Below are 70,176 nucleotides of genomic sequence, written 5' to 3'. Positions count from 1 at the left end.
TCCTAAGGCCTCCTGTATGTCAGAAGAGCTGGGCTTTTCTTTTCCTCAAACATTTTCCAGAAAGGCATCTAGTCTTTATTTAAACAGATCAAGAGATGGAGAAGCCATCATTTCTCTTGGTAATTTGTGCCAATGACGAATCACCCTCTTACAAATCCGGGTCTTATTGTCATTATACTTTTTCTGATTTCTGCTTCCATCCATGGGGTCTTGTCATGCCTTTCTCTGCGACATAAAAGAGCCCTTTTATACTCAATATTTTCTCTCCATGAAGTCAAGCAACTCACTTCTCATTCTTCTCTTGTATATACTAAGCAGATTGAGCTTTTTCAATGTCTCATTATCGGGCATCATCCCCATCACTCAGTTATGAATCTTTTCTGCACCCTCTCCAACTGTTTTAACATAATATTCAAAATGTGGACACAGGAACTGGATTCAATATTCCAACATCAGTCTCACCAATGCTCTTTCACTTCCCTTTCCATCCTCACTACTCTATCCAGCCAAGAATGGCTTTAACCTTTTTTAACACAGTTGCACATTGACAGTTCATGTTGAACAGCTTGTCCACTATGGCCCCAAAATCCTTTTCAGGGTCACTGCTTTCCAGCGGATTGTCCCCAATTCTGTAGGGTGCCGCCTGACTCCTTTGTTACTGGAGCTATGGGGTTGCATTTGGCTTTATTAAAACCTAATTCTTTAGTAAGTATTTTAGAAGAACTAGCCCATTAGAGAGAGAATCGTGAATTACTCAAAGACAATGAATGGAGAAAAGCGTCAAGAGCAATCAAATACATGTTTGGTTACGGCCTATTTCCTTGGTCTTAAAAGAGGGTCACAAGGACCTGAGCCTCCTCCCTCACAATAGCCCCAAGCTCCCCCAGTCAGCATTGAGACTCTGAGAAGCAGAAAGCTGAGAGTTCTCACCAGATGTCCCGGGTCACCACCGGAGGGAGTCACTCTTAGAGCACCATTCCAGCCACATGTCTTTGGGAGGGCCTCCCGCAATGAGAGTTGGAGTGCAACCCCTCGCCCCCTCCGTCCCCAACTCCACATGCACAGACAGGTCCTGGTGGTGAAAGGAAAGCAGGGGAAAAGGACAAAGATGCAAGAGAAGACGAGAAAGGAGGGAGAGACAGGAAAAGGGAAAACAAAAAGGAGAAACCCCAGTGTCCCCCGTAATTCTAAGGGACAAAGTCCTAGGTCGGAAATAAAATGCTGCCCCCACAATCTAGTGTTTTCCATTGCTAAAAATCAGCCGGCACCTGATGGATCAGACTGAACAGGTTCCAAACCTCTTCGAGGCTCTTACCTTCTATACAGGGACGTCTGTTTTCAAGCAAAACCACTACAAGAAAAGGAGAAAACTCCAAAGAGGGTCCTCCTTGCGCTCACGAATGTGAAAGTGAATGCTCTCTCAGTCCTCCAGGAGAGACCTCGAGAAGGAGACGTGCTGAAGCAAAGCCACAGGGATCTCCGAGGTGGCCCCTGTCCTGCACCCCTGTCCTGCCTGGCTGATGTCAAGATCTCTCTGTGAGGTCATCGCCTCCCCACCACCTTTGTCCAATAGGCTGAGGTCCTGCCAAAGGCCCTTTTGATGTCAATGCCACACCCACCCCTCCCTTGCAGTGCTGATGTCCTGCCCCTGTCCAGCCACACTGGATGTTTGAGCTGCTTCCCCTGGATCACCCCTCTCAATGAGCGTTCATTGTGGGCTCAAGCCGTACACAGTAAAACATCAGAGGCTTCTCTCCATGCTACGCTCAGTTTTTCATAAATTAGCAGACTTTATGGACAGAAGAGACAATTAGAGCGTGTCATCTGACCCCCTGCATATCACAAGCTTTCTGTAGAGCATAGGAGCTAGTTTTTGACTACACACATTCCAGAAAGGCATCTAGTCTTCATTAGAAGACATCAAGAGGTGGGGAATTCCCACCACTTCCCTTTCTAGTTTCTTCCTTTGGTGATTCATCCTCACTGTTGAATATGTGTGCCCTCTTTCGAATACGAATTGGTCTCTTTTGAGTTTCCAGCCACTGGGTCTTGTTATGCTTTTCTCTGATAGATTAATGAGCCCTTTAATACCCAATGTTTTCTCTCCGTGAAGTCACTTCAACACTTCAATGATGTCACCTCCCGATCTTTTTTATAATCTAAACAGGCTGAGCTCTTTCAATAGCTCACTAGCATCTGCCAGGAAGGGAGTCCCCATAGAGGGACACCATAATCTCCCAGGGAGGGAAAAGGCTCTCACTGCCATTTCTTAACCTCATGGGGTGTTCTCCTGCTCTGCCAACCCTACCCCTATTTCAGCATCTCCAGGTGCCTGAGGGAGCAGGAACCAGAGGCCATCCTGCAGCTGGGACAGAGATGGAGGTTGATGACCTACCTGCCCGTGGTGACCATGGTGCAGGACAGCCCTCAGGACATGCGAATGCAGCTCCAGATCTGGATGCAGCTTCCCTTTGCTGGCACGAGACCTTGCAGGTTGCGGTGGGTGAGACAGGCACTAACTTTTGGAAACCCTCAGTGGGATCAGAGGGTAATGGTTTGTAGAAAGTGGTGTTGGAGAGCTTTACAAAAACTAGACAAGAACGGTGCATGTTCCAGGGGAGCTCCAGCCCCGGTGCTGTCAGTGAGACGTGTCCTCGCAGCCCTGCCTAACGGGTCTTTCTGTTTCAGACCCTCCTTGGAACTGCAAGAAAAGTCCAACCTGTGGAGTTGTGGTTGCAGTGATAGTTGTATGGTCTGCGTTGATCGCTGCCATCATTGCTCTGGCAGGTGAGTTCCCAGCTTCCGCCCGGCTCCCTTCCCCTCCAGCTACGATCTCCGCGCATCCCATTCCCCCATGACCTACCACACTCACTCTCTCCTCCCGGCCTGTCCGGCTTCTGCCCCTGGGACAGAGGATTCCTGGGGGATCTTCCTCCATGACCCTCCTCCTGCTCCCTCCCAGACCCCTGCACCTGGGCACTCTCTGTGTCGGGACGATCTGACTGACATTAGCCCCCCCCAGCCCATCTCTGAGCACTTTGGACCCAAGTCACCTTTGCCACGCGCCGTGAAGCAGTCCCTGACCAGAGTGTCCAGTGGGACAGGGTGCAGTGCAACCCTGAGCCCTTTGCCTTCCCTGTGTTGCTCTGAGGTTACCAGCCTGGCCTTCCTGGATCTTCAGGTCACGCCTGTGGCCGGGCGGCAGGTGCTGCCGTGTTACTGAAATGAGATGTAGAACTCAGTCTAGACCCCTACACCAGCGCAGTGTGGAAACCCGCCAATCACTGAGCTTGGCCAGGAAGGGTCCCTTAGCACCATTCACTCCCCCGGGCTGCCCAGACAGCGTGTGCTCGTGCAGAGGGCATCTGTTTGCGGTGAACATGAACCCTGCTGTATCCCCCCGTCGTCTGGGGCAGGGCATGCTGGGGACTGTCGGGGGTGGGATTTCTCTATTGCCCTGGGATCCGATCACTGGGCCCCAGGAGGGTTTAGCAGCTGGCAGAGGGGATTGAATCCAGCTCTGTCTGCATTAGGAATCCTCTGTGCCGATGTCATGACGTCCTTGCAGTTGAATTGGTGCAAACCGCTAAAGGAGACGCACCGCACTGGTGCACAAAGGAGCTTGCCTTGGTGCAGTTCGCTGCAGGAAGTTACCAGAGCGAGCCGCACTGCTCCAGCGCATCTCCAGGAGGTGTTTGCCCGGATGTCACTGTGATTATACTGGTGCAGATTGCTCTGATACAGATGGGCCCTGAATCCCAGCTCCCTGCTGTAATGGCAGGCTGTTGCAATGGGCAGCATTGGCTCTCGCTGTGTAAGGTGGGAATCTGTGAGCTTAGGGTTGGTTACACACCTGCAGGTGCAGGGAGCTCTGCAGAACATGTTTGAATCTGACCTGGAGATGGATGGTGGAGACAGCCTGTGCCATCAACTGTTAGTCACTGACTTCTCCGCTCAGTTCAGTAGGGCAGGGGTGTGGGCGACCATTCACTGCACAGTGAAATCTACAGGGTCAGACATGCCTTGTGCGTGAGGTGAACACATGCTCGTTTTCTGATCACCGCTGCCACGTTTCCTAACTCTTCCCGACTTAGAGTGTCTGTTCCTCGCTGAGCGCCAGCCACATGGGAAGGCTTAAAAACCAGCTACCGAGTTACTGTGGTGCAAACAAAAGTGATGTGCTCAAAAATGTCTGGAGGGGTTTGAGTCCGACTCCTCTCAACTAGACAGGCCTTTCAAATCCTCTTTGGTGTCACTTATGGGTGACCCCACTGCTGCCCTTTCATGGCTCTGAAAGGGTTACACTGCCGTGAGGGCTTCCAGAAAGTGCCTTTCTTGCTGCTGTGTTTGGGGAGAGAAAAGTCTGCAGGTAGGAGGTGAATTAAGTTCCATCATTCCTGGCCCACAGTGCAACAGGTCACTTCCCGTGGCTGTGGTTTCTGGCGCCCCCTTGTGGCTTTCATGTCCCTGAGTGAAAGTTCCCACGTTCTTCTCAGTTGTTCACCTGCTGTTTGTTGTTAGGTTGAACGTCCAGCTGTTGATCTTGTGCCTGGGGTGAAATGCTCTGAGCTGTGTCAGTCCCTCCCAGGCTGGGAGTGCCCCTGGAATCCTTCTTGCCATGCAAATTTACTGTGACTAAAGTCTCCGTCCCCCTGCATCTGATTGCCATGGACCAGCCCCAGCTGGGGGTCCCAATGGGCTTGGCAAGCCGGTCAATTGACTGCCTGTTTGGCCGCAGTCAAATGCTTCAGAGAGAGCCCTGGGGGTAGGAGGCAGCCTGCCTTTCGGATTGCGTCTCGGAGCCTCACTGGTGTTTTCCAGAACTTGGTTTCATTGTTTTGCCTTTTTTTTCTGAGCTAAAATAACTCAGTGAAGTACATTTTTTAAAAAATTAGGTAGATCCGTATTTATTGAAAGCTAAACCTACTGGAGACAATGACGTCTTGCTCTTTTTTCTTCCTGGCGGGATGTAACCAATTCTGATAAATTGGTATTTTAAAATATCTGACCACTCTTTGACAGATTTGACTGGTCAGTTGACCAATTTTTGTACCAGTCAAATGCCCAACTCTCGATGCAACTCTTACCCTCTATGTGACTGTCTCATTCTCAGTGCTGACCTCTCAGCTTTTATCAGCTGATCTGTGCCCCCCTGCTAGCCCCTCGTGCCCGGACGGCTGGATGGGATACCGAGGGAAATGCTACTATTTCTCAGAGAGGGAAGGGAGCTGGACCGACAGCCGGAGCCGCTGCTCTGCCCTGGGTGCCTCCCTGGCTGGGATCGACAGTGAGCAGGAAATAGCGAGAGACTCTGCCAGACACTGATCTTGGCACAGGGGTGGCTGCTGCAGCAGGACCTGGGCTCTGCCCCATGGGGTGAGGAGCAGCTCTGCCCCCTCCCGTGCTGGGAGGCCGGAGTGAATGAACTTCCAGCTGCTGAACGCCAGCCCTGGCTGGGCCAAGGGCCCTACTGTCTGTGTGTGATCACAGGGATTGCCCATTCTCCGCTGCCCCCCTCCCCAAATAGGGAGACAGCTTCTGCCTAGGGCAGGGCTGGCTCAGGCATCTCCTGGCCTGCTGGCTGCTGGAGTGGGACTGAGAACCCCGCCAGTGCTCCTGTTGTGGGGATGGGAAAGGAGCAGCCAGCTGAGGAGGCGGGGGAGGAGGGGATCCTCTCACATTGACCGCTCCCACTTCCGCTTGCCTCGCTCCCTCCTCCTGCCTTGCTGTGGTGAGCGGGGGCTGCTCTGTGAGAAGAGACTCTCTGCAGAGAGCTCAGACCCAGCAGCTGCCCCCAGCCCAGGGGGACTTGGGGTGTGGGTGACTGGGAGCACCGGGGCGGGGCTGCTGTGCGGTGGGAGGGTTAAGACTGCCCGGGTGATCTTGTGCTTTGCAAGAGGGAGGGGAAAATCCCCCCCCCCCCGGAAAATAAACTGAGCGCCCTTCAATATGCGACTGGGATTCTCTGCAGCACAGAGCCCTGGAGGGGCGGTGGGGGGAGCACGGGAGGGGGGGCTGATACCTGCTGTCCCTCGGCTTTCTTTAAGGCGTTCCTGCTGCGCCATAAGGGTGTCTATGACCATTGGATCGGCCTCCGGAGGGAGCAGGGTCAGCCCTGGACATGGGCCAACGGCAGCGAATTCAACCACCTGTGAGTCTCTCTCGCCCCTCTGGACTAATCCCCTGGGCTTGGGATTCTGGTGTCTGAGCTGTTTGAGCTCAGGTAGATCCACCACTCAGTGCTGGTGAAACAACCAGACACGACCCTGGTCCGTTCGCGTCCTGCGTGTATCGGAGACCGATGGGAGCCGGCGTGTCCCTGAACTCTCGGCTCCTCCCCGCAGCACGCCATAGCCAGAGGTGCCCTCGCAGCGCACTGGGATTTCAGCTGGGACACTCGCTGTTCTCCCCCAGCCCTCTTCAGCAAGGTCCCTGGGGTGTCTGACCCCCCTGGGGAAAGGAGGCAGCAGGGAGCTCAGGTTAACAGTGGCTGCTATAGAGGGCAGCATGCCGAGCACTGCATGGCAGGTGCAGGTCCCGCTGGGGATTGCAGCCGGCAGGTTTGAGTGACTTGGCTGGTGAGGCCTCTGAATCCGCAGCAAGGCACCGATGTTAAAGGAGCCTGCGGTTCACAGGTGCTGGACGCCTGGGGCTCCCACTGGAACGGGGTACAGTAGTGATGGCTGCCCAGCCAACACCCCGCGATGGGTTCCAGTGGGCTCCAAGTGTGATCACAAAACCAGCGCTGCTTGAGCCCGGAGCAGGGTTTGAACCCCGGAATTCAGCACTAGAAGCATGAGCCTCTGCCATAGGAGTGAAAGAATCCACTTCTTTAACTGAACCCCCCCCCCCCCCGATTGATAAAGCTCTTATGCAGGCCAGCCATTAGAGGGGGATGGAGACCCCCCACTTCCCTGGTCTGGGTTACTTCAGTACTTTGAAAAGTCAGGCTCTTATGGCGCTGGGTCAGGGCTCCCCAGTGGACAGTCCCCATTCTGCTGTATTGGACCCAACCTTTGGATCCCACCTGCTTCCAGCCTCACTGGGTCTGAATAGCCACCAGACACTGTCCCAAGTTTGGGCCTCTGTGGCCCTCTCCTGGGGTACAGACTCCCTGTCCTGAGCTCTGCTCCTGAGGGGCTGGGAGAGTAGCTGCTCCGCACTCAGGCGTGCACTGTGGAGAAGGGCTCCCCTGGCTGGGACTGGTGTGAAATGCCTGGCCTCTGCCTGACTGCAGCTCCCTGGCTTCTGTGTTGCAGGTTTCAGATAAGAGGAGGAGGTGACTGCGCGTATCTGAACGACGAGAAAGGGGTCAGCAGCTCACGGTGCTACATGGGAAGACGGTGGATCTGTAGCAAACCTGAGGTGTATGTGATGGGAAAAGAGACTGCATTGGAAGGGGGCTCGAAATGGGACTCCTAGACGTGACACTGATCCAACTCACACCTACTTGAACGAGCCAAGTCCCCGTTCGTCAGCCTGGCCAGGATCTCAAAATCAGGCAGTGGGGCCCTCAAGCAATAAGTGTGTCTCATTTAAACTGTGGATTCTTCGTACGTGCCTTCTGCTTTTGAACCTTTAAACTCAGGGTCACATTGTCAAGCTTTTCTCTGCAGCTGAGAGGGAGTGATCTCATGAGAAGGAGTCTCAGCCACACGCTGGGGAAATGAGGTAAGGGAAAGCCTTGTTCGTTTAGGCTCCAGAACAGCGTATCTCAAATGCAGCCACCAGCTGATTGTTTTGCAGCCACAAGGGCCTCCAAAGTGCCCCAACAATCGCTGAGGTGTTAAGTATTAAAGGTGCCTTCTAAATGCCATAAATCCTAATGCGCACTCCCTTTTAAATAGTACCGTGCCGGCAGAGCTGAGCTACATAGGTGTGGTTTTCTTTCAAGTCACAAAGTGTATTCTTTGGCTAAGAACATAAGAACGGCCAGACTGGGTCAGAGCAAAGGTCCATCCAGCCCAGTATCCTGTCTGCCGACAACGGCCAACACCAGGTGCCCCAGAGGGAGTGAACCTAACAGGCAATTATCAAGCGATCTCTCTCCCGCCATCCATCTCCACCCTCTGACAAACAGAGGCTAGGGACACCATTCCTTACCCATCCTGGCTAATAGGCATTAATGGACTTAACTTCTATGAATTTATCCAGTTCTCTTTTAAACCCTGTTATAGTCCTAGCCTTCACAACCTCCTCAGGGAAGGGGTTCCACAGGTTGGCTGTGCGCTGTGTGAAGAAGAACTTCCTTTTATTTGTTTTAAACCTGGTGCCCATTAATTTCCTTTGGTGGCCCCTAGTTCTTGTGTTATGGGAAAAGTAAATAGCTTTTCCTTAGTCACTTTCTCCACACTACTCATGATTTTATAGACCTCTAACCACTGTGTTTACATCTCAAGTTACCGTGGCTCTATAAGTGGCTATGGGCCATCTCACTGTGTGGTGTTTGGGTAGGTTGCGATTGTTCATGCGGGGGGGGGGGGGAGGTGAAAGAGTTAAAAATGTGACTGGGTATCAGAAAGTATTTCAGATAATCTAGTGCCAGAAAATGACCTTGAATGTGACAGCAGGTGGCTCCTCTGGGACCTTCTGCTAAGAAAAGCAAAACATAGAAAGAAAAATGAACACTTCAGCACCAAGGGGAAAGGCAGTTTTCTGTGTTTCGGAAGCCATCCGATTCCGTTTCTGAGCAAGTTGCAGTGTGAGAGAGAAATTCATCAAATTGAAATTTATGTCATGCAACGTCCCTGCAGCACTCGTGCAAGGGAAGTTGAACAAAATTACCACGGTGAGCTTCAGAGGCGCGAGCTGTTAAATGATGCAAAAACCAAGCTGAAAAGACAACAGCAACTGCTCAGATTTTGTTGTTACTGTTATCATTATTATTACTGGGCGAGGTGGATTGGTTTTTTTTGTCTGTGAAAGAAATATTGGACATATTGGCAGATACATTCTTTCATTATTAGTCATTATTCTTTCTATTATGTAAAGCATTTTTAAATGTAGTTCAGAATTGTTGTACAGCCGTCCACCTTTGACCAAAAAAGCAAAAGAACAACAAAAAAGACAAGACTGCGCAAAGCACTGGTTTGTTCTGTGTTTAGGTCCAGTAAAGATAAGACACAACTGTACCTTATATTTGTTAGTGAGTCTGCAAAAAATCCCTATGTAAATATGCACATGTAATTTATTTATTTGTTTTTCCTACAGTTAGTTAAGTATTGTCAGAGCCGCATTCTGAGGCTGCCAAATATTTGTGAGAACCCCGGCTCTAGAAAGTGTTAGGATTTTGTTTTCTATGTAACCATTACTTTCCAGTATTTGCAAAAAGAAAAGGAGGACTTGTGGCTCCTTAGAGACTAACCAATTTATTTGAGCATAAGCTTTCGTGAGCTACAGCTCACTTCATCGGATGCATTCAGTGGAAAATACAGTGGGGAGATTTATATACATAGAGAACGTGAAACAATGGGTGTTACCAGTATTTATTCACTTTTGCTTGCATCTCTGTTCTTTGATAATAAACTCATTCTTGTTTTCTGTATATCTAAGTGCCGTGTTCTCAATAGAGTGGTTGGCCTGAATTGAAACTTACAAGCTGCTGTGGACCGCGCCTGTGGGATTAGAGTCACCGTTCTGCATGTGCTCAGTGGAACGGGCTGAGCACTCCAGAGGGACGCTCAGAGGCTTTGGGAGTGTCTATTGCTAAGCTGTACACAGAAAGCGAGGCTGGAAGATCGGGCTTCCGCTGCCAGGGGTGGTGGTTTGAGAGAGCTGACCCATGGCAGGCCTGGACAAGGCTCCCCAAAGGTGCCTCGTATGCCTGCTATGAATCACTCAAACAGGCACACGTCCCCGGCTCATTCCACCCCTGCACCCCCCAGGTACAACCCGCACAAGGCATTCGACCAGGGTGAGGAGAACACCTGCAATGCCCTGTCACCTGACGTCCTGAATTTGCCTCTGAGCCCATTTTCCCTGCCAGCTTGGGACTCCAGAACCCTGCCTTGTTGAGCCAGACATGCTTGCCAGCTGCAAACACAGACCCAGGTCTGGGCCACACCCCCAACGCTGCAGACTTTAACCCAAAACTGCTCAGCAGGTCACCTGTCTCCAGCACCCAGCTCCCAATGGGATCCAAACCCCAAATAAATCCGTTTTACTCTGTATAAAGTTTATATAGGGTAAACTCAAATTGTCCACCCTCTATAACACTGATAGGGAGAGATGTCCAGCTGTTTGCTCCCCCAGGTATTAATCACTTACTCTGGGTTAATTAATAAACAAAAGTGATTTCATTAAATATAAAAAGTAGGATTTAAATGGTTTCAAGTAATAACAGACAGAACAAATAAGTTACCAAGCAAAATAAAACAAAACACGCAAGTCTAAGCCTAATACATTAAGAAAGGGAATACAGGTAAATCTCACCCGGAGAGATGTTCCAATAAGCTTCTTTCCCAGACTGGACTCCCTCCAGGCTGGGCCCAATCCTTTCCCCTGGTACAGCCTTGTTCCAGCTCAGGTGGTAACTCGCGGATTTCTTATGACTGGCAGCCTCCTTTGTTCTGTTCCACCCCCTTTTATATCTTTGGCACAAGGCGGGAATCCTCTCGCTCTCTCTCTGGGTTCCCACCCCTCCTTCTAAATGGAAAAGCACCAGGTTAAAGATGGATTCAAGTATCATGTGACATGTTCACATGTCCTGTGAGCCCCCCTCCATTCTTTCAGGACTGGCCCGCACGTATGCAGTGAAGGCTTGCAGGTGAACGGAGCCACCTACAGTCAGTTGTCCTAGCTAATGGGAGCCATCAAGATTCTAAACCACCATTAATGGCCCACACTTTGCATAACTACAGTAGGACCTCAGAGTGATATCTCATATTCCTAATCTCAGATACAAGAATGACACAGTCATACAAATAGGATGAACACACTCAGTAGATTTGTAAGGTCTCATTACAAAGCTTATAGAGACCTTTTGCATAAAGCATATTCCAGTTACATCATATTCACACTTAAACATTTTTATAAGGCTTATGAAGTGCAATGTCACAAGGTCAATACCCTCAGAGGATGCCTGCAGATAGAGGCTTCCCTGGCTGGTGGAAAGGCCTCAACTGCCCTGCTTCCCATGGCCAGAATGCATTGTAGTACAGCTATTCTCAGCTTACCCGGGCCTATGTGGAGCGGAATGTACATTAGAGCAGCCCCAAGGCTGCTCTGACTTAGACCTGGTCAGCACAAAGCCTGACGATCATTTGTCTACTCTCTGATCAGCACGGGCTGCCAGTGAGTTGGCCACCCAGGAAGCCTAGCCCCTGGCCCTTCCCCTTGTGCCTGAGGTCCCGCCACTCCCCTTCTGTCCCCCTCCTTCCCCTTCTACCTGCCTCTCCCCGGCAGGAGCCCAAAGCACCCTCACCACAGCCCACAGCCCCAGCACTGGACGGCAGAGGTCGGGGGGCGAGACTCCAGCCCCGGGGCACTGCAACCTCAGTGCCCACAGCCCCATGATACCTGCTGCCCATGCTGATCACGCTGTCTGGATTGAAGAGATTTGATGCACGTTACCCTACTGTACCGTATCATGTCCGAATCCCAGAGCTGTTGGCATGATGACACCACTGGAAACGGAACATTCATTCATCCCTAAATCTGCTCAAAGTTTGTAAGTGCAAAGAAGAAAGGATAAATAAAATATATTACTGACCCCTGCAGGTGACCAGCTGAAGCAAGAGACTTGGGACCATAAGACCTATACCAGACAAGACCCTCAGGGTTGCTCAGTCCACCCCCATCCCACAAGCAACCCTCTCATTCAGTCACACTCAAATGTGTCTCTTAGTCACACTCAAATGCTCTCTTAAAACTAATAAAGTTTGCCCCTATCGGGAGGCTGTTCCAGAACCTCCCTCCTCAGATGGTTAGAAACTTTCTAATCTCCAGCCTGAACTTGTTCTTGGCCAGTTGATCCGCCTTTGTTCTTGGGCCTACATTGTCCTTTGGCTAGAACAGCTCTCCACCCTCCCTGGTGTTTACCCCGATGTATTTATGGAGAGGCATCAGATCCCCTCTCAGCCTTTGTTTTGCTAGACTGAACCAGCCCAGCTCTCCCAGCCTTCTCTCATAAGACAGGCCCTCCATTCCCTGATCATCCTGAGAACTCTTCTCTGCACCTGTTTCACTCTGAATTCATCTTTCTTGAATGACCAGAATCGTACACAGGATTCTAGAGGAGGGCTCTCCAGTGCCATGTACTTTCGTACTTCTCTGTCTCGACTGGAAGTGCCTCAGCTGATGCATCCTAGCACCACATTTGCCTTTTTCATGGCCACATCACATGGGTGGCTCAGTCACCCTATAATCGACCAACACATCAAGGTCTCGCCCCTCCTCTGTCGCCTCCAACTGATGAGCCCCCAGCATCAAGAAGAAATTCTTCTTATTAGACCCTAAGTGCAGGATCTTGCACCTGGTACCATTAAATGTCATCCTTCTACTGGTACTCCAGTCTTCAAGGTCATCCAGATCTTCCTGTATAATATTCTACCCCCTCTGTACAGACCATGTTTCCCAGCTTTTTAATCATCAGTAAGTTTTGTTATCCCTCTCCTACTTTTTGGGTTAACACCATTAATAAAGAGATTAATGAAGATGGGTCCCAAGACAGATCCTTGAGGAGCTCCATTAGGAACCTCCCTCCGATCCCATAGTTCAGCTTCCAGCCTTCTCCCCTTTAGTTGGTTCCTCACCCACCTTACAATTCATGTACTGATCCCCATCTTCTCTAATTTAGCTAAGAATTTCCCACGTGATACCGTATCAAATGCTTTACTGAAGTCCAAGTATATTAGATCTGCTGCATTTCCCTTATCTAAACAACCAGTTCTCAGCTCAAAGAAAGAGCTCAGGTTAGTCTGGCCCCATCTACCTTTGGTTACAACCCCTTTTCCATTTACCTGCATGAATTTAATTCTCCTCCCCTCACAGTGTTCTACAGCGCCTTGCCTACTCCTGAGCTCACTTACAGAAAAGCAAGAGGGAGCGAAAAAGTGTGATGTGGCCACTAGATGGGGACAAAGAGCTGCATCTGCTGGCCAAGAGCAGCTGGGGGAAGCCTGGGAGCAGCTGGGGGAAGGAAGCCCGGGAGCAAGAGGTATCAGAATAAGCAAGTCAATCTCAGACCATGGCCTAGATTCCAGACATCTCTGGGCCAATTCTTGGAGGACGCAGCTCCTGGCAAAGCCACCCCCCAGAGTCAGGCCCTCAATGGTTCTCCCAGCGCAGTGGGCCCTGAGTTCAGCGATGGTGCAGAGATTGGTGTGAAATAGGAAACCCTGCAAGATGCTCGCTCTACCTGCGGTCCCTGACCCCCCCAGGTGTTATACCAATAAAATAAAAACCAGCAGGATCTTATTAAAAGGGACAAGGCAAAATGCCACATTTATTGTAAATATAATAAAAAGAAATATAAAACTCACACTGTCGCATTGTTACTTATTCCTTACTTAACTATATATATATATATTCATTCATTCATACCAGTTCTGCATAGGGGTTCTAGTTACCAGCCTAGAAGTTGCTGGTGACAGAGCACTGGCCAGGTGACCTGTACACGAGAGTGGAGCCGAGTCCGTGTCAGAGGCGCATCCGATGCTCCTGAAGGGTAGTGGCAGAACTGGAGACTCAAAGTTCTCAGTCCTTAGTGTCCATTTTTATAGGAATTTCTTCCTGTGCCAGTCCGTGGAATTTGCTTTGTCATATTGTTAGTCATGACGGCTCCAGGACGGCTGTCAGGTGCTCATCAGCTTTCTTCATCCTTTGAATTGGTCGGGTGGATCCCAGTTTGCCCTCCGGTGGGGTTCTCTGGTTGTCTCCACCTGACGTCTTCTTCGGCCAATTGATGTTAAATTCCTAGGCTGGCACTTCCCTGATTATTCAAAACCCACCATTCATTCACATACATTCCTTACTTTAATAAAAACACATTTCTCATTTCACCGAGTATTGTTATTTTATTTGAGACTCCCTGTCTCTTAACAGTCCTTCAGTATTGACTTTCTTTTATCATACAAAGGTGTTATTTATTTGAGACTCCCCGTTTTTTAACATTCCTGATCCAAACTATAGAGGGTAGGAGTCTCTATGTGACATTTCTATGAGCACCGCTCCAATTTGCTGCTCTTTGCGGGCGTTACAAAAAAGCATGTCAATCTCCATCACAAAGTATCCGTTTGCAAAGTAGAGCCAATTGAACATAACCATTTGAGAAAGTCACATTAATTGATTGGTTCACATTTATAAGCATCAATCTCAATTACAATCAAGGGAAAGCGTCAATACAGAGAAAGCAGAATCAATTGAGCGGTTTAGTTTTACAAGCGTCAATCTTAATGACAAGTGAGAGAAAGTATCACTTCAGAGAAAGCAGAGCCAACTGAGCGGGTTGCAAGGTACGGTTTGCAAGCTTTAATACAGAATTGTAAATCAATATTGCAAATTTACAATTATGTCAAATGGAAGAATTATAAATGTTATAAATGCAGATTTACAAATATTATAAATCAATATTGCAGGTTTACAATTTATTATGAACAGAATCACAAATATTAAGAATATGCCTACACAAGGAGACAGGGAAAGGGGAGGGGCAGCAAATTGTGATGGGTCAGAGAAGACACTAGCTGTGTCAGGATTGCCCTGTGCTGAGAGCTATCTGTCACAGTGGACTGGGCTGGGTAAAACATATGGGGGGAGAGGAGCGCTGTCTGGGAGCGGGTCCCATTAACCCAGCCTGGGCCCATCACTCACACAGCCCTGGGGGCTGGGCTCTCACTCCCCTTCCCCTGGCCCAGCTACTGAATCCCCTTCCCCAGCTCACCCCTCCCTCCATCGCTGGGACCAGCTCCCCCACATGGCTGAATCTGCAGCACAGAGCGACCCGTACTGCAGGACCCTGGTGCTCTCACTCCTGCCCCCGTGGTGCACCCTTGTGGCCATTTTAGTCCCCTCCCTGGGCAGAGACTCCCGCAAGGCAGGAAATGCCCCACTCACTTACTGGCCCCCTCGCACTCACTGGGCTCCTCTCCTCCTCTCTGTTATTTGTTAATGCGCCTGAGGAAAGGCTCTGAACTGTGTGAATATCAGTGAAGCTGCTGCCCTCATCCAGCTCTCAGCTCTGGTCAGGATCTGCCCTGGGGGAGCTACAGGGAGACCCAGGGAAGGGGAAGACTGGAGGAAGCTGCCCACAGAAAGCAGTTCTCTGTCAGAAGGGATCGGAGAAGGTAGCAGGCAGGAAATACCTGGCAAGGCCCTGAGGCAGGAAGCAGGAGGGGATTTAAATAAACGGTCCCGGATTGCGTCACTCAGGCTCCCTGGGCTGGGACCCAGAGGAGAGGGTGGGCCTGGGTCCCCCTACCACCCACGGATGAAGAGTGCTGAGAACCCTGATAAGGGGTGGCAACAGGAACAGGAATACGGGACCTCCTTTACATCTCATTAATAATTGAACATTGATGTTAAATCTCCTCCGGTTTTGCTCTTTCCCATGTAATTATCAGTTACTGATGGAAAATCCGCTCAGATTTGGATTTTTTCCCCCTCACATACTTTATTTGCAGCAACTTCTCCTTTTTTGGAGGGAAACTGTTGCCCTGAGTCATTCTTCATGTTAGGGGCTTGCAGGGGGAGGGGGTTAAACCCCCCAGTGACCAACTTTCCCCCTCACGTCTCACAATCAAATTCTGTTCCCCTTTAGACCTGTTAAAATTGACATGTTGCTGAAGAAGGTGACTCGCCCCGTGGTTAATGAACATCAGAGCCAGGAGCCCGTTTAGGGAACAGCGTCGCCCAGCTCCTAATAGCAGAGCTGGCCAGACCCTGACAGACTGTTTTACTGCCCCAGATTGGGCCGAGAAGGGGTTGTTAGGGGGTCACCCCCACCACAAAGCTGCTCTCTGCTTCACTACCCCTGTTTCCCTGGGCAGGACCCTTAGTGGTCACAGACTCCTGTCCCATCCCCTCGCGTACCCCTCCCCACTGTCACCACAAACTCAGGACCCCCGAATAACACTTGTGTTATGTATCATCTAGAGCCATGGCTCTCAACCTTTCCAGTCTACTGTGCCCCCTTCAGGAGTCTGATTTGTCTGCTGTACCCTCAAGTTATACCTCACTGAAAAACGACTTGCTTCCACAATCAGACATGAAAATACAAGTGTCTCAGCCACTATTACTGAAAAAGTGCTGACTTTCTCACTGTTACCATATAATTGTGAAATAAATAGATTGTAATATAAATATTGTACTTATATTTCAGTGTATAGTATATAGAGCAGTATAAACAAGTCGTATGAAATTTTAGTTTGTACTGACTTCGCTAGTGCTTCTCATGTAGCCTGCTGTAAAACTAGGTAACTATCTAGGTGAGTTGATGTATCCCCTGGAAGACCTCTGCTTACCCCCAGGGGTACACGTAGCCCTGGTTGAGAACTACTGATCTAAAGGCCCCACTTCAGACTCTGAGCGCCACTGCGCTGGGTCCTGCGCATCCACCTAACTATACAAGAGTTCCTGCCCTAGATACTCCACGGCCCCATACAAGGATTGGCATTATTAGACGTGATGGAGGTAGAGCCTCCTACAATTATGGTACTTATCAATTGTTCCTCCATTGTTTATAACCTTTCTGTTCTCTGACTGGATGACTAAATCCACCCCAGGTGACTTAGATGACCAATCACATTACGCAATGTGAATAATGACTATTCAAAGCCATTTGCTCCATGCCTGTCACTTGGGGGTTAGAGACTTTTGCAGTTCTTTCTAACCCTATGATTAACATTGTTTGTTACAGTCCTTGATGCCCCTTTGTCTGAGTGGTATCTGGAAGCTGGGGGCTGGTCAGGGGGCTCTGTTCAGATAAGAAATGGTGGACACGGAGTCAGGATTATTCCCGGTGTCACCCATTGATTTACAGAAATACACACAAAGTCCTGTTTCCTTGAACAGCAGTGGGGATTTGCAGTACACTGGCTTCTGCAGAAATCCCAAGCTCCACACTCCAGTCCTGTGCCCAAAAAGCAGCTCCCTCTGCCTCTGCTTCCTTACAGTATCACCCTACCCCTATGTCTTTTGCTGTAAGGCATTTTCTTCAGAACCTCAGATCATTTGTGGGGATCTTTTCTGCAGCCTCTCCAATGATCAACATCCTTTTTAGACTGTTGGCACCAGAACTGTATCTAATATCAGTTCCACCAAGCCCATATACAGAAGTAAAATCACCTCCCTGCTCCTACTCGCTGCTCCCGTTTATACATCCAAGGATCACATTAGGAATGGGAGTTCACGTTCAGTTGTTTGTCCTCTGTGATGCACAAATCCTTTTTCACAGTCACTGCTTTCCAGGATACAGTTCCCTATGCTCTAGCTATGGACACCAGTCTTTGTTCCTAGATATAGGGCCTTGCTTTTGATAGTACTAATGCATTTGTTTTACTAATCCCAGTATACCAAATGATCCAGGCTGCTCTGTATGACTGCCCCATCATTAGCATTATTTACCACTCCTCCCAGCTGTGTTAGCCACAGACTTTATCAGCAGTGATTTTATAAAAAGAACAGGAGGACTTGTGGCACCTTAGAGACTAACAAATTTATTTGAGCATAAGCTTTCATGGGCTACAGCCCACTTCATCGGATGCATAGAATGGAACATATAGTAACAAGATTATATATATACACACATACAGAGAACATGAAAAGGTGGAGTAAGAGGCTAATTAATTAAGATGAGCTATTATCAGCAGGAGAAAAAAACTTCCTAGTGATAATCAAGATGGCCCATTTCCCCATGTTAAGTATCCTCACACCTTCTTGTCAACTGTCTAAATGGGCCATCTTGATTATCACTACAATAGCATTTCAATACCTCTTCATATAATTTTCCAATAAAATGTTGACACATTACATTTAAAAAAATATATTATTTGCATCATTCTGTCAATACATCAGATTTTTTTCTATTGCGCTAATTCTTTAGTGCTAGTCCACCAGCATTACAGTGTGCTTAAATAAGTTAAACTGTTTTTAATAAAGTGCATGTGGCAAGTTTTCCAATTCTGTAAGCTTATGTTTGTGTTGCTACGAGCAAGTCAGGCATAGGGGCACCAGTTTAATAATCCCGCCTAGGGTACCATAAATCCTCAGGACGGCCCTGGCTAAACAGACCCTTTGCACACCTGTGGAGTTATTGTGATGACTCAATAATATCCCTCTAGCCCCTCAGCACCGGGCACGTCTAGGAAAGACCCCACAGACATGGCTCCTGCACTGGGGGGCTCCCACTCTGCACAGACCAGGGAGAGTGACCCATGTTTAAATATTCCCTGGCACAGAGGGGTTTTGAAAAGGCCATGGGAGCAGGTCCCAGGCAGACAAGCAGGGTGTGGCAGGGGAACCATGCTCTGAAGTGTCCCTAGCCTGTTTGCCAGAAGCTGGCAATGGGCGACCGGGGATGGGTCACTGGACGACCGTCTGCTCTGTTCCTTCCCTCTGGGGCTCCTGGCGCTGGCCACCGGCAGACGACAGGACGCTGGGCTGGACGGACCTTTGGTCGGACCCAGTCTGGCCGCTCTTATGAGCGCGTGGGGAGAGGAGGAGGAGGAGGAGGGGGGGGGAGAAGAGCTGCCCCGGCTCCTTCCCAGGAGCAGGCCCCATTCACCCAGCCTGGGCCCGTCCTCACACAGCCCTGGGGCTGGGCTCTCCGCCCTCTCCCCTGCCCCGAGCCCCCGCCCCAGCTCTCCCCACCCCTCCCTCGCGCCGGGGCCAGGCTCCAGGCTGGGACACGCCGGATGGGGCCGGGGTGGGGGGGAAAGGGGGCTTGTGGCCACGGTGGGGCAAACACGGGGCCAGACTCCCCAGGACAGGCAACGCCAGGACGTGGCCCTCGCCCTCACCGGGGGCCGGGGCTCGGCTGTTCCCTGGGCGACCGACAACGCCCCGAGCCCCGCCCCCGCGACACGCGCTCGCTGACGCTCCGCCTGACCGCCGAGGGGCCGGCGTCACTTCCGCCGCACAAAAACTACATCACCCAAAATCCCCTAGGCCAGGCACGGGGGGGCATCCGCCCGTGACTGACAGAGCGGTCGGGAGGCGGGGTCGGCCTGGCTGAGCAGCCAATGGCAGGGCGGGGCGGGGTAGAGTCGAAGGGGCGCGCGGGTCTCTCAGGCAGGCGCGACGAATGTGGAGGATAATTTAAACTCTTCATTTCCTTCAGTATACTTCCAGGCTGGTACAGTCTCTCACCATTACAGTACATCAACTCAGCAGGAGGCAATGCGCTTGTCCAGTTGCCTTGACTGAGAAAGGCTCTGATCAAAGAGAGCCTATGCTCAAATAAATTGGTTCGTCTCTAAGGTGCCACGAGTCCTCCTTTTCTTTTTGCGAATACAGACGAACACGGCTGCTCCTCTGAAACCCTAATAAATGAGCATATCCCAGAGTAACAGGCAAATCTGGTAACTCCAGAAACAAACCCGGCTTTAGGGAGTATAGAGAAATGTGTCCCAGAGGAGAGCCCAGAGAAGGGGCAGGGAATCTCAGAAACCGTTGAAGTGGGTGAGGATTCCTGTGACTCTGTAACATGGGGAAGCAGTGTGCTTCCAAGTATGGGAGGGGCTTAGACTAGCTCCTTTCCAGCAGAAGGCATCATGCCCTTAGGCGCAGGGGCAGGAGAGGTGTTGTCAGTGATTAAGGAAACCGTCCCAGTTGTTAGCTGGCGGAGCTTTGCAGATGAACAAGAGACAGAACCCTTCCTTGGGAGCACAGAGAAATGTGTCTTAGAAGGATGCCCAGAGGAATAAACTGGGAAAGCAATAGCGGGAGTACAGGAATGTCTCCTCACTAGTCACTTGGGGCAGGATGCCCAGGACACTAGGAGGATGGCTTCCACATCAAATCACACACAAATCACAAGGGTGTTATTAGCAAAAAGAAAAGGAGTACTTGTGGCACCTTAGAGACTAACCAATTTATTTGAGCATGAGCTTTCGTGAGCTACAGCTCACTTCATCGGATGCATACCGTGGAAACTGCAGCAGACTTTATATATACACAGAGAATATGAAACAATACCTCCTCCCACCCCACTGTCCTGCTGGTAATAGCTTATCTAAAGTGATCATCAGGTTGGGCCATTTCCAGCACAAATCCAGGTTTTCTCACCCTCCACCCCCCCCCCCCCACAAATTCACTCTCCTGCTGGTGATAGCCCATCCAAAGTGACAACTCTTTACACAATGTGCATGATAATCAAGTTGGGCTATTTCCTGCACAAATCCAGGTTTTTTCACATCCCCCCCACCCCCATACACACACAAACTCACTCTCCTGCTGGTAATAGCTCATCCAAACTGACCACTCTCCAAGTTTAAATCCAAGTTAAACCAGAACATCTGGGGGGGGGGGGGTAGGAAAAAACAAGAGGAAATAGGCTACCTTGCATAATGACACACACACAAACTCACTCTCCTGCTGGTTATGTTATTGTCACTATGATTATGTGACAATCTCAGCTCTCACTTTAACAAAGATCAGTTTCTTGCTCTCAGGGCGGAGCAGAAAAGGTTGAGAACGTGACCAAAGTGAATCATGAACGCTCAGAAACAAACGAAAACACCAGAATGTAATTTTTTAGAAGAAAAACCTTCAAGTTTCCTTCAGCCAACCTCAAGATTTTTGATGACGTGGTGCTGGCTGTACTGCATTGGCAGTGATCAGTTTGTGTTTTCAGGCCTGGCGTTTCAGGCCAGGCAGTGATTAGTTCATGTTCTCCAGCAAAGGCTCTAAGGACCTAAACATAAAAATGAACATTGTAATTTATCTCTTTACTTCACCCTTACTCCAGGGGGCCTGGGCTCATTTGCTGCTTGGGCCTACAGCCCGGCTCCATGCACATTCACACACCTTGCCCTCTCCGTTTCCCTTTCTGTTGACTGTGCTGTTTTACATAAATGATCACATTAAATTAGGGGACTTTCCATGGGTAGTGAATACAGAGTTAAGGCCTGAATTCTCACAGTATTGCCAACTCCAAACTTTTAAAACTCATTAGTCAGAACCTCTGAAATGATGAGATCACCTTAAAAACCATGAGACTTAAAAATAATAGTTAATAATAAATGTTGGGTTCTTTCTATTTGCCATCTGGCTTCTCAGACCTTTAGGCTGCACTTGGATCACATTGTTACATTTTTCTCTGCTATCAACGAAGCAAAACCTTCCTTTGTTTAGGAAACAAAAGCCAAGAGTCTCACCTCATCACATGCTTCCAGGAGCTGGGGCTTTAACAAACCCACCAAATAACAGGCAAAACCATTCTCTGAAGTGTCCATAGCCTCTGTTTGCTAGAAGCTGGGAATGGGTGACAGGGGCTGGATCACTGGATGATTACCAGTTCTGTTCATTCCCTCTGAAGCACCTGGCATTGGCCACTGTCAGAAGACAGGATACTGGGCTGGATGGACTACCGGTCTGACCCAGTCTGGCCGTTCTTATGTTCACGAGATTCATTATAAAATCATGAATGTTGGCAACACTTTTGACACTGCGTCTCCTTTACACTGATGCCAAGCTGCCTTAGCGTACATCAGAATCAGGCCTTTGAAACATTGATTCCAGCTTAACCAAGTTTTTGGCCTGTGAATTGAATATCCCTCGACTTGGAAGGATTAGATTTTATCGGTAGATGTCAGTAAATGTTGATTTCACTGTACACACAAACCATGGAGAAAAATTTCCATTGATGATAACTGAAATTTACAAATAGGCACAGTAAAGAAAATGCTGCTTGAGAACTTACACTTTTTAACTTTTTGAATCTCCGTGTCCACTGTCATAAAATAATTATTGTCTGACTAAAATATTGTCTGACCCCCCCATTCCCCACAACTGTGAACAATAATATTGATAAAAAATTAAACTAAAAGTTTAAATACAAACAAATTCTTACAAATAAATATTAATCTTATCTGTCAAAATTACATATAAAACCAAAAAGAAAAGGAGTACTTGTGGCACCTTAGAGACTAACCAATTTATTTGAGCATAAGCTTTCGACAAGTACTCCTTTTCTTTTTGCGAATACAGACTAACACGGCTGTTACTCTGAAACATATTAAACCAAATGAATTCTGCCAAGCCTAATGACAGGTTTCAGAGGAACAGCCCTGTTAGTCTGTATTCGCAAAAAGAAAAGGAGTACTTGTGGCACCTTAGAGACTAACCCACAAGTACTCCTTTTCTTTTTGCCAAGCCTAAATATCACTCCTTAGACACGCAGTTCTGTGAGCTTACCAGGACAGGGGGATGCTGATGTCCATGTGAAGCCCCAGTGACCACCCTCCCCCCACACACACACACCAGCAGAGGGGGCTTGTTGCAGGATCGGAGCCTTTTGGGGACATTTCTCACCAAAGCTTCCAAGGCTGGAATGTTCCCAGTGATCTGGCTCCAGCTCAGCAAACAGCCTGAGTCAGTTCCAGGAAGGGAAACACCCAGCTGCTGCTGCTGGAGGCGGGGCATATTTCTGAGCTCAGGAAAGTGAAACTACCCCTGTTCCACTGCCTGGAGGGAGCCATGGCTGCAGACAACCCCGCAGAAAGTCTCCAGGAGGAAGCGACATGTCCCATCTGTCTGGAGTATTTCACAGAACCGGTCACTCTGGAGTGTGGGCACAATTTCTGCCACGTCTGCGTCAGCCAGTACTGGGAGGGATCCAGTACAGACACCTCCTGCCCTCAGTGCAGAGAAACTGCGCAACAGAGAAACCTCAGGCCCAACCGGCAGCTGGGAAACATGGTAGAAATCGCCAAGCGGCTGAGTTTCCGGGCAGCGAAGGGAGCAGGAGGGGGTGGGGTGTGTGGGGAACACCAGGAGGCTCTGAAACTGTTCTGTGAAGAGGATCAAACCCCCATCTGTGTGGTTTGCCATCTGTCCCGGGCTCACAGAGCTCACACGGTGGTTCCCATAGAGGAGGCTGCCCAGGAGTACAAGGTAGGGAATTGCTGTCAAGTTTAATGGGTAATAACTTTGGATTTTCATTACAGGCTGATTTCACTGGAAGTTGCCTGTCACAGGTGTGACGCATCACTCAGCTCTGTAAAGCCTTCATTGTATGGGAGATGCTGAAACAAAATGAATGATCTGGCAGTGTGGCAGCAGAATCAGAATATCAAGTCTTAAAAGATATCTGCTGTGGGAAACTTTTCTCTGAGATTCTGAATGCTTTTCAAACCCAGCTTCCACTGCTGAAAGAAGGGGACGTTTTACACAACGGACAGTGTTAACAATCAGTGAGATTTAAATCACAAGAGCTGCAGGCCAGTCTATGTGAGTGTGTTACCTTCAGACTGGAGAACTGATCACTTAAATATCAACACTGTTAATTATTTTGTTCCCCTGTGAGAGCGGAGAGGGAGAATTGCAGCTCGGCACCATTTATTGCCAGTGACGCCTCCTTCTGGTGCCACAAGCGGGTGATGTTTGGGAGATGCCACCTCTTCTGTTCCCCCCAGTAAAGGAGGACCCGGCCCAGAGAGTCCAGCAGACCCTAGGGGTATATTCGAGCCCCATGAGGGGAGCGAGGCCCCAGAAGCCCCTTGGAGCCCATCAGCCACTCCATCCTGTTCTGAACATTGCACCATCTACTGTGAACAGATCGTGGTGTCTCCTTTTGGTGACTCACATGGGTGGAGCTTCTTTTGTGGGTGGAGATTCAAAGAATCCAGCTACACTCCCCCCCCCCCCCCCCCCCAGCCCCAGTTCTGATCCCTGCTCATTTATGAAGCTGCTTTGCTGGATGCAAAGGCTGCTTTTCTGCCTCCTGTCTCTCACTAGCCCCTGTTGGCTCCCTCCCTCGCTGCTTCCCTGCAGCAGCACCCCAGGGGTGTCAGCTGAACAGCACCCCAGGAGCTCTCAGCAGCAGCTGCAGCCTGGGCCCTTGTCAGGGAGGAGGAGAGAACTCGAAGGCTCAGAGAAAAGAGAGAGAGTGAAATGGGGAGATCTCTGGCGGGGGCTCAGGAGGGGACTCTGGGGGGCTACCATGGGTGTTGCACAGAGCGGGGCTGACGGGGCAGGAGCATGTTGCTGTGCTGTGTGAATGAATCACACGCTGTCAAAGGGGAAGAGAGCCCTGGGTTATTACAGCTCTGGAGCCGTTATAATTATGGGTGGCCCATTCCCCCAGATCGAGTGTGTTCCCTGTTCCTCACTGACCTCCAGCCACATCACAGCTTCACCCTGCACTGTTAACGGGACTGCACTGGCTCAGGTGCTCAGCTGCTGCCCGAGGGAGGCCACATGGGCGCCTGGACAGACGAGAGCCCAGTGGGGTCTTGTTCCTGGCCTGGGTCTGGGGTACAGTGGAGCGAGGTGCTGTCCCAACCTCTTCACTCGCACTGGCAGGAGGGATCGTTCAGAACCTTCCCAGCTATTTCCCCTCTGGCCTGTGCTCAGGGATGGGAAACTTCAGCTAAAACACAGGACTTGAGAAGTCCTGAGTGTCTGCACGAAGCAGAGCCCCCGCTCTGAGACTGGCGTCTTGGCTCCCATGAGGCCTTTGGGGCCAGCAGAGCCAAGTCAGCTGCTCGCTTCCAGGGTATTTTACTGCTCCTGTATGAAATGCCAATATGGATAGTGCTGTCCACCCATCGGACAGGCAGACTAATGGCTGTTTATTGCACACGATGCCCCTGCAGGTGAAACTCCAGGGAGCCCTGGGCCCTCTGAGGAAGAAGCTGGAAGAGGCTCTGGCTCTGACCTCTGAAGAGGAGGAGAAAACCACAGAGTGGCAGGTGGGTGTCCGGGTTTATTCCACCCTGAGCCCTTCTGCCTGCAGCGTTCCCAGGAATGACAGGGCCATAAAGCTCCAGGATGAGGTTATGAACCTGCTCTGGTTGTTTGCTCCGTGGCACAGGCTTGGTGCCGGCCATGGAAGGTGCATGCCTCCAGCGTCTGGGGAGCCCTGGCATGAGTGCTGGAAATTCCCCAGTGCCTGGATCATCACCCTGCCCACTGCTCCAGACCCATTTGGCCTCCTTTCCCCATGGCCCCACCCAGGTTCCACTCCTGCTCTGCCCCATGCCCTGCTCCCGCTCAGCCCCCTTCCCAGAGGCTCCCAGCTCATGATTCACTGCTGCAGCTTGCTCCTCTCCCCCACCCCCTCCTGCAAGGCCCCCTCACCTGCTACTTGCTCCTTTCCTCCCCCTCTTGCCTTAAGGGCGAGTGACAGGGGAGGGGCGGAGAGGAGCAAGTGGCGGGGCCCCCCACACAGCTGATGGGCGGCAAGCAGCGGGTGCTGCGGGGTTCGGGGGAAGAGCGGGAGCGAGGGCACAGGGCGGAGCGCAGGCAGGACTCCAAAGGCAGCAGGTCTGCAGCCTGCCTCCAAAGGGAGGGGCGCGGCATCCTGTTTGGGGAGGCTCAGCCTCCCCTGGCCTGTGGTACCTGCCATCCAGGGTGCTGGCAGCATCAGGCTGTATCTCCGGTGGGGATCTCAGCGCAGCAGCTCCTGTAGGCGGAGGAGGAGGGGCAGTTCCTGGCCCTTGTACAGTGATGCAGACCCACCCCTGAGATCTCGGATGGGGCAAATTCTCCATACTGGGTGCAGTGTTTTCACTATTCCATGGATCCTGTTTCCCTCCTGCAGGTGGGGAGGGTGTGTCGGCTGCTCCAGCCATCGGTTTTCAGTGGCCTCCATGACAGCTCTGCAGCTTCTCTGCAGCCTGGAGGAAACAGATTGTTCCTTCTCTCCCTGCACCCACAGTCCCTGCAATGAATCTGCCCAGTGCCTGGGCCAGACACTGGAGCTGGGAGCTGGGAGGAGGATTTGCCCCCATGGGTGAGGTTCAGATTCGCTCAGCTGGCTGGGCTGGGGGCACGCTGGGAGCTGAGCTCCTCTGAGCATCAAACCCAGTGGTGGGTGTCAGAGGAACAGCCGTGTTAGTCTGTATTCGCAAAAAGAAAAGGAGTACTTGTGGCACCTTAGAGACTAACCAATTTATTTGAGCATGAGCTTTCGTGATCTGCCCCCAGGGGCGTCTACATGGCCCCAGCAGCTAGCTGCAGGCTAGTCCCTGAGTGACACCCAGGGGTCTGGGTGGGTGTGAACAGCCCGTGCTGCTGCGGCTTCATAGCTACCAGTGCCCGAGCTCGCTAGATCAAAGCTAGCCGGGGTTGTGTCTACACACGGTGCTGTCAGACCTTCATTGCAGTGTGGACACCCCCTGAGTGAGCAGAGCCAGGGGCAGGTCAGTGTAAAGCCAGGCAGCGCTCGGCCACCTCACAGCCTCTCCTGCCATCACGTGGCCACTTCATCCCAGGCACCTGCTACTGTTACTGTGACTTTACCTGTGCTTGTCTGTAGCCAGCTGATGAACCCAGGGGACAAAATGTCTGTTCTGGTTCGCCTGCCTTTTCCAGTGAAATCCCTGCAGAGAGCGGGGGCGGGGGGGGGGTGAGGAAGATGCCAGCAGCAGGGAGGAGAGGAGAAGCAGGTGTCCCACTATTCAGATAAAAATGGCCATTTACAAGAGCTGAAATGCTCAGAGCTTGGTGCCCCTGGTTCTGCATCTGACGCCGTGTTTAGAGCCCGGCGGAAGTGGGCTGGTTTCCAGAGGACAGAACCGCAGCAGCTCCCACTCCCCGCACCGGAAGCAGCTGGTGCTCAGTTCCTCAGACAAGAGGGATTTAGGTGCATAACAATTAACAGCCAGGTTTGAATGTGTCCGGCAAAGTTCCCAGCCGGCGCCATGGAGGCGGCTGCACCTTGGGACAGTCACTGGGGTGGTTCTGAAACCCTTGATTATTGCCCAGCGAGAGCGAGTTACGTCCCACAGCACCAGAGGTCACAGCCCAGTGATCAGTGTCACTCGGTGCAGAGTAACTGCAGCCCCAGCGACTGTGAGATGAGGCCCAGCAGGGGCGGCCAGTCACCCACTGAGAGGGGCCGTCATGGGCTTGAGCCAGGTGGGGAGTATCCCCACGGGCGGGAGCAGGGCCCGGGAGGCGACAGGCCCCCCCATGAAGGATGCGTTGTCCGTGTCTGATGGGGGGAGATGTTAGGGGATATGGTAACGCTGCACCACTCGAATTAGCTGTAACTCAACAGCTTCCAGGGGGCAGGAGGGGAAGGAGGCTGCAGGCCCACGGCCCTTTGCAGGGTCCAGGCCACATGCACAAAGCCTCGGGCAGGTGCCCACAGGGTCTCCTGAGGGGGCTGGGCCTTGTCAGGGCTGTACCCGAGTTGTCTGAGTGCCCTGTGGCTGCCGCGCTCCCAAGGGCGGGGTGGGGGTTAGTCTGGGGGATCGGTCGGTGTCCAAAGCCCATTGGCAGATGGGTCCAGGGGTGCTGGAGGGCTGCGCTGGGAGCTCGGGTTAGCCAGGGCAGAGGTAGGAGGTGGACGTTACAGCGCTCAAGCAGCTGCCTCGACACTGGGCACGGCCCCTCCCCCACCACACAGGTGAGCCGGACAGACAGACGGGTTAGAGCCCTGCACAGGGAACGGGAGGGGGGTCAGCTCAGGGCACAGACTGGTGGGGGGAAGGGCTGGGGGCTCACACACTGGGGTTTCAGGGAGGAGGGCTCTGGGGACAGGGGACGGGCTGGGGAAGCTGCTGAAGCCCCTGGCCCTTTTGGCATCTCAGGGAGAGTAAGAGGGACTTTTCCCAACATCACTGTAGCCCAAGTCACACTGGAGGGCAGGCTCACCCCAGGGTCACCCAGCACCTCTAGGCTGAGTTGCAGGGGAGCTAGAGAGGCCAGTGCAGAGCAGCCAGCCCGTCCCCCTACCAGGATCATCACCGGCTCAGCATCGTTCCCACGGCTCCTTTCAGAGAGCATGTGGGGACACAGCTGGCATCAGCAACCTGCTGCTCTGTGATCCTGGAGGGCTTCCTAAAGGCTGCGATCCCAGGGGCACTGGGCACATGGGCATGGGGCACTCGGCAAGGCTGTGTGAGGCCAAAGCCAGCCCTGACAATATCCTGGGCGCCCAACAGCCATGTGAGCCCCAGGATGGCACCCAAAGAACTATAAGCACCAGCCCTAAGTCCTGAATGTTGCAGCCCTGGGAGCTGATTGTCAAAGAAGGAGCATCACCCACATCCTGCTGTGACGGCTCCCCCGGGTGTCTGAGTGCCCAGCACTTGGCACCCAAATCCCTCCACAGATGCCCTGTGCAGCCCCCTGTAAATCTTTACTGTCCCCTCGATTTCTCCCCACTCCACTGTGTCCATCCCTTGCCACCTGCAATAACATACTGTGTCTTTACAAAGCACCGTAGACAACCCTGCTATGGAACTGGTCATATTAAGTAAATACCCTTAAAAACTGATACTGATCTAATATCCCCTGTTTCATGGACAGAGGCCCAGTCCATGTAATACAACGTTTGGATCACGTTTTCTCTGTGCCTTTCCTATTTTTCTATCTCAAGGGGAAAGTGAAGAATAAGAGAGAGATGATTGCAGGTGAATTTAACAAACTGCACACACTGCTGAGAGAGGAGGAGCAGCTGCTTCTGCGGAGCCTGAAGGAGGAGGAGAGGGAGACTCTGCAGAGACTGCAGGAAAATGTCACCAAACTCTCCGGGCAAAGCTCCTCTCTGCAGCAGCTGATCACAGAGATAGAGGAGAAATGTCAACAACCGGTTGCGGAGCTGCTGAAGGTGAGATGGCATCAAAATTCTCCACCCATCCAGAATTATAACTCAGCTCCATGGGTCTGGATTCCAACAATTAGAGTCAATGTGTTCTGTGGTTTACTGACAAACAGAACATCAGGCTGAGGGCTCCATCAGATCCCAAATATCGCAGTTCATGATACAGGGGAATTCTCCTCATGGAGGTCCAGTGAGGCCGTGGGAGATTAAATGGATAATACAAAAATGATACTGAGCTAAACCCATCCCTGCTCTGACCCCAGAACATTGGACCCAACAGTCAATAAACACAGATACTGGTGTGTTGTGTCCCTAGAAGGGAGAACCCTTGAGCTAAATTCCTGTCTCCCCTATATGTATGAAACAAGTGTTCAAAACAGTGAAGCCTGGGAAGGTTGATCTATTTTCTACAAGAAAGTTTGATGCCCAGAGTGAAACTCACTCAGTTCTATGCACATTGTGTTAATACAGGACATTGATTCTCTTTTTCCTTTCAGGATGTGACAAGCACATTGAGCAGGTGTGTTTCCTATGTTCATTGCTCTTATATTCTTGGTGGTGGTTCTGGGATGTTGTGCATACAGAGCAGCTGAGTGATGATGGGACGTTATCTTCATAGGAGCGAGAATGTGAAACTCCAGGAACCAGAAGCTGTTTCTACTGACCTGAAGAACGTATATAAAATTTCCCTTGACATGAGGGAAGCGCTGAAGAGATTTGGAGGTGAGTGGCGTGTACTGGGACATTCAGCTGTATTGTGCCTGGGGATCTGGACAGAGCCTGGGACCCCAGGACACGCTTGCACCCAGCTGACAGGCTTGGAGCTGTGTGAGAGCTGGAGGCTGATGCGCTGAGTGCTGGGCAGTTTGCCCGCTACTTACAGCCACCTGCTGATACTTGCCCAGGTGTGTGACCAGGCCCCATCACTGTGACATCCTGACTCCTCCATGGCTGAGTTAATGGGTGTCCCTGAGCCAGGTGCTGTGAGGCCTGGACTGGGCCCACTGTGCTGGGAGCTGCACAGACTGGTAACGGATGATGTGTCTGTGCCTCTGTCCTGGGACATGTGAGGGCTGCGTTGTGTGGCCACCGCTCAGCACTGCCCCAGCCCCCTTTAGCCAAGGCTGGCCGAGCTTTCTGAGCTGGAGGAGGGGCCGGTCTGGCTGCTGCAGTCTGACCTGGGCCGTGTGTTACTGGGTAACAAGCTGAATCCTACGGGCCCCTAGTCTGCTCTGAGCACAGCCCAGTGTGAGATTGGGTCAGTGGTTTGCTGCTCAGTGAGGTGAGACTCACTCACAAGAGTGTGACCCTGTCACAGTGTCTGAGCGTGAGCTGCCCCCATCCAAACCCCTCCCCACAGCCCCAGCGCGGAGACCGGGTAGAAAGGCACAAACCTGACGGCGAGGAGGGACAGAGAAGAAACTAAGGCCGAGGAGAGGGAGAGTGGGAAGGTTCAGTGAGCTCGGTCTCTGAAAGTTGAACTGGCCCTTTCATCCTACCCCCGCCCTCCTCTCTTCCCACCCCCAGCAGGGGGCAGTCGAAGGGGCCAAGCTGGGTGTGTCTGTCCCGGCCGATGGAGGCTGCGCAGTGGGTGCCGGCTGCAGGGCCAGGATCTCAGGGCTGCGGGGAGCAGGAACCCCAGGCTGTGGGGGAAGCAGCTTCCCCTCTGTGGCTGGCTGGAGCCAGCACATCCCTGCTCCCCTCCCCCCTCGCTGCCCCCAGCCCAGCCCAGTCTGTGCCCACCGGACCCTGAACACGGCTGGGCTCTGGGCCATTCCACAGCCCTGGCCCCTGAGCCTGTCGGGATCCTGAGCCAGTCACCTCCGTGCCTCCTTCTAGGGGATCAGCAGCCCCTGGGGAGCCTCCTGTCACCCCCCGGAAACCCCGTCCTGGGCAGGGCCCCAGGCCCTGAGTCACTCGCTGGCTGCTCCCGGCTGGCCAGGCCCAGGGTCTCCAGCAGGGCCCTTGGTGCCGGCCCCGCGCTGGCTGCCAGAGCTCCCAGCCCCTGGCCCAGCCCGGCCTGTTGTCCCAGCACCGACCCCTCCCCTGCGGGTGGGGGGGGACCCTGCTGCTCTCAATGGCTGAGCCCCCCCCCGCCGCGGCCTCTGGTGCTGCGCTCGCAGGCTCAGCCCGTGCCAGGGCCAATGCGGCGCTGCTGGGGCTGCTCCTCCCCCGGCCCCTGGGTTCTCTGGGTCTGGGCGAGTGGCCGGGCGAGTGGGCAGGGACCTGCTCAGAGACACGCGCCCTGTGCTGCCCCCAGAGGGCAGAGACCAGCCAGGGCCGGGCAGCAAAGGGCCACCGTGCTGGGATTAACCCTTTCCTGCCAGCCCCCCCAGCAGCCCCGGCCGGTCACTGCCACTCGACTGCCCACGCTCTGACCCCAGGGACCCGGGTCCGGCAGCTCGGGGGAGTCGCTGGGTGAATGTGTGGGGCAGAGTAACCAGGGCTCCCTGCGCCCCAGGGTCTCCGTGTGCGATGGGGAAGGCCCCGCGCTGTCCTGCAGACCTTAGGGGCTGGGCAGTGAGTGTTATTATTGGTATAGCGCCCACGAGTGAGCCAGGCACTGCAGAGACAGAACACGGGGCTGCCAGCCCCACAGGGCTCCTGGTCTGAGTGCAGACAAGGCCCAGCAAGGGCAGCAGCAAACACTGGGGGAGGGGGTACAAGGGTCCCATTGTGAGGCCAGCCGCTCCCTGAGCCCATCCCGTGCCTGTCTTCTGGGTGTGGCAGACAGTATTGTAGGACCCTGATGGCTCCATACTGGGCTCTGGGTCACCGCCAGGGAACAGGACAGGGCAGAGGCAGCCTGAGGTCGGGGGGAGCTGGAGGCTGTGGGGGAGCGGGAGCAACCTGGGAGCGGGGACAGGGACACTGGATGCCAGGTGGGTGGCCCTGTCATAAATATAAAGGGAAGGGTAAACCCCTTTGTCCCTCTCCCTCCTCCCAGCTTTTGAAAGTATCTTGTCTCCTCATTGGTCATTTTGGTCAGGTGCCAGCGAGGTTACCTTTAGCTTCTTAACCCTTTACAGGTGAGAGGAGCTTTCCCCTGGCCAGGAGGGATTTCAAAGGGGTTTACCCTTCCCTTTATATTTATGACAGGCCCAAAAACCTGTGCTGTGTTCGCTCCAAATTTCCACTCTGTGCTGCAGGCTCTGTTGGGGTCAGATGCTGTGGTGAGGGGCCCGCCCAGACAGACTGAAGAGAGCGAGGCTCTGTCTGCATGGGGAAGGGGCAGCAGTTCTGTTAAATTGGTTCTAGTTTTGTAGACTCATCATGCGGTGGCGCCCTCACGTACCACCCTCAGTCATTTCAGGGTGTCTTGGCAAGCATCTTGCCTCAGTTTACCCTCTTCAGCACTTCTTAAATTACGCCTCACAGTCCAAAAGACCTGAGAGAAATGTCCCCTCCTGGGGTCCGCTCTGAGTCCAAGTAAACCCCAAAATAAAATCTTTTCCTTCACTCTGCTCCAGCCTCCAGCTCCTCACTGTTTTCAAGTCAGGAGTCCTCAGTCCTCCTTCCCAGAGCTGGGCTTGGATTAGTTTCCCTTGTGGAATCACATGACTCCAGCCCTCCTTCCCGGAGCTGGGGTCATTTCAGACTGTGCCTTTATTCTCTGCATCCACTTTCTCCAGCCGGGGGCAGCTCTCCAGGGCTCTGACCTTCTACAGCTGCTGCTGTCATCTCTGGCAGCACCTCCCCGTTAGGGGAGCTCCTCTGTCTAGGACAGTGGTTCCCAAACATTTTTGGTTATGCCCTCTGTCTAGGTTCCTTCCCCACTCTGAACGCTAGGGTACAGATGTAGGGACCTGCATGAAAAACCTCCTAAGCGTCTCTTTACCAGCTTAGGTCAAAACTTCCCCAAGGTACAAAATATTCCACCCTTTGTCCTTGGATTGGCCGCTACCACCACCAAACAAATACTGGTTACTGGGGAAGAGCTGTTTGGACACGTCTTTCCCCCCAAAATACTTCCCAAAACCTTGCACCCCACTTTCTGGACAAGGTTTGGTAAAAAGCCTCACCAATTTGCCTAGGTGACTACAGACCCAAACCCTTGGATCTGAGAACAATGAAAAAGCATTCAGTTTTCGTACAAGAAGACTTTTAATAGAAATAGAAGTAAATAGAAATCACCTCTGTAAAATCAGGATGGTAGATACCTTACAGGGTAATTAGATTCAAAACATAGAGAACCCCTCTAGGCAAAACCTTAAGTTACAAAAAAGATACACAGACAGAAATAGATATTCTATTCAGCACAATTCTTTTCTCAGCCATTTAAAGAAATCATAATCTAACACATACCTAGCTAGATTACTTACTAAAAGTTCTAAGACTCCATTCCTGGTCTATCCCCGGCAGAAACAGCATATAGACAGACACACAGACCCTTTGTTTCTCTCCCTCCTCCCAGCTTTTGAAAGTATCTTGTCTCCTCATTGGTCATTTTGGTCAGGTGCCAGTGAGGTTACCTTTAGCTTCTTAACCCTTTACAGGTGAAAGGATTTTTTTTTTTCTGGCCAGGAGGGATTTTAAAGGGGTTTACCCTTCCCTTTATATTTATGACACCCTCCCTTACCTGGTTTGTGCCCCAACCCCAGGAGCTGCGGTCAGGAGCTGGGCCAGGAACAGGGCTGCAACTGGGACTAGGACCTGGGGGCTGTGTCTGGAAGTGGACCCACTGTTAGGGCCGGGAGCCGCAGGCTTCAGCTAGGAGCGAAGCCGCTGGTGCAGCCTGAGCTGAAACTAGGGCTGCAGTTGGGGCCAGGAGCTGGGGGCTTTGGCCGGGAGTGGAACCACGGTTGGAGTTGGAGCTGCAGCTGGGGTCGCAGCCTGGAGCAGGGCCAGGAGTCGGTGGCTGAGGCTGGGGCTGGAGCTGCAGCTGGGGCTTAGGGTGGGGCCAGAGTGGAGGTGGGGACAGAGTAAGGCTGGTTGGTGTTCCCTTCCTGCCACCCATGGGGGCTGGTCCATGCCCTGCCATGCCCCCAAATGTTCCTCCACACCCTCTAGGGGGGCACAACCCACAGTTTGGGGACCACTGCTCTGGAAGCACCCCTTCCAGGCTCCTTGCTCTGGTGAGCTCTCCTGGGAGCTCCTCTTCTCGGCAGCTTCCTGTCCCTAGGATTCCTTTGGCTGAGCCCCGGTAACCCTTTTTCAGGCTCATTAATTATTTAGCTGCCAACTAGTCACATAGGGATTTAATTACTTCCATGTCGGTCTGGGTTGTCTCATTCTCCCTTACAGGAGCCTGTCACAGGTAGTCTGGTCCCTAACTCCCATAAAAGGGCCAGCCCTCTTCATACATTTCCCCCCACCCCCAGAGCCAACCTATATTCAGAGGTAGGCTTGACCATGGCTGATACTTGGTTATGTTCTGCAGCTGGGGTGGGGTGGGAGGTACTTCCTGCCCTGCTGCCACAAGGAAATCTGCAAGGCCCTTGGCAATAATTTTATTCTCGTCACCGAAGCGTGAAGTTTGATTCCCCAACTTTCTATGTAGCTCATGTCATGGGTAAAATCCCCCATAGTCTTCAGCATGTCATAGTTCAGAACAACTCTTTGGCCATAGCAGAGATAGTCAATAACACTGGGCTTTCGTCATTGGTGTGATGGTCCTGTCGCAGATATGGGCTGGCTACGGAGCTTCCCTCTCAGCCAGATACACACCAGATGTGTTCATCACAAAATCCTTGAATTTTCCGCCAAGTATGACTGAGGTCAGCTTAAATATGGTATTTTACACCCAGCGCTATCTAGTGGTTGAACAGCAGAATACAGTTTAGCGCTCCATTACATCTCCCCCTTTAAGTTTTACATTCCGACCATTTATAATATTTACATTATCTCACTGTCTTTGAACTTCAGTGCAGATCAGTCTGTTAGGTGTCTCTGGATGGTGCTGGTCTTTTAATTACACAACCCGAACAGGTAACAGCTTTGTCATCTGGCTGTCCATTAGTTCCAATGACTGACTATGGTCAGTCTGAAATCCTTGAGTCATCTTCTTTTTCTGCATCCATCATCTGCAGAGTTTGCTCAGTTGATTGTTCTTTCTGAGGAACAAATTGTAGATGTTGACAGTTTCTGTTGAACTCTCCTCTCTTGGTCTTGATCACATACAACCTGGGTGTTGAATTCTTTTTCTTTACAACACCTGGAATATTCCATTCTTTTTCTCCATCCAGTTTGACACAAACATGGTCATGGTTCTAGGCCTGGTAGTTTTCTGAGTGATGTCTGTTGTAAAAGTGTTTGCAAGCTCTTTTTGCCTTTTTATTCAATTTGACTACTTTTTCCATGTCTGACAACTTTGGAGGTAGATTCTTTTCCAAAGTTGGGAGGGTAGTTCTGAGTCGTCTTCCCATCAGGAGTTGTGCTGCACTATATCCAGTAGCTGCTATTGGGGTGATCTATAACTCAGTAGAGCAAAGAATGGATCTTCCTGCTGAAGGATATTCTTCACTGTCTGTGCAGCTCTCGCAGCCTCTCCATTCGCTTGTCAATAATATGGGCTTCTCGTAATATGAGGAAGATCATATTTTGTTTGGATAAATTAAATTCTACGTCAGTGAATTATGTTCCATGCTCTGTCACAAGTTCTTCTGGAACCCTAAAATGACCAAAAGTGCACTTCAGTTGCTCTATAACACTCTGGTCTGTTATGTCTTTCAAGTACACTCTTTCTACATACCTGGAAAAATACTCCATGACTACCAGGTAAAGATGTCCCCTGAATTCACATAACTCTGCAGCTAGTCTCTTCCAAGGCCTCTTTCATTCAGACTAGCTCCTTGTTAGTGTCACTAATTACTACTGGCCGTATCGTTTTCCCCGCAGCCTTCAGTAAAAGAGCTATGGGAGCCCATGGGGAAATGTTTCTACCAAGGGCAAATTTAACAGCAGCTCTGGAGTGTTTCATAGCTGATGTCCTGAGCCTGCCCTGCCCGTAACTGTGCGTTTCCGGCGATGTTGACAGTCACTCACTGCAAGTCACTGGGATTTGGGCTCCTAAGTTGCTGGGACACGTTTGAAATAGAGCTGGGTGTAATTTGGGGGGCAAATAGTTTATTTGCTGAAAAATTATATTTTGGGTTGACAAACTATTCCTGAATCCATGTCGAGTTTGCTGAATAGTTTCAATGAACAGAGAGAGGTGCCAACACTTCCCTTCCAGCCTTTAGCCCTGTGTCTGGGCCCTCAGCGGGGAGCCCCCGGTTCCATCCGACTGTGGGATGTGGGGCAGGAATTGGAATGTGGGAATCCAGGTTAGGGCTGGAACTGCTGGGCTCCAGGTGTCTGATGTGGGGCTCCCACAATCTCTCCTGCTGAAGACGCCCCCCTGTGTCTAAACACTGCCATGGGCATGGGCCAAAGCGTGGGAGTGAGACTGACTCTGCAGGCCAGTGGGTCGGGCTACACCTGGCAGCCCAGACTCCAGCTCCCCTGGTCTAGTGACCCTGTAAATACTGATCCATAACCCCAGTGAGGGGAGGGGTTCTGGCCCCTGGCACAGCAGTGTCTCAGCCATGTCGGTGCCCCACTGCAAACCCCGAGTGCAGATGCACTGCACGGGTGTGAACTGGGCCTGGCCCCTGGTGCAGCTTCTCCCAGATGGAGTGGGCAGCAAGTGGGGAAATGCCCCCTCCCCCACCCACTGCCCCAGCCTCATTAGCAATGGCCCCTAATCCCCCCAGCACCCCCTCAACTCCTATCTCCCTCTACCCTGACCCCTTCCGGCAAGCCCAGACACCCTGCCCGTGCCCTAGCATGGAGAGTCCCAGCTACGCCCCGTGGGTCAGGGCTGCACCCCCAGTGTGTGTAGGGATGGCACCAACCTGCTCTTAGCAACAAACCAGCCACACACGGCCCCAAAGCAATAGAGATTCCCTGGGGCCTGCCCCCTTCACCTCCCTCTGTCCCCCTGGCACCTGCCCCTCCCTTACTCTTCCCTCGATTCCTGTGCCCACCTGACCCCTGCCTCTATCCTGTCCCCTCACCCTCACCCCAAACTCCTGCTTTGCCCATGGGACCTTGCCCCTCTCCCCACCTTTGTCTCCCTGGCATGTGCCCCTGCCCTCCACCCACTTCTGTCCCTTGGCACCTGCCAATCTCCTCATGCCCCTGTGCCCACCTGGCCCCTGCCTCTATCCTCACCCCTCTCCTTCTTCTCACCCCCTTTCTTCTCCCCTGGGCCCCTGCCCCTCTGCCCGCACTTTGCCTCCCTGGCATATGCCCCTGCCCTCCACCTCTGCCCCCCTGGAACTCACCCCTCCCTTCTCCCCCTGCCGTCCTGTCACCTGCCCCTCTCCCCCAAACATCCTTTGCACCCTGGAGCCCACCCACTTCACCCCCTACTACCTTCTGGAATGAACCTCTCCCCTTTCCCCCTCTGCAGCTATTTCTCCCCCCATCCTCTCGCCCCCCCACACACCCCTGGTGCCTGTCCCTGCTCTCACCCCCTCTGCCCTTCCATGCCCCCCCACCCATCACCCTCCTCTGCTGTCTTGGCTCCTGCCCTTCTCACCCCCCTCAGCCCCGCCTGTTACCCGTCCCTCTCCCCACCCTCTCTGACCCCCGGCACCCTTCCCTTCCCTCGTCCCCCTGTGCCCACCCCTCCTCTAGCCCCACTCTGACTTTCCGGATCCTGCCCCTCCCCATTCCCCTCTCCTAACACCTCCCTCTACCCACCTGCCCTGGCTCTCTCCTCGCCCCTCTCTGGCCCCTCGTGCACACCCCTCCCATCGCCCCCCTCTCTACCTCCTGGTGCCTATCCCTCCTTCCCCTCCCTCCCTGTGTCTGCCCTTCTGCTCAACCCGCTCAATCCCCTGGCACCTGTCCTTTCCCTGCCCCCCCCCCCGCACTCTCCTGGTGCCGACCCCTTCCCTCACTCACCCTGCCCCCCGGTACCTGCCCCTCCTCTTGCCCCCTTCCTCCCTGATGACCACCCCCCTCACTCCCTCTGCCCCCTGACTCCACTCTCCTCATGCCCCTCTTCCCCCATGACCCATGGCTTGCCCCACCCTCTGCCTTTCTCGTGACCACCCCTCCTTTCACTCCCCATCTCCTGGCACCCACTCCTCCCCACCCCCTTCCCTCCTTTTTGTCTGCCCCCTTCCTTTACCCACTTCTGTCCCCTGGCACCTGCCCCTTCCCCTCTGGCGCCCACCTCTTCCCTTTCCCCCCTCTGCCCCCAATACTGCCTCTTGCCCCTTGTTGTCCCTGGTGCCTGCCCCATTCCATGCCTCACCACTGTCCCATTGCTGCTTGCCCATCTGCTCTCCCTCCTGTGCCCCCTGGCTTTCACCCCTCCCCTTGTACCCCTCTAGTCTCCCTGCACCCACCCCTTCCCTTGCCGTCCTACCCACGGATGACCACACCTTCCCTCACCGCCCTGCCCATTAGCCCCTGGTGCCTTCCCCATCCCATGCCCCACCACTGTCCCCCAACCCCCCCAGCATTTGTCTCTGCCCCCGGTTCCTGCCCCTTCCTTCTCCCTCCCTGGCCCCCACTTCTCCCTTCAGTACAAGCCACTTCCCTCGCCCCCACCCCCTGTTGCCTGCCCCTTCCCTTGCACCCCCTCCCCTGCCAGCTTCCCCTTAGTTCTTCCCCCTTCCTTTCCCTCACTCTCTGCCTCCCTAAAACCGGCACCCCTCACCCCCCTCTAGTCCCCTGGTGTCAGCCCCTCTGTTCACTCCTCCTCTGCCCCCCTGAGGCCCATATCTACCATTGAAAATGTAACCCTTCTGCCTGTCAGAGTTGGCAGCAACAAGGGCCGGGTTCAGTATCTAGGGGTTCCACTCCAATAACACAATCCAAAACCGGCTCGAGCCCCCACCCCGTGACCTGGGACAAATACATACTACCCCCGCTGGGCGCCTCCAAGAGGCAATACTTCCCCTCTCGCAAGCACAGAGTCTGAGTGTAACAAAAAGCCTTTTAATAACAGAGAGAAACAATGTGGCGTTATGTTGGGGAAACACCAGGAACAGGATTCCTAACACAACCCATGAGCAAAAACCCACCCCAAGCAAATTGGGGCATGTCCTTTCCCTTTAGTTCTTGAGTCCAGCAACCCCAAATCACCAAAAGTCCCAAAAGTCCAATGACCCAGAAGTCTCTGTCCCTGGTCAGGGCAGCCCCAGAGTCCAAAAGTTTATCTGCAGAATTTTACTCCCCAGTCTGGGTAAAAATGTGCCTATGGGGGCAGGGGGGAGAGAGAGAGAGAAGAGGTAAGGGGCACCTTACATGACCTGAAGCTGACTACCCCACAGTCCGCTGGCCGTCCTGCAAATTGCTCTGCTCGACCAGCCGCTCTGCTCACTGTCCCGCACGCTGCTCCACCATATATTTTCAGGCTCCCCCACTACTTAACACAACACTCAGTGATGTCAGCTCTTAGTAAGTTTAGCTCTTTTGTGATTTCAGCTTGTAGTAGGGGGCCTCAGTGTTAGTGCACCATTAGCCCAAAGTGAATTCAGCTCAGCAGCCTGTAACTAGACTCCCAATGAAATCAAAAGTAGCTCTGATATTCCACAGTGGAGAGAGAAGGAAGTGCAATTAGCATATATGGCCCTCACCAGGGAAACCCAAAACACCAAGTATTAATACCTGTTCCCAGCCTCTCTCAATTCACAGAATTTTGGAACCCATGTCCCTTGCCTAGTGAGTACTACTTAGTTGATGGCGAGTCCCTCCATCACAACAAAAGGCCAAGTACAGTTCCACTGTCCTTGATTCCCATAATCAGAGTAATAATAATTTTTTCTTCCTGCCCCAATAACAGAGACACTGGGGATCCCACAGCATCCAAAGTGACCATTTGGGCAGCTATGGCCTCATTCTAGGCCGGGTGGATGTGCCTATGCAAATGAGATCAGCCCCTGAAGTTCTTTTCCACAACTTGCCACACCTCACCACCAGATGTCAGGGTGGAGCTCATCCTGACTCTGCTTACACTACCATCTGCCTCCAGGGTGCCTGCCCCTTCCTTTGCCCCCTCTGCCTGCCTGGTGCAAACCCCTTCCCCTGCCTCCCTTTAGACCCCCGGTCTCTGCCCTTCCCCTCACCTCAGCACTGGCCTGCCCCTCACCTCCCCCTCTCCTAATCTCTGGGTCCCACCCCTCCCTTCATCCTCCCTCTGCCCCCCTGGTGCCCACATCTCCCTTCATACTCCTCTGCCCCCCTAGATCCTGCCCTTCTCCACACCCCTCTCTCTGCCCCCTTTGGCTCACCTGCTCCCTCACCCCCCATTCTGCCCCCTGGCACCAGTGCCTGCCCATTCGCTACCCCCCATGGTTCCACCTCCCCACTCCTCATCATCTCACCCCCTGGCAGCTCACCCTCCCCTTGACTTCCCCTTCCCCATTGGAGCTCCCCCATTCCCTCACACCCCTCTGCCCCTTGGTGCCTGCCCCTTCCCTTGCCCCCCGCAGCCCCCTGGGGTCCATCCCCTTCTTCTCCCATGGAGCCCACCCCTCCCCCCATCCCCTGCAGCCCCCAGGATCCTGCCCTTCGCCCCCCCTCTGTTCTTATGGTGCCTGCCCCTTCCCTTGTCCCCACATTGCCCTTGTGCCTGCCCCACCCCTCTACCCCTCCCCCCTCTGCTCCTGTCACCTGCCCCTCCCCTGTACCGCTCCCCCCTCTGCTCCTGTCACCTGTACCTCTCCTTTCCTCTCCCAGCATCAGCCTCTCCCCTCCCCCCTCCCCCACTGACACTTCCCACCCCTCCCCCGCTTCTCCTGCCCTTTCCCCCCATTGTCTCCTCACAGACAAAGGGGCCCTGACTCCCCTTAAGCAACACCCCCCCACACCCAATGATTAACAGGGACGCAGGTTAATTTCGCTTCGATCCCGGTGACCAGCCGCTGCCCCCGGCCCTGACTCTGTGACTCTCTCCCCAGTGGACATGACTCTGGATCCAGACACGGCTCATCCCGAACTCGTCCTGTCTGAGGATCGGAAATGTGTGAGAGATGGAGACAGACACCAGGATCTGCCCGACAACCCTGAGAGATTTGATCCTTGTGCCTGTGTCCTGGGCGCTGAGTGGTTGGCGGGCGGGAGGTGTTACTGGGAGGTGGGGGTGGGAGACAAGACTGAGTGGGACCTGGGGGTTTGCATGGAATCTGTGCGCAGGAAGGGGGAGGTCACACTCACACCTGAGGATGGATACTGGGTCGTGCGGCTGGAGGACGGGAAATACGAGGCCTTCACCTCCCCCTCGACCCCCCTCCCCGTGAACGTCCGGCCCGGCCGGGTGGGGATTTTCCTGGACTATGGGGCGGGCAAGGTCTCGTTTTACAATGTGACTGACAGGTCCCATCTCTTCACGTTCACTGGCACCTTCTTCGGGATGCTCCGCCCTTATTTCCATCCTGGTCTCCATGCTGAGGGTGAAAACGCGGCTCCCCTGATCCTCTGCCCGGTCGAGGGGAATCTCGGTCCCTGACAGTCACAAAATAAAATATTAAATTGTCAGACGGGGTTGTTCCGTTACAATGTACGTGTCATAAACATCACAACTACACACATGTGCAGCTGCTCTCTCCCTCTCTCTCCCCCCCCCCCGCCTCCTTTATTGTCTTGGCTGGTTCTCTCTGGGAGGCAGGGCACATACACCCACCTCCTGCACTACACCTTTGAAAATTAATAGCTTAAAAATGATAGAATTAATGAAGCAATATATTTAAATTCACTCATACAAGATTATATAATATTCTTTGAAGTTCTGTCAGCATTAATTCACTTTCTAGCTGCATATAATCGGTAATCAAGATTTGACCCTTCCTTGCTTTTCCTCACAAAACATGGTCCCCAACCTCAAGTGCTGTATTCTTATATACCAGGGGTCAGCAACCGTTCAGAGGTGGTGTGCCGAGTCTTCATTTAGTCACTGTAATGTAAGGTTTTGTGTGCCAGTCATACATTTTAACGTTTTTAGGAGGTCTCTTTCTATAAGTCAATAATATATAACTAAACTATTGTTGTATGTAAAGTAAATAAGGTTTTTAAAATGTTTAAGAAGCTTCAGTTACAATTAAATTAAAATGCAGAGCCCCCCCGGCCCTTGGCCAGGACCCGGGCAGTGTGAGTACCACTGAAAATCAGCTTGCATGCCGCCTTTGGCACACGTGCCATAGGTTGCCTACCCCTGTGAAATACAAAAACGTCTTCTATAATCTCATCTTTGTGGTTTATTTTTCTTTAGAAATATTATTTGCAGGGAATGTCCTGTCAGTGTCCACTGTTGATTTCAGAGTACTGCCAGGCTTTCCATGTTCTTGGTTCTAAGGACACAACAAATGTAGTTTGATACAGAAATAGAGAAGGGGTTGTATTCCTTTACTCAATCATCACAAATTAACTTAATTGTAGTAAAGATGCTGGCACTTAATGACACATAACATGAAATTTGGTGACGTTTTATTGGAAGACCTTTCTTCTCGGCCATAAATCAGTCAAAAGGGTGCTATTTTTGTTGTCATGTGAGGTTTAGAGTACAAAGAAAAGAAAGTTGCTCCAGGAAATTCATCACAATTCCTCTGGGTTCTGTCCACCACCTTCTGGAATGCTCTGTAAAAATAGTGACCGATTGGTCCAATTCCTTGATGTTAGCGATTGAACCTAATTTCTGGAAGAGCTGGCTGAGCAGCGTGTGAGGGGAGGCACATCACATGGCATTGCTAGGACCACTTTTTGTTTTAAACGTGATGTGTTATGAACATTTTCAATGTAATAATTCAGTTTTGAAGATTTATTCACAGTATGCCATCCATGGCAGAGTGCCCTAAATGTACGTTGATTATTTGAAAATAAATACCCTAACATTATCTTGTGATGGATTCATTTGTGGTTTTATTCAGTCTGCTGCTGTCTTGATGGCATGGTCTGCTGAAGCTCTGTGTCACCCGGCCATGATTCTGTAATTGACCATCTAGTGAAAATAACACCAAATGTAAACTGTTACCTCGTTATTCAATTCCGAACCTAGATCTGCCAGTATCTGCTCTGGACAGCCATGTTAATATATCATTTCACATGTCTTCTTCTCCACCTCATGTGCTTTCATAGTTCTAAGTGGAAATTCTTCTACCCATTTCGAAAAATCGTCTGTAGCTCTCAGTACATACTGGTATCGCTTCTGGGGTACTAGATATCGCCCGATTAAATCTGCTCTCAGTAATTCCCAAGTTTTAACAACCTATGTGCAAGAACACAGGCTAGAGTTCTCATTTGGATCTTTCCTATGACATTTTTATTATAATCCCATCTATAGTAAGCAAAGTAAACATTATAATGTGGTTTCTATAACAGTTGATGTCTCCACACAGTCAGAATCTAACTTTTGGTGTTTTTCAGAAGTAAATAAATACAGGACAAATTTCTGCAACTGAGAACGTGCATAAATACACCTTGCAGGGTCGGCGAGTTATATGGGCCCGTGGTGCTCATGCTCCAGCAATATTCAGGGCCTGGGAGCCTGGGTCCACCAATGTTTGGGGCCGGGTCTCTGCCCCGGCCCCACCTGCTGCCCCCATGGGCCTTCCCTGGAGCGCCCCCGGCCCCGCCAGCTGCTCCGCGCAGTGCTCCCTCACCGGCCGCTGCTGGCTACAACACAGGGACCGGCGCGGGCGGCAGGCTGAGGTGGCCACTGCGGCTGCGGAGGGAGGAGAGGAGGAGGTGCACATGTGATGGCAGCCCCCCCCCAGCACCTACTGGGAGACGACTCCAACTCCGAGGAGGCTTCCTGGAGTCTGGATCTGAGCAGCTGGGGCATGGGTCTGTGTTGGACTCGTGCCCCCGCCCGCAGTCACCTCTCCTGCCCCAGGCTTGGCAAGGAGATGCCCCATCCCCCACCCCCAGTGATGCTACGGTGAGGGGCAGCAGCAGGGGAGGAGGTGCACACGTGACCACAGCCCCCCACCCCCCCCCGTCTTCTGTCACCCACCACAAGGGAGGCGAGGGGGTTCCTGGACCTGAGCAGCTGGGGCTTGGGTGAGTGTCGTCACACCCTGGCCTCCCCCCTCCGCAGTTACCACTCCTGGCCCAGGCTGGGCAAGGGGCAGCCCCATCCCCCACTGGACAACAACGAAAAGTGTTTGCTGCCTCCTGAAGAACATCGCAAAAGAAGGGGCGACAATTTGTTTTAATTTTAGAAAGTCTTTGCTTTTGAGGGCTATTGATCCAAGAGTGCTGGGTTGTTTCTCTATTCAAAAGAGTATGAATAAAGTTGATATTCTTAGTTAAATACATATTTCTTATGACAGTGATATTGTGGAATAGAGGGAAACTGTTAAAGGCTTCCTGTTTCCAGTCCACTTTTACATTATTTTAAAAAAATATATATCGGCTTACAAGGCAGGTGTGAACGTCCCATCGGCTCCACTCTGCATCTTTAGGAGCCTAAATAACTTTGCAAATGTGGCACAGAGACTAAGGAGCAGATTTTAGAAGGTCTGTAGACACCTAAAGATGTAGCTTGGCATCTAGTGGGATTTTCAAAAGCACTTAGGTTCCTAATTCCCATTGGAAGCGAGGTGCCCAGGCACCTTTGAAATTTCCCCAGAATCACTCGGCCAGCTCACCACAGGCTGCTTCCCCCACACAGGGTCCCACCTGGGCACTTACAATTTTTGGCATCAACTTTTTTTTATTATTGTGTCAAATTCAGAAAATTGCAGAATGTTCTAGGGGAGGAGACCTAAGTCCCCTCATTTTAAAGCCTCCCCCACAGCCTCTCAGAGAAGCCCAGTGGGGTCGGCTCCAGGCCTGGCTTGGGGGGATTCCCAGGTCCCCTCAGGACCAATAACTGCATGGTCTGACTCCCAAAGACAAGCCGAGCCCAGGATCCCAGTGAGTGTGATGGGGCCAGTGAGCAACAGGGAATGTCCCGGCATTTACTGCCCGAGGGACTCATTGTCCATGGCGAGGAGTGAAACAGCCACGGGGGCCAAGAGTGAGAGCGCCAGGCCCTGCTGTACGGACTGCTTTGTGCTGCCAACTTAGCTGTGTCAGGGAAACTGGTCCCAGCGCGATGGAGGGAGGGGTGGGGACGGGGAGTAGGGACAGCTGGGGAAGGGAAGTCGGTAGCTGGGCCAGGGGAATGGGAGGGAGAGCCCAGACCCAGGGTTGTGTGAGCGAGGGGCCCAGGATGGGCAAATGGGACCTGGGAGCCCAGGAAGCTCTTCAACCCTCTCCCCACCTCAGCCTCTCACCTAGCCTATACCCCACCCTATATGCTTTTAACTTTGCACCTGCCTCCATGCCTGGACGCCCACCCTGACCTATTGCCCTGGGCCTGCAGACTTCTCCTTCCATACACCCATTAGTGAGCCCCTGAGCCCAGCCCTGCTTGGAAGCACCCAGGGCAGGGACCATACAACATGCCCAGGGCACTGAGGGGGCTACAGAAATAATACAGAATAATAGTAACACCAGTAATTCTTCACGCAGAGCAAAGGCATAAATAAAAGGCAAGAGACCAAGACCGGGTGAGGCAGCGGCCAGGGGAGGACAGAAAGGCTGAAAGCAGAGCTGGGGAAATCATGTGCAGAATGTGACGTGTCCAGTGAGCTCAGCTTCTGTTCCCCTTTGTCAGCTGCCCACAAACTGATCACAATTTTCTCACATTTATTTGTTCAAATACATTTGTCAAATACATTGATTTCTGTGGAGTCAGTTATGATTGGACACACAGGTCACATGGGATTGTTTCTGTTTCTTGATTGGCTGAATTTAACTCTTAGAAACAAGGTTTTGGTGCAAATATTTGGGATTCATGCTTTGGTGGGGTTCCTTGCCTGCTGAAAGTTATACACATACTTAAGGACCTTGTTGGGTCAGGGCCTAAATGTTCAGACATTGCTTCCCAGGAATATTTTATAACATTTAGTAGAAATCCTTTGTTTGCATGGACATTCCTGCCAGCAAGCGCCGTCGATGGAATATGCATGCGATGAATGCAGAAGGGGCAGGAGCTAAAGGGAATTCATGGGGAGTCAGGCACCTAACTCATGCAGGCACTTTTGAAAGTCCCACTAGGCTTCAGTCTGCATCTTTAGGAGCCTAAATAGCTTTGCAAATCTGGCACAGAGACTAAGGGGCAAAGTTTGGAATGTCCGTAGTCACCTAAGGATGTAGTTGGCATCTAGTGGGATTTTCAAAAGCACCTAGGTGCCTAACTCCCATTGGAAGCTAAGTGCCCAGGCATCTTTGAAAATTCTACTAGGCGCCTATCTGCATCTTGAGACACTAAAACACCTTGGAAACTCTGGGCCTAAGTGACTTGCCTAAGGCCACACAGGGAGTCTGTAGCAGAGCAGGGAATTATGCACCTTACCCTGGAACTCCCTACAGAGCCGCATCTGAAGCGTCTCAGATCCCCTGAGCTCGGTCAGCACAGGCAGCGGGGTGTTTAATGACTGTTCCCTGTCAGTGTGTTCTGGAGCACACAGGCTCCACGTCGCTGGTGCCCTGGCTCAGGGCCCGTCTGTCAGATAATAGTTCAATGATGTGGAAAATAGAGGAGCAGGTATAAATACAGGAAAAGTTGGGAGTTGCCTTCCCAGTGTGAGGTCAGTCTAACGAGACAATTCAACTAACAGTAGGATACAAAGGGAGGAAACATCACTTTTGTTGTGTTAATGAGAGTGGCCCATTTCAAACAGTTGACAAGAAAGTGTGAGTAACAGTAGGGGGAAATTAGTATGAGGAAAATGATGTTTAGGTTTTATAAGGACCCAACCAGCCCTAATTCAGTCTTTATTCTGGGGTAATGTGATGGTGTCCAGTTTGCAAATTAATTCCAGTTATACAGTTTCATGTTGGAGTCTGTTTTGGAAGTTTTTTTGTTGAAAAATTGCCACTTTTAGGTCTGTTATTGAGTGACCAGAGAGATTGAAGTGTTCTCTGACTGGTTTTTGAATGTTATAATTCCTGATGTCAGATTTGTGTCCATTTATTCTTTTGCGTAGAGGCTGTCCAGTTTGGCCAATGTACATAGAATCATAGAATATCAGGGTTGGAAGGGACCTCAGGAGGTCATCTAGTCCAACCCCCTGCTCAATGCAGGACCAATCCCCAAATTTTGCCCCAGATCCCTAAATGGCCCCCTCCAGGATTGAACTCACAAGCCTGGGTTTAGCAGGCCAATGCTCAAACCACTGAGCTATCCCTCCCGCCCATGGCTGAGGGGCATTGCTGACACATGATGGCATATATCACATTGGTAGATGTGCAGGTGAACAAGCCCTTGATGGTGTGGCAGCTGTGGTTAGGTCCTATAATGGTGTCCCTTGAATAGATATGTGGACAGAGTTGGCACCGGGGTGCGTTGCAGGGTTTGGTTCCTGGATTAGTGTTTTTGTTGTGTGGTGTGTAGTTGCTGGTGAGTATTTGCTTTAGGCTGAGGGGGCTGTCTGTAAGTGAGGACTGGCCTGTCTCCCAAAGTCTGTGAGAGTGAGGGATTGTCCTTCAGGATATGTTGCAGATCATTGATGATGTGCTGGAGAGCTTTTAGTTGGGGGCTGTAGGTGATGGCTAGTGGCGTTCTGTTACTTTCTTTGTTGGGCCTGTCTTGTAGTAGGTGACTTCTGGGTACCCTTCTGGCTCTGTCAATCTGTTTCTTCACTTCAATAGGTGAGTATTATAGTTTTAAGAATGCTGGATAGAGATCCTGTAAGTGTTTGTCACGGTCTGAGGGATTGGAGAAAATGCGGTTGTATCTTAGAACTTGGCTGTAAAAAATGGATCGTGTGAATTGGTCTGGATGAAAGCTGGAGGCATGTAGGTAAGTCGAGCAGTCAGTAAGGTGGTGTTTATGTGACCATCACTTATTAGCACTGTAGTGTCTAGGAAGTGGACCTCTTGTGTGGACTGGTCCAGGCTGAGGTTGACGGTGGGATGGAAATTGTTGAAATCCTGGTGGAATTCCTCAAGGGCCTCTTTCCATGGGTCCAGATGATGAAGGTGTCATCAATGTAGCACAAGTGGAGTAGGGGAGTTAGGGGACGAAAGCTGAGGAAACGTTGTTCTAAGTCAGCCATAAAAATGTGGGCATACTGTGGGGCCATGCAGGTACCCATAGCAATCCCGCTGACTTGAAGGTATAAATTGTCCCCAAATCTGAAATAGTTGTGGGTGAGGACAAAGTCACAAAGTTCAGCCACCAGGTTTGCCGTGATAGTATCGGGGATGCTATTCCTGACGGCTTGTAGTCCATCTATGTGTGGAATGTTGGTGTAGAGGGCTTCTACATCCATCGTGGCTAGGATGGTGTTTTCAGGAAGATCACCAAAGGATTGTAGTTTCCTCAGGAAGTCAGTGGTGTCTGGAAGATAGCTGGGAGTGTTGGTAGCGTAGGGCCTGAGGAGAGAGACTACATAGCCAGACAATCCTGCTGTCAGGGTGCCAATGCCTGAGATGATGGGACATCCAGGATTCCCAGGATTATGGATTTTGGGTAGCAGATAGAATCCCCCTGGTCAGGGCTCTAGGGCTGTGTCAGTGTAGATTTGTTCCTGTGCTTCTTTAGGGAGTTTTTTGAGCAGATGGTGTAGTTTCTTTTGGTAATCCTCAGTGGGGTCAGAGGGTAATGGCCTGTAGAATGTGGTGTCAGAGATTTGTCTAGCAGCCTCTTGTTCATATGCTGACCTATTCATGATGACGACAGCACCTCCTTTGTCAGCCTTTTTGATTATAATGTCAGAGTTGTTCCTGAGACTGTTGATGGCGTTGTGTTCTGCACGGCTGAGGTTATGGGGCAAGTGATGCTGCTTTTCCACAATTTCAGCCCATGCATGTCAGTGGAAGCACTCTATGTAGAAGTCCAGTCTGCTGTTTCGACCTTCAGGAGGAGTCCACGCAGAATCCTTCTTTTCGTAGTGTTGGTAGGAAGCTTTCTGTGGGTTAGTGTGTGGTTAGAATTCCCTGGGAATGGTGGGTAGAGCTAGACATTAACCTGGGTGTCTTGATAACTTTTCCCCTTAATTTTGAAATGCTATTTTTCTCTGTTGTTCTCACTGGACTGAGCCTATTTTCTTGAAAAAGAATAATCTGGCCAGATGAAAGAATAGCCGATAAAATCACATTGTTAGTTTCCCTCTGCTCCTTCCTCTTCAGTTACCTGGGGTGTGCCACGTTCACCTGAAAGCTGCAGCCTGAGGCTTATCTGGCACCTGGCTTGGGCTGGGGTTTGCACTTCAGCCTCGGGAGCAGGAGAACTCGCAGGGCCTCTGCAGAGTCACTCGGAGCAGCCCCAGGGCTGTTGTTACTTTCTGACATTTTCATTTTCAGGGACAGGATGGCGGAAGCCCAGAGGAGATTTAACAGACAAGACAGAACTCTGTGAGCTCAGCTCAGTGTCTCCCTGTAACAATAACCCAGGGGGTCGCGAGGCCCCTAACGATGCACAGTGCACTCAGGGCCGGTGCAACCCTTAGGCGAACTAGGCGATCGCCCAGGGTGCCAAGATTTGGGGGCACCAAAAAGCGGGGCCCCCAATTTTTTTTTACATTTTAACTTGTCTTCTCTCCGAGGAGCAGAGGCGCTGCCTGGCCAGTGAGCAGCGCACGGAGCCGGGGGATGGACCAGCGGGGAGGGGCGGGGCGGGTCCAGCTTTCACTGCGGCGGGCGGGGCAGCACCGCGGGCAGTAGCAGATTTACCATGGCGCCAGCTAATGCGCCAGGCCCACACTCCGAAGGGGCCCCAGCAGCCGCTCTTCTCCGTCCCCTGCTCTCCCCTGCTGGGGCAGAAGCTTGGTGCTGCGGCTCCCGGGGCTCTGTCCTGCTTCAACAGGGCAGGCTGTGCCGGCCACCAAGCTCCCCCGTCCTCCGCCTCTTCCCCAGCATGCTGGGTTCCCGCCTCCCCCCTCACTCCCTCTCCCTCCCTGCCACCCATCCGCTGCTGCCTGCGAGAGGGAGAGGGAGGAAGCGGAGAAGAGGCAGGAGCGGGGCCTTGGGGAAAGGGGTGGAATTGGGACATATCCCCTCCAGGCCCCTGCCATGAGCCTCTCAGGGCAGGGGGCTGGGAGCATCCCCAAGACCCAAGCCCACACCCCCAGCCCTCTGCCCTGACTCCTCTACCCCCGAGTCCTCTGTCCTGACTCCTGCACCCCCCACACCTCCCATCCCTGACCCCTGCACCCCCCACACCTTCAAGCCCCGACCCCTGCACCCCCCACACACCCCTATGATCCCATCCCTGACTCATGCACCTCCTCACACACACCCAGCCCTCTGCCCTGACTCCTGCACCCCCCACACCCCATGCCCTGACTCCTGAACCCCCCTCACACACACACAGCCCCCAGTCCTGACTCCTGCACCCCCACATATACCCAGCCCTCCACCTCATGCCCTGACTCCTGCACATCCCCGCCACCACCCTGAGCACCAAATGGGAGCTCCTGAACCCGGCCCCCCACATACCCACCTGCACCCCTCGCACCGAACGGGAGCTGCCCCAGGTAAGCACTCCACACACCAACCTCCAGCCCCAACCCTGAGCCCCCTCCCTCATTCTTGCTGCTGGCCAGACCCTGAACCCCAACCCCCGGCCTGCTCCTGCACCCTAACTCCCTCCCAGACCCTTCACCCCCACCGTCAGCTCGGTGCAGAGAGAGACGAAGAGAATCGGCTAGAACCAGGGAGAAGGTAGGTACCAGCTCTATGTGGGCAGGGGTGAGGGAGGGATCCTGTTTACCCCCTCCCCAGCCCTGCTGCACTTGCAGTTTACTCCCAGCCCCTCCCTTGCTCCAAGGACCAACCCTAGCTCCCACCCCGCTGTGCTTTTGCCTCCGGCCCATGCCTTGCTCCAGTCAGCAGGGACTAATTCTCCCACCATGACCCACTGTGCTCATCTTGCTCCTGGCCCCTGCCTCACTCCAGCTGGGGACCAATCCTTCCCCCCCACCATGCCCAGCTGTCAGGGTGGATAAAAATCAATGACTTTAAGAAAAAAATAAAAAAATTAGATTTTAATTTAACTTGGATTTTTGAGGGAAAAAACTATCTAAAGATAGTTTTAATTAAGATACATTATATCATGGAATAGGGATAATAAATTCTAATTCTATAGTATGAGACAATATATAATTGTAATCTTTAAGAAAAGTTTTGTAAATAAGTTCTAATAGTTCATGGATTAGGGACCCAATCTTATGGGGTTCCAGGGGCTTCTGTATAGATTATTTAAGTTAATTTTTCTATCTACCCAACGGGATTCAGTGCTCAGTCTGGAAGATACCATCAGAGATGCTTAGGTTTGCAGTTCTCAAACTGTGGATTTGTGTCTCCAGAGGTAACATGCTTGTTAACAGCAAAAATGTTTTAAATAAATAAATAATGTATAGCGGTGAGAAATAACAGACCTCAACTCTATTGTCCCTCTGCAAATTTGTGTACACAGGGTCAACCCTTTACCTCTCTTTAAAAGTGAAAAGTTTCAAAAAGTTCAATGAATAGAAGATTGTTGGGGGCAGAATAGATCTGGAAAAGGAGAAGAAGTCTGGAGATAAATGTGAGAAGTGATGGACATATGCTTTTTTATTAAAATATTATGTTTGCTGTTGAAGAAAAAAATACTTAACGTTGTTGTTTTAGTTAAATAAAACAATTTAAATGTCTGTCTGGTAGTGTTCTCCTCTTAATACAGCCTGACAAGAAAATCCTCCAAATATTCATGATTAACCTCTTGAATTGGAGATAGTTCACCTTCCAATGACTTCATAAATATCTGCTTCAATTATCTTTGACAAATGAAATAACCAAACAATCATTCATTTTCTGATACAGCTGTAAAACTCATCTGAAAAGTTTTCAAAATAAATCACGGTTTACAAATGTATAGTGAGTGCCTTCTAGAAATGAAACCTACATCTGTCTCTGAGTTGTGAAGAATATGTATTAAGGTTATAACAACCAACAAGAATGCACTTTTATGTAGAAACCCATGATTAAATCAAGTCTTCCTAACTAGTGATTTAAGTCATGATTTAAATCAAATCTACCCTGCCCGCTGTGCTCTTGCCCCGGCCTCTTCATTCCCCAGGGGGGCCCACAAATATGTTTGGAGCCAGGCCCACAAAAAGTTAATTCGGCCCTGGGAGGAGCCAGGCCATCCCACTCCGGGGCAGAGAGCACGGGGCCCAGTCTGCTCTGGGACAGAGCACAGCCCCCACGGGCCCATGAAATGGGACAGGCTCGTCCCCCTATGGTGGGACTGTTCATGGAGCAGGGCTGTGGTGAGACCAGATGGGAGCTGAAGGCAGGCGCTAGGAGGATGGAGCAGGACTCCTGGCTCAAAGCCTGAGGGTACCTGGGTACCTGCCACTGCCTCCCCGTGTGCCCCCCGCAGCCTTCCCGCTGGTGCCCCAGCTCCCCATAGCGAGCAGCCTCGGAGACCCCTGCCTGCCCCCCTCATTCTACATTTGGCCCAGGACATTTTTAAATTTCTTGGGACAGTTTACCCGTCTCAGGATTTCTATGGGAAGTGCTCACCTGGAGCCACAGCTGGTCAATGCAGAGACAAGCGGGCACCATGAGGCATTATAGTTACCAAACATGGAAACCTCCCGCTCTGTGTGTGTGTGTTCATGTGTGTGTGCGTGTGTGTGCGTGTGACGTCGTTTTCCTCATTGCGCGCGGCCGTCACCCGTTCTGACCGGCTGGTTATCGTGCTAAGTTGACTCGTTTTCGGAGGTTGTCGACTGAGGCTCACGATGTCTGTGGAGATGTTTCAGATCTCAGACTCTGGCAAGTGCTGCTGCATCACTTCGCGAATACGTTGTGTCCATTGTGTGGGTATGCTCAGTATCTGAGTGTGTATGTTTACGTGCCGATATGCGTGTGTTCTTGAAATTTGTCATATTGATATTGTCCTTGCCACTTTGTACCGTAGTGAAGCAGTACGCGGGGAGGGGAAAGGAGGGGGAAGGGGGGCACAAGGTGGAAGTTTCCTAGGGCGCAAAATATCCTTGCGCTGGTCCTGAGTGCAATACACAGGTGATGGGATGTGCGCGAGGGCCAGATCGAACGGCCAATGGGAATCTGACCATTGACTGCAAGGGGCGCTGGGTCAGGCTCCAAGGCCCGGAGAGTCTCAGACAGGCCTGAGCTCACGGATAGAAATGTGGGGCTGGAAGGGTCCAGAGAAATCACCACATCCAGCTGAGGCAGGGCCCAGTAAACCGGACTGCTAGGGCTTCACCCTGGTCTCGGGGGGGGGGGGGGGGGGGGAAGAGGGGGAGGGAAGCATCCTCAGACCATGCTTCATCCAGACCTTATTTTGTGGGTTTTTACAGCTCTGAACTTCACAGACTGACTCTTTAGCTCCAGCTGTAGAGACTTGTGCTAAGCGCTGTAGGTCCCCACTTCAATCCCCAGGGAGTGTTGAGGTAGGTTAGACAGTTCCTGCCTGTGGGGCAGGGGATATGCTCTCCCTTCCAGCCTTCCAGCAATACACATCAGATTGGTTCATATTCTTCCCCCTCTCTCCATTGCCCCCTGTTCTCCCATCCCTTCTCCTCACCTCCATCCATTCCTTCTCTCCTGCCCTCTCCCTGTCCTTCCCCCTCTTTTACTCTCCTTCAGTTTCACTTTCCTGTTTTCTCCCCCTCCTGGCTCCTCCTTTTTCTTCTTCTCCTTCTGTGGCTGGGACTAGCAGATACTTGCAGGCGGCCCCTCCCAGTGTCAGCACAAGCCCACACTGCACAGCCAAGGGCAGAGAGAACAGATGCTCACCCAGCTGCCATGGCCACTGCAGCTACAGCAGGGGAAATACAAGATGAAGCTATTTTCTCCATCTGCCTGGAATATCTGACGGAGCCGGTGACTATCGCGTGTGGGCATAACTTCTGCCGAGCCTGCCTCACCCAGTATAGTGAGGAGAAGGGAACGGGGACACGCCTGACCTGTCCCCAGTGCAGAGCCCAGTTCCAGAAAAGGGAGTTCCAAATCAACACACAGTTGAACAACATCATACAAAAGATCAAACAACTGGGGTTAAAACCAGGAAAAGAGCAAAAGGAGGATCTGTGTGAGAGACGAGGAACATCTCAAACGCTTCTGTGAGGATGATGGAGAAACTATTTGCTGGGTGCGTGAGAAATCCCGGGACCACAAGTCTCACACTGTGGTTCCCATTGAGGAGGCTGCCCAGGGATGCAAGGTAAGAAATGCTGTTGACTTTGCTTAATTAAACCCGTTAAGGACACCAGGTTTATCCCCCATCAATACAAGGACAAACATTCACACCTGGCTGCCTAAAGATAGGCACCTAAACCAAAAGGGCCTGGTTTTCAGAGGGGATGAGCACTGGGGGTTGTGGATAATTGGAAAAGATCCGAACTTTTTTTGCTCCAAAACTGCAAGTTCCAACATGTAATAGAGAGACCATGGCTGACGGCTCTTTTTGCACCTACAACCCGTCTGCCAGGTGGAGTGGGCAGCAAGACCTTAAGACCGTAAGAACAGCCATCCCCTGTGGGAGCAAAGGTCCATCTAGCCCAGTATCCTGTCTTCCGACAGTGGCCAATGCCAGGTGCCCCAGAGGGAATGAACAGAGGAGGTAAACATCAAGAGATCCATCCCCTGTCACCCATTCCCAGCTTCTGAGAACAGCTTCTGAACAGCTGATCTGTGGCAGGTGGGAGGTGCTGGGAGGATGGGGCAGAAGCTGGTCTCCGGGTCGCCAGCGGGCAGGAAGCATTGCGGGGCAGGGGCAGAGCTGATCGGCGGGGCTGCCAGTAGGTGCTGAGCACCCACTATTTTTATTCCATGGTTGCTCCAGCCCTGGAGCACCCACAGAGTTGGTGCCGATGGTAGAAAAGAAACTTTAAATGAGAGGAGGGAAGTCACCGGCATTGACTAAGGAAAATGCCACACGCAGGATTCATAAACATAAAACCGTGAGCAAAACACCCTCTCCAGTGTACGTTGGTCAGTGTCTTCTACCTCATGTTCTGGAGTTCTACAACCAAAAGTTCCTTTGCTGTGCCCCTCTCTGCTCCCTCACCCCACCCCACTCACAGTGGCTGTCCTTGGTCAGTGAAGACTCAGGGTTCAGAGATGCATCTGTGTGAGCTCAGCTCCCACCCTGGGGGGGTGCAGGGGGAGGAAGAAGGCACCTTGGTTGCTCCGCTGTCCAAGCACTTGCTCTGGTGTCACCACCCTGCCGCACACCCCACTGGCCCACTCCACCGGCCGCCCTGCCAGCCATCACCTGCTTCTCTGCTATAACCTCTGCAGATCAGTCTCCTGAGGTTCTACGCTGCTCTTAGTGATTTTCAACTCCTAGGGCTTGGCTACACTTGCAAGTTAGAGAGCATTAAAGCAGCCCCGGGCGCCCTAACTCCTGAGGTGTCCACACTGGCAAGGCACGTAGAGCGCCTGGACTCTGCAGCTGGAGCGCCCCTGGTAATCCACCTCCACAGAAGCATAACGCTCGCTGCGCCCCGGCTGAAACGCCCGGATGTCAGTGTGAACTAGGTGCTGCATTACTGCGCTGTGATTGGCCTCCGGAAATATCCCATAATCCCCTGAAATCAAATGGCCACTCTTGTCATTGTTTTGAAATCGGCTGCAGGCACGTGGATATCTCCTTTCAAAGCTCCGTTTCTGACAGCCGGCTGCCTCTCTGCTCTGGGGCAAAGCAAACCATGAGTGTGGAATGCTGCTGCTGTGAGGGTGTGAGAGAGAGAGAGGCGGGGGGCGGGGGTCTGCTGCTGTCTGAACTGAGAAGACAGCCTGCTGACAAGCTCTCAGCCCTCAAAACACACTGTCTCTCCCCCCACGTACACACAACACACTCCCTGTCACACTCCACCCCTCCCCATTTGAAAAGCAGGCTGCAGCCACTTGCACACTGCGATAGCTCCCACAATGCACTGCTCTCTGTGGTGTTGCACGAGCTGCTAATGTGGCCATGCCAGTGCACTTGCAGCCGACAGTGTGAACACTCGGCAGCGTTTCCCTGCTGCGCTCTCCGAAGGCTGGTTTCACTCCCAGCGCTCTACATCTGCCAGTGTAGCCAAGCCCGTAGTGGGGGAACTTCCTTGCTGAAGCAGGCTGGGCCGAAACACTGACCCACAACAAGTGATTTCAGCTCTACTGATCACTTAACAAAACAAAAGACTCCAGTTGGAGCCTTAGTTAGTTCTGTCTTTGAACAGTGGAGAGGAGCAAGTTAAACCGTGCCTAGGAGCTTGGCTACACTTGCAGATGAAGAGCGCTTTGGGTTAAACCAGCCTTCGGAGAGTGCACGAGGGAACGCGCCGCAGTCTGTCCACACTGACAGCTGACAGCGCACTGGCGTGGCCGCATTTGCGGCACTCGCAGCTGCATTGGGAGCGGTGCATTATGGGCAGCTTTCCCAGCATTCAAGTGGCTGCAACGTGCTTTTCAAATGCGGGGGTGGGGTGGCGTGTGACAGGGAGTGTGTTGTGTGTATGTTGGGGAGAGAGAGAGGGTTTTTGGGGTGCTGAGCATGTGTCAACACGCTGTCTGGTCAGTTCAGACCCCCCTCCCCTCTCTGCCTCTCTCTCATAGCAAATAGTAAATGTTCGCTTTGTCTCAGCGCAGAGAAGCAGCTGGTTGTCAGAAACGGAGCTTTGAAAGGGCACAGCCGCATTCCTACAGCTGATTGCCCAACAATGACAAGATTGGCCACTTGCCTTAAGGGGATTATGGGACGTTTCCGGAGGGCAATCAGAGCGCAGTAATGCAACACCTGGTTCACACTGACACTGGGGCTTCTCACCCAAGACGCATCAGACATTATCCCTCTCGCCAAGGTGGAGTACCAGGAGCGCACTAGCCAGGGGTCAGAGCACTCGACGTGCCTTGTCAGTGTGGACGGGGAGTGAGGTAGAGCGCACTGGGCGGCTTTATTGCGGTATAACGTACAAGTGTAGCCAAGCCCGAGGACTCTTGGGTAAAGTCCACACTACCCAGCAAGCACACCTGTGCCCACCCCCTCTTCACCTTCACTGGGGTCTGGCATTGAAGCCCCCTGCTTAGCAAGTTCACTTCAGGGGAGGGTGACCCCCTCAATCAGAACAGGCTAAGTGCTACTCTGCTGCCCTTTACTCATACAATAAAGATAACACAATTTCATTACTCCCACATTCAATACTGAAGTGATTTGTAATCCAGCACCAGCCACAGTTGATCACTTTGGCAACACAGCTCTGTCTGCTGGTTACGATATGAGATTGCTTGTGGCATTCACAGACATGCTCACCACAGTGGAACACGGATTTTGGGTCTTGGGAAACAAGCACTGAGTGGCGGGATCACATTGTCATGCCAGTCTGGGATGACGAGCAGTGACTACAGAACTTTCAGATGAGAAAAGCCACTTTCATGGGACTGTGTGATGAGCTTGTCCCCACTCTGTGGTGCAAGGACATAAGATTGAGAGCTGCCCTGACAGTGGAGAAGTGGGTGGCTATTGCAATCTGGAAGCTGGCAACTCCAGACAGCTACCAATCGGTCGCTAACCAGTTTGGAGTGGGAAAGTCGACCGTTGGAATCGTGTTGATGCAAGTTTGCGGGGCCATTAATTTCATCCTGCTCAGAAGAACCGTGACTCTGGTAACGTGCATGACAGTGTGGCTGGCTTTGAAGAAATGGGTTTCCCTAACTGCAGAGGGGCGATCGATGGGATGCATATTCCAATTCTGGCACCAGACCACCAAGCCACCGAGTACGTTAATTGGAAGGGTTATTTCTCTGTGGTTCTCCAGGCGCTTGTGAATTACCGTGGGGCTTTCATTGACATTAACACAGGCTGGCCCAGAAGGGTGCATGATGCACACATCTTTTGGAACAGTGGCCTGTTCAGGAAACTGCAACCGGGACTTCCTTCCCAGACCAGAAGACCACCATAGGGAAAGTCAAAATGCCCACTCTGAGCCTTGGAGACCCCGCTTACCCTTTAATGCTGTGTCTCATGAAACCCTACACAGGGAGCCTTGACAGCAGCAAGGAGTGCTTCAACAACAGGCTGAGTCGGTGCAGAATGACTGTGGAGTGTGCTTTTGGCCGTTTAAAGGGCCGCTGGTGCTCTCTGTATGGGAAGCTGGACCTGGCTGATGACAACATCCCTGCGGTTATATCCGCATGCTGTACCCTCCAGAACATTTGTGAAGGGAAGGTTAAAAGATCCATTCAGGCATGGACCTCGGAGGTACAACACCTGGAGGCTGAATTTGAATAGCCAAAGAGCAGGGCTATTAGAGGGGCCCAGCGTGGGGCTGCAAGGATTAGGGATGCCTTGAGGGAGCAATTTGAGGCTGAAAGCCACCAGTAATGTCTGGTGTCCTGCATGGGAGTGAAGTGCAGTGGTTCCAATGTTAGTAGGAATCTGTGTTTGCTACACTGACTTGCAGTGCCTGTTGCTTTCATGGGCTAAGGTATCTCTAACTTAATACAATAATAAAGAATGTTTTCAAATGCAAAAAAAGCCATTTATTGAAAAGAAAATTCATTTATTGAAAAGAAACACAACTGCTTGGGTAACAGAAAGGGCAAGGGGGTGGGGTGGGGAAAGGTACAATCACAGATCTGGGCATGTCTTATTCTCATACTCGGCCTTCATGTCTGGAGTGCTGTGCAATGAGTGCTGCCCTTCAGGCTGGCTAAAATGCATGGTGATGGGGGTTGAGTGCAGTGGATAAGGGTCACAGGGCTGGGTGGTGAAGCTACAGGTATTGGAGGCAGCTGGTGGCGATAAGAACCCAGATGTTGGCATGATACAAAAATGATACTGAGCAAAACCCATCCCTGCTCTGACTCCAGAAAACTGGACCCAACACAATTGATAAACACAGATACTGATGGGTTGGGTCCCAAGAAGGGAGAACCCTTTAGCTAAATTCCTGTCTCCCCTACAAAAATGAAACAAGTGTTAATGCAAAATGGAGTGTGAGATTTTACCACAAAACAGTGAAGCCTGGGAGGGTTGATCTATTTTCTGGATGAAACTTTGATGCCCAGAGTTAGACTCACTCAGTTTTATGTGCACTGTGTTAATACAGAGCATTGATTCTCTTTTTCGTTTCAGTGTGTGAAAAGCACATTGAGCAGGTGTGTTTCCTATGTTCATTGCTCTTATATCCTTGGTGGTGGTTCTGGGATGACGTGTGCACAGAGCAGCTGAGTGATGATGGGATGTTTTCTTTGTAGGACTCAGAATGTGAAACTCCAGGAACCAGAAGCCATTTCTACTGACATGAAGAACATGTATAAAATTTCCCCTGATATGAGGGAAGCGCCAGAAAGATTCGGAGGTGAGTGGCATCTACTGGGACATTCAATTGTATTGTGCTGGGGATCTGGACAGAGCCTGGGACCCCAGGACACGCTTGCACCCAGCTGACAGGCTTGGAGCTGTGTGATTGCTGGATGCCGATGCGCTGAGTGCTGGGCAGTTTCCCTCCTACTTACAGACACCTGCTGGTACTTGCCCAGGTGTCTGACCAGGCCCCATCACTGTGACATCCTGACCCCTCCATGGCTGAGTTAATGGGTGTCACTAAGCCAGGTGCTGTGGGCCTGGACTGGTCCATTCGTGCTGGGTGCCGCACAGACTGGTAAAGGATGATGTGTCTGTGCCTCTCTCCTGGGACATGTGAGGGCTGCGTTGTGTGGCCACCATTCAGCACTGCCCCAGGCTCCATTAGCCAAGCTTGGCTGAGCTTTCTGAGCTGGAGAAAAGGCTGGTCTGGCTGCTGCGGTCTGACTTGGGTGGTGTGTTACTGGGTAACAAGCAAATCCTATGCGCCCCTCGTCTGCTCTGAGCACAGCCCAGTGTGAGGTTGGGTCAGTGGTTTGCTACTCAGTGAGTGAGACTCACACACAAGAGTGCGACCCTGTCACAGTGTCTGAGCGTGAGCTGCCCCCATCCAAACCCCTCCCCACAACCCCAGCGCGGCGACCGGGGGCAAAGACAGAAACCTGACCGCAAGGAGGGACAGATAAGAAGCTAAGGCCGAGGAGAGGGGGAGTGGGAAGGTTCAGTGAGCCTGGTCTCTGAAAGTTGAACTGGCCCTTTCATCCTACCCCCTCCGCTCCTCTCTTCCCACCCCCCACCCCCAGCAGGGGGCAGTCGAAGGGGCCAAGCTGGGTGTGTCTGTCCCGGCCGATGGAGGCTGCGCAGTGGGTGCCGGCTGCAGGGCCAGGATCTCAGGGCTCCGGGGAGCAGGAACCCCAGGCTGTGGGGGAAGCAGCTTCCTCTCTGTGGCTGGCTGGAGCCAGCACATCCCTGCTCCCCTGCCCCCTCGCTGCCCCCAGCCCAGCACAGTCTGTGCCCACCGGACCCTGAACACGGCTGGGCTCTGGGCCATTCCACAGCCCTGGCCCCTGAGCCTGTCGGGATCCTGAGCTAGTCACCTCCGTGCCTCCTTCTAGGGGATCCTCAGCCCCTGGGGAGCCTCCTGTCACCCCCCGGAAACCCCGTCCTAGGCAGGGCCCCAGGCCCTGAGTCACTCGCTGGCTGCTCCCGGCTGGCCAGGCCCAGGGTCTCCAGCAGGGCCCTTGGTGCCGGCCCCGCGCTGGCTGCCAGAGCTCCCAGCCCCTGGCCCAGCCCGGCCTGTTGTCCCAGCGCCGACCCCTCCCCTGCGGGTGGGGGGGACCCTGCTGCTCTCAATGGCTGAGCCCCCCCCCGCCGCGGCCTCTGGTGCTGCGCTCGCAGGCTCAGCCCGTGCCAGGGCCAATGCGGCGCTGCTGGGGCTGCTCCTCCCCCGGCACCTGGGTTCTCTGGGTCTGGGCAAGTGGCCAGGCGAGTGGGCAGGGACCTGCTCAGAGACACGCGCCCTGTGCTGCCCCCAGAGGGCAGAGACCAGCCAGGGCCGGGCAGCAAAGGGCCACCGTGCTGGGATTAACCCTTTCCTGCCACCCCCCCCAGCAGCCCCGGCCGGTCACTGCCACTCGACTGCCCGCGCTCTGACCCCAGGGACCCGGGTCCGGCAGCTCGGGGGAGTCGCTGGGTGAATGTGTGGGGCAGAGTAACCAGGGCTCCCTGCTCCCCAGGGTCCCCGTGTGCAATGGGGAAGGCCTGCGCTGTCCTGCAGACCTTTGGTGCTGGGCAGTGAGTGTTATTATTGGTATAGCGCCCACGAGTGAGCCAGGCACTGCAGAGACAGAACACGGGGCTGCCAGCCCCACAGGGCTCCTGGTCTGAGTGCAGACAAGGTCCCGCAAGGGCAGCAGCAAACATTCGGGGAAGGGGAACGGGGGTCCCATTGTGGGGCCAGCCACTCCCTAAGCCCATCCCGTGCCTGTTTTCTGGGTGTGGCAGACAGTATTGTAGTGACCCTGATGGCTCCATGCTGGGCCCTGGGTCACCGCCCAGGGAACAGGGCAGGGCAGAGGCAGCCTGAGGATGAGGGGAGCTGGAGGCTGTGGGGGAGCGGGAGCAGCCTGGGAGCTGGGACAGGCTCACTGGAAGCCAGGTGGGTGGCCCAAAACCTGGTATTTGCTCCAGCTTCCTACTCTGTGATGCAGGCTCTGTTGGGGTCGGATGCTGTGGTGAGGGGCCCAACCAGACAGATTGAAGAGAGTGAGGCTCTGTCTGCTTGGGGAAGGGGCAGTTTCTGTTAAATGGGTTCCAGTTTTGTAGACTCATCATGGGGTGGTGCCCTCACATATCACCCTCAACCGCTTCAGGGTGTCTTGGCAAGCAACTTGCCTAAATTTACCCTCTTCGGCACTCCTTAAATTATGTCTCACAGTCTAAAAGACGCAAGAGAAAAAGTCCCCTGCTGGGGTCCACTCTGAGTCTAAGTAAACCCCAAAATAAAATCTTTTCCCTCACTCTGCTCCAGCCTCCAGCACTCACTCAAGCTCCTCCCTATCCTCAAATCTGGAGCCCTCAGTCCTCCTTCCCAGAGCTGGGCTTGGTTTAGTTTCCATCGTGGAATCAGATGACGCCAGCCCTCCTTCCTGGAGCTGGGGTCATTTCAGACTGTGCCTTTATTCTCTGCGTCCACTTTCTCCAGCTGGGGGCAGCTCTCCAGTGCTGCTGTCATTGTCATCTCTGGCAGCACCTCCCCCTTAGGGGAGCTCCTCTGTCTAGGACAGTGGTCCCGAAACATTTTTGGTCATGCCCTCCCTTACCTGGTTTGTGCTCCCGCCCCGGGAGTTTCCTAAAGAAAGACTGCTTTTCATTAAAATATGTTGATTTGCAACTAAATACAGTCGAACCTCGGGATTGGAGGTTGTTTGTAACTCTGAACAAAATATTGTGATTGTTTTTTTTTAAAGTTTACAACTGAACATTGACGAGAGAGCTTTGAAACTGGTCTATGCAGAAGAAAAATGCTGCTTTAGCCATCTTAACTTAAATGAAACAAGCACAGAAACAGTTTCCTTACCTTAGGAAATCTTTTTTTTTTTTTTTTATGTTTCCCTTTATTTTTTTTAATAGTTTACATTTAACACAGCGCTGTACTGTATTTCCTTGTTGTTGTTTTTTTTGGCCCTGATGCTGTCTGGTTGTGTACTTCTGGTTCCAAGAGGTGTGTTTGACCTGTCAGTTCATAACTCTGGTGTTCGTAACTGTGAGATTCTGCTGTATAACATTTACACTAAATCTGGTACTTCTCTGTGCTCACCAGGAGGCTGCACTATACCTCCGTACCTTTACTGAGATTCGTTTATTCAGATTTATTCATGTATTCCAATTCTTACATTTTCACATTTTAATTATGTTAACAATTGTGAATGACACACTTCTTATTTACTCGATATTTTTTTTGCTTGTGCAAACTGACAAACAAAAAAACAAACCATCCAAACAACCAGCATTTTAAAACTGTTTTTATATGTTAAATAAAAGTTCCTTAAATGTGCTGGATATTGAAGAAAAAAATAAGTTGATCAAAACAAATTTTGCACTTAAAATTAATTTCTTTAACAGAGGAATTATTAATCTGTAGTTAGTGAATTGAACTGATTTCTTAAGGTCACCACGTCCTTCAAGATTTTAGAACAGGTAGCGCTCATCCTCCCACATCTTACGTTTTATTCATAGATTGGAAGAGGATAAAACGCTTTCCTACTTTTTCAACTCAAACAGTTTCTCAGCTCTGAATGAACTACTCATTGAACTGAGCTAACTGAATACACTGAAATTAAAAAAATATTTTCTCTGTTTCTCTGAACCTGCATAAGAAGCTACTGCTGTCAAAAACTAGTTTAGCACTTCAGCAAGCTCCCTGGTTCCAGGTGCTTAGCCAGTAACTTCTACTAGTTCAGTGGTTTGATGGTCTTTAAAACTTCTGCTGCAAACATGTACTGCTTGAATATTATTTTATGTATATTTAATTCAAATGATTTTAATAGTTGGTCTTGCTGAGATTGAGACTGGAATACCCTGTACAGAGGCTTTGAAGGATTAGATCTTTATCAGTCAAGGTCGATTTCACCCTACACACGCAAACTGATGGAAAAAATATTTCCATCAATAATGGAAATTTACAGATAGGCAAAGAAAGAAAGAAGTTGCTTGAGAACTTATTGGAGTTTTGTTTAGGGATACTTCCTTTGTGTATTTTGACATGTGATCTTGTAATGTGTGTTTTAGGGGTTATAAAGCTTTTCTTTTGATTCTCAAGTTTTACTGTCATATAATTGTTGTCTGATTCTCCCCTCCTCCTCCACCACTAGGGCTTGGACTTTTCCACCAAAGGTCGTAGCTCCCCCCCCCCCCCCCCCCACCGTGGAAAGAGAAGTGTCCCTATGAAGTTCAAAGGGCATGTTTTTAAACTGGTGTATTCCATCACAGGCAGATTGTTTAATTGTTGTGGAGTTCTTTGCTTTTAAATTTACCCTTTTTATTTATTTATTAAACATGTTTTTGTTTGCTTACTTGTTTTTTTGTTTTTTATGATTTTTCTCATGGGGGGGGGAATATAACTTTATAAATTGTGGGGAAAAACTAACCTGGATAAATTTCACACAAAAGCTAATTTTATTAAATGGTAAGCAATAGAGTAATTGGGTTTGTTTAGTCTGGAGAAGAGGGGGGACATGATAACAGTTTTCAAGTATATGAAAGGTGGTTACAAGGAGGAGAGGGAAAAATTGTTCTCATTAACCTCTGATGGAAGGACAAGAAGCAATGGGCTTAAATTTCAGCAAGCGAGGTTTAGTTTGGCCATTAGGAAAAACTTCTTAACAGGTAAGGTACTTAAGCAATGGAATAAACTGCCAAGGGAGGATGTAGAATCTCCATCATTAGAGATTTTTAAGAGCAGGTTAGACAAACACCTGTCGGGGTGGTCTAGATAATACTTAGTCCTGCCATGAGTGCAGGAGATTAGACTTTCAGTCCTATGATTCTAATAGAATCACAGAGTTTACAACCAGAAGGGACGACAAGATCATCTAGTCTGACCTCCTAAAGAGGACATGAAATAGAAATAGTTCCTAAGCATTAATTATCATATTGATGATAATGAGAAATAAAATATAAGAAAAGCGAAACTCCTAACAAACAGTATGTGTATTTCAGTTTAATTTTTGGACAAACGAGACATAGAAATTAGTAAGTATCATTATCCTTCTGACAAGAATTTTTGGGGGGGGGGTACCAAATTGGATCCTCATGTGGGAGCTTGTTTAATTGTTGTGGAGTTGTTTCCTTTTAAATTTAACTTTTAGAATTCTGTTGCAATATTTAGCCTGTTTTGGTTTGTTTGTGTGCTTGCTTTTTGTTGTTGTTTTGGTTTTTTTTTGGTTGGGGGTTTAGTGTAGCTTCATAAAATGTAGGCAAACACTAAATTGAATAGATTTCACACTAAAATTTAATTTGAAAAACTGATAAGCAATAGAATTACAGACTTAAAGACCAGAAGGGACCCCTGGATCCTCTTTTCTGATGTCCTGAAGAGGAGGCTGATATCTCCCAGCCTTCACTGTCGTATTGATGAAAAATAGAAATAAAACATAAGAAAATGGAAATGCCTAAAAAAAATATATTTATTTCTCTTTTATTTTTTAGCCAAACAAGATAAAGAAATAAGTAAATGTCATTATCCTTCCTCTGATAAGAAACTTTTTGTACCAATTTGGATCCTCATGTGGGAGTTTGTTTAATTGTGGTGGAGGTGTTTGTTTTCAAATGTAACTTTTTAAATTGATGCAATATGAAATCTTCTGTTTGCTTGTTCCTTTATTATTGCTACCATTCTTTTTGGTGTGTATAAGCATTCGTTTTGTAATGTAACTTTAATAAATGTGGGGAAAGACTAAACTGGATGAATTTCACAGCAGAAGCTAATGTGAGAAATGTATAAGCAATAGAGTCTTAGGGTCACAGAGTTTAAGTCCAGAAGGGATGACCAGATCCTCTAGTCTGATATGTTTAAAAGGAGATTGAGTAGAAATAATAATCTCTCAGCCTTAATTTGCATATTCATAAGAACGGCCATACTGGGTCAGACCAAAGGTCCATCCAGCCCAATATCCTGTCTTCTGACAGCAGCCAATGCCAAGTGCCCCAGAGGGAATGAACAGAATAGGTAATATCAAATGATCCATCCCCAGTCACCCATTCCCAGCTTCCGGCAAACAGACACTAGGGACACCATCCATGCCCATCCTGGCTAATAGCCATTGATGGACGTATCCTCCAATTAATTTATCTAGTTCTTTTTTTAACTTTGTTATAGTCTTGGCCTTCACAACATCCTCTGGCAAGAAGTTCCACAGGTTGACTGTGCGTTGTGTGAAAAAATACTTCCTTTTGTTAATTTTAAACCTGCTGCCTATTAATTTCATATGATAACCCCTAATTCTTGTGTTATGAGAAGGAGTAAATAACACTTCCTTATTTATTTTATCCACACCAGTCATGATTTTATGGACCTCTATCATATCCCCCCCTTAGTCGTCTCTTTTCCACGCTGAAAAGTCCCAGTCTTATTAATCTCTCCTCAGATGGCAGCCGTTCCATAGCCCTAATCATTTTTGTTGCCCTTTTCTGAACCTTTTTCAACTCCAATATATCTTTTTTGAGATGGGGTGACCACATCTGCACACAGTATTCAAGATGTGGGCATGCCATGGATTTATATAGAGGCCGTATGATATTTTCTCTCTTATTATCTATCCCTTTCTTAATGATTCCCAACATCCTGTTCGCTTTTTTGATTGCCGCTGTGCATTGAGTGAATATTTTCAGAGAACTATCCACAATGACTCCAAGATCTTTCTTGAGTGCTAACAGCTAACTTAGACCCCATCATTTTTTGTGTATAGTTGGGATTATGTTTTCCAATGTGCGTTACTTTGCATTTATCAATGTTGAATTTCATCTGCCATTTTGTTGCCCAGGCACCCAGTTCTGAGAGATCCTTTTGTAGCTCTTCGCAGTTATATTTCTGCACTTCATCTGTCAGAGTTTATGCTCCTTTCTAGTTTCCTCACTAGGATTTAACTTCCACTTTTTAAAGGATGCCTTTTTGCCTCTTACTGCTTCCCTTTGTTGTTTAGTCATGATGGCTCTTTTTTGGTTCTCTTACTATGTTTTTTAATTTGGGGTATATATTTAAAGTGAACCTCTATTATGGTGTCTTTAAAAAGTTTCCATGCAGCTTGCAGGGATTTGTAGTGAAATTCTGGGCATGTTCAATCCTGGTACCGTGTGGCCTGTTGCTGTCCAAGCTGTGACATTTCAGAGCAGGCAGGGTGCAGTGGGGAAGCCCCATACCAAAGTCCAGCACAGGGGCAGCTGGGATTGAAGGTGGGGAGGGGGTGGGGGGAAGCTCTCTCAATATTCACTGAGTTGTGCCATCTGCTGGGCTCCCAGTGTCTCTAGTCCCCTCCCTGGGGAGAGGTGGGGGCAGGAGGGGAAAGATTCTGAGTCTCAGGCCTGGCCCAGCCGATACTTTCACCCTGTCACTGGCCCGTCTCTGCCAGGGGAGTGACTCTCCCCAGCCCTGTGCTGAGATCTCAGAGCTGCTAGGGGCAGATTCTGTCACGGATACCATCAAACCCTCCCCCAGGGCTGCATTCTGCCCCTAACGCTCTGATTGTTTCTCTCCTCCCCAGTGAATGTGACTCTGGATCCAGACACGGCTCATCCCCAACTCGTCCTGTCTGAGGATAGGAAAAGTGTGAGATGGGGAAACACAGGGCAGCGACTGCCTGACAACCCTGAGAGATTTGACACTGAGCTCTGTGTACTGGGCTGCGAGGGATTCACCTCAGGGAGACACTGCTGGGAGGTGAAGGTGGGGAGTGGACGGTACTAGGCTCTGGGGGTGGTCAGAGAGTCTGTGGGGAGGAAGGGACGGATCGGCCGTAGCCCTTATGGGGGGATCTGGGCTGTGCAGAGGTGGGGGGGTGAGTTCCGGGCTCTCACCGCCCCTGTGACCCTCCTGAGCCGGGTTCCCAGCAGGATCCGGGTTTGTCTGGACTGTGACCGGGGGCAAGTGACATTTATTGATGCTGGTGACAAGGCCCCCGATCTTCACTTTCCCACCGGGCTCCATCCCTGGGAAGAGATTCCACCCCTGGCTCTGGCTGGTGTACAAATCCTGGCTCAGACTGTGCATTAGCATCTCTAGCCTCTCACACCCCAGTTGCTACGTCTCTGGAGCACTCCCATCGACTCAGCCCCTGGCTCCTCATCTCTAGGACCCCTGCAAGCTCCTCTCCCTCCCTGCAGCCCCAGGAGTGTGTGTGTGTGGGGGGGGGGGGAGAACCCCTGGAGATGCAGGATGGGCAGAGGGGCCCTGAGGGGCAGATGTGGGGGCTGGGCAGAGGGCAGAACTAACAGCCGGGCTGGGGACAGACAGATGTGGGGGTGGCCGGGACACAGAATGACTCAATCAGGGTTTGGGGGTTGGAGGAAGCTCCGCAGCTGCAGGGAGCGTTTTGTACCAATCTGTGAGATTAGATCTCGCTGGGGTCTCCCAGCCAGAGCTCCTGCCACAGGGGCCCAAATCACCTTCCCCTGTAACTATGGGAGAGCCAGTAACACTGTAATTGTCACACGGGGGATGGGCAGAGAGAGTTCAAAAATCAGAAGATAAACCAGGATACGTTATATATTGTTTTGAGCCCTCATGTTTTTTGGGGGGGTCAATTTCATGATTTTGGGTTCTGACTCATGATTTTTAAGTTCTAGGGTTGGCAACACTGCGAGTGTCACGGGTTGGGGAGAGCGCAGGCTGGGCTGAAGCAGAGGGAACAGAGAAAACAAAAGGAAAAGATCAAGTAAAACAAAATAAACAGAGTCCTGGAGAAAGGGGTATCAAACCAAGGAAAGGAAAACACTGGGAAGAGGGGAATGGCCAAAGACAACGAGAGCTGAAGGGATAAACTCAGGGGAACAAATGGAGAACATGAAGGGGAAGGATCTGCTGTGACAGGGATCAGAGGAGAGCGGAAGACACAGAGAAATAAACAGGAATGGGAAATGAGGGCTAGAAAAATGGTGAGTCAAAATGAACAGTATGACGGAGAAGGGAGAAGAAAAGGGAACACAAGAGGGACAGAGATTTATAAAGCCTCACTGAAGTTGAGACTGTCACTCATTAATTTCATATGTTACTTCCTTGACTTTAATTACACTAAAATGGCAACACAAGTAACTGTTCCCAAAACCTGTGGGTCTCTTTTCCATTGTTGTGATTATTGAAGCTGCTTCAAAAAAAACTCCTTTGTACTCTGAGGGGTATTTACAGGAAATAAAGCATGAAAGACCATTCTGATTTGTCCCTTTTGAATTTTCCAGCTGTAATTGTTGGGGGTAGAGTTGTGGGATTTGCTTCCCCAGTTGGTTGTGTGTCCCCAGCACCAACAGGGAAAATACCTGCATGTCCCTGTAATGGGAGCTGGGGTTTTGCTGCTATCCAGCCTGTGCTCTCTCTTGTGCAGGCTATAGCCATGTCAATCAGGAATTCCTCAGCTGGGCTCAGTGGAAAGGGGGCTGAACGCATGTTGCTGACTCTCCTCTTTGTTTCCAGGGGTGTTGAATTTATTCAATGGTGGCTAAAGAGATACGAAATATGTTGTTTGCATTTCTTCTGCCCATCAGCATTTGCTGAGACAGTCTCTGGGGATTTGTCTACACTAGGATGCAGGTTTCTCTCTCTCATTGTACAATCTGGGTGTAGACAAGGCAAGTGGTGGTTTCACCTCAGTGTAACTGGTCAAGAAGAATTCTGTGCGTTGGGGGGCGTTTGGGAGGGTGAACGATCACCTTCAGTAGCTACACTGAGGTGAAAGCATCACTTGCCTTATCTCCACGGGGACTGTGTAATGAGATCACTGCCTTGTGTTTGTGACTGCATTGAAAAAAAACCCACCCCTTCTCCTAGGGTGGCCATGAGCTAAAAGATGGGATCTAAAGGGAGAAAAAGGAGACACCCCGCCTTTGGCCAGGTCTGGGTCTTTGCTTTCTGTGAGCTTCTAATATAAATGACTGGGGGTGGGATCCATGAAGGGACTTAGGTGTTACAATGCTGAGAATCACCTGCTCCTAATTTTTAGGTGCCTAGAACACCACAAGAAAAACACTGCAACCCCCACAGCCTGACTTAGATGCCTCGTCTCCCCCCACGATGCATGGAGACAGGCAGGTGCCTTACAATGCCATCCACAAGAGCCAGCACCCTAGGTAGGGAGCCATCTAAACTAGCCAATGAGAGATGCTAACAACAGGGGCGTATCCTAAACCCTGCTCCTCTCCCAAAGATAAGTGCCTGAGGCTGTGTCCACACGACAGCTGAAGTCGGCAGAATTTATGTTGCTCAGGGGTGTGACTAAACCAACTCCCTAACTGACATATGTGACAGGGACATAAGGGCCGCTGGGCAGGGGCGGCTGGAGCAGACAGCAAGGCAGCGAGCAGAGGGGTCGCAGCTACCTGGGCGTGCACCCTGGGGGCCAAGGAGTCAGCATCTCCAGGGATGGTGGAGGGAACCATGGGTCGGGAACAAGGAGGGCCATGGCGGTCAGCAGGGCCACAGCAGGAGAGGGGACCACCCCCACCGGAGGTTTCGGCTTCTGGGCGGGGACCTGCTCTTCTTCCACCCCCAGCCCTGCCTCGTGGCCAAGGGAGCGGGCTCGGGAGTGGAGGCTGCAGAGGCCACGGCAGCAGCAGCGGAATCCGTGGCCGCCGCCGTCGTCTGGCTTTGGTGGTGGCGATGGCAGTTGAGCCGGTGGCGGCGGTCGAGGCAGCCAGCGCCAGGGAGGGGGGAAGGGAGACTGAGCGGGAACAGCAGGGGCCTCCAGGGACGTCCCACCCCCTGAATCGCCCACCCCAGGAAGGGAGGCTCGGGACAGCCACTCGGGCAGGGAACAAAGGGAACGGAGGGAAAGGGGGGGAAATGGTGACCACACCCCCCTCGCTCGGCTGAAAGCAGGGTGGGGGGGCACCCACAGAAAGGGACACAGGAAACAAGGAACACGATGCCCAGCTCAGGAGGAAGAAACCAGCTCCCCTGGCTGCA

At 51.5% G+C, this 70,176-nt stretch overlaps 2 protein-coding genes and 1 pseudogene across 2 annotated transcripts; all 3 read left to right on the top strand.

The window, feature by feature from the left end:
• Positions 1–2,607: 2,607 nt before the first annotated feature.
• On the top strand, positions 2,608–9,544 carry LOC142068986 (C-type lectin domain family 2 member D-like). Its single transcript, XM_075119094.1, has 5 exons — positions 2,608–2,641; positions 2,689–2,787; positions 5,114–5,301; positions 6,048–6,151; positions 7,260–9,544. Exons 1-5 carry the CDS (start codon positions 2,608–2,610, stop codon positions 7,420–7,422), a joined length of 588 nt encoding a protein of 195 aa, XP_074975195.1. The 3' UTR covers positions 7,423–9,544.
• A 13,021-nt stretch (positions 9,545–22,565) lies between these two features.
• On the top strand, positions 22,566–42,543 carry LOC125621585 (E3 ubiquitin-protein ligase TRIM39-like). Its single transcript, XM_048818647.2, has 6 exons — positions 22,566–23,052; positions 24,756–24,851; positions 28,490–28,720; positions 29,212–29,234; positions 29,334–29,437; positions 40,615–42,543. Exons 1-6 carry the CDS (start codon positions 22,636–22,638, stop codon positions 41,160–41,162), a joined length of 1,419 nt encoding a protein of 472 aa, XP_048674604.2. The 5' UTR covers positions 22,566–22,635; the 3' UTR covers positions 41,163–42,543.
• Positions 42,544–53,461: 10,918 nt separating this feature from the next.
• LOC142068985 (E3 ubiquitin-protein ligase TRIM39-like) lies at positions 53,462–67,275 on the top strand (annotated as a pseudogene).
• Positions 67,276–70,176: the final 2,901 nt, after the last annotated feature.

Source organism: Caretta caretta, chromosome 14 (genome assembly GCF_965140235.1).
Source record: "Caretta caretta isolate rCarCar2 chromosome 14, rCarCar1.hap1, whole genome shotgun sequence".
NCBI classification, from domain to species: domain Eukaryota; kingdom Metazoa; phylum Chordata; order Testudines; family Cheloniidae; genus Caretta; species Caretta caretta.
Note: the sequence above shows the minus strand (reverse complement) of the source record. Positions and strands in the feature narration are given on the sequence as shown.

What these genes read in the sequence shown, in the direction of transcription:
- LOC142068986 (XM_075119094.1), top strand. Translation starts at nt 2,608, where the DNA reads ATGTTCCAGGGGAGCTCCAGCCCCGGTGCTGTCA. An exon ending in TGCCATCATTGCTCTGGCAG is followed by an intron (nt 2,788 to 5,113) that starts GTGAGTTCCCAG and finishes TCTCATTCTCAG; the next exon opens with TGCTGACCTCTCAGCTTTTA. An exon ending in TCGACAGTGAGCAGGAAATA is followed by an intron (nt 5,302 to 6,047) that starts GCGAGAGACTCT and finishes GCTTTCTTTAAG; the next exon opens with GCGTTCCTGCTGCGCCATAA.
- LOC125621585 (XM_048818647.2), top strand. Translation starts at nt 22,636, where the DNA reads ATGGCTGCAGACAACCCCGCAGAAAGTCTCCAGGAGGAAGCGACATGT. An exon ending in AGGCTGCCCAGGAGTACAAG is followed by an intron (nt 23,053 to 24,755) that starts GTAGGGAATTGC and finishes ATGCCCCTGCAG; the next exon opens with GTGAAACTCCAGGGAGCCCT. An exon ending in AGCGCTGAAGAGATTTGGAG is followed by an intron (nt 29,438 to 40,614) that starts GTGAGTGGCGTG and finishes CTCTCTCCCCAG; the next exon opens with TGGACATGACTCTGGATCCA.